General features: G+C 39.1%; 2 protein-coding genes across 2 annotated transcripts in view; both read left to right on the forward strand.

Annotated features, from left to right (window-relative positions):
* The first annotated feature begins 1,215 nt into the window (after nt 1-1,215).
* Nucleotides 1,216-60,077, forward strand: LOC138365321 (peptide transporter family 1-like). Its single transcript, XM_069325614.1, has 5 exons — nt 1,216-1,464; nt 8,704-8,924; nt 9,430-9,596; nt 51,950-52,752; nt 59,026-60,077. The coding sequence occupies exons 1-5, from the start codon at nt 1,216-1,218 to the stop codon at nt 59,665-59,667; spliced, it is 2,082 nt and encodes a 693-aa protein (XP_069181715.1). The 3' UTR covers nt 59,668-60,077.
* A 2,475-nt stretch (nt 60,078-62,552) lies between these two features.
* LOC123760231 (peptide transporter family 1-like) overlaps nt 62,553-72,089 on the forward strand; it is a 49,886-nt gene continuing 40,349 nt past the window's right edge. The window contains exon 1 of the mRNA XM_045745736.2: nt 62,553-62,608. The gene's annotated coding sequence lies outside the window, so the exon portion shown is untranslated. The remainder of the gene's footprint in view (nt 62,609-72,089) is intronic.

The raw sequence follows: 72,089 nt of genomic DNA on the forward strand, positions 1-72,089 counted from the left end.
TTCATCTTCTTCTTCTCCTTCTTCTTCTTCTTCTTCTTCTTCTTCTTCTTCTTCTTCTTATTCTTATTATTATTATTATTATTATTATTATTATTAATATTATTATTATTATTATTATTATTATTATTATTATTATTATAATTAATCTGAAGGGAGAAATGTGATGAGTAACTATATCATCAAATTTGCAGATGACATTAAGGTCCATGTTAAAGCAACAGCCAGTCTCCCCACCACAACTGTTGGGCAGCTGGCTGTTACTGATGCTACTGGGGTCAGTGTGGACCTGAACACGGTGGGTACCGCAGCTCCTCCCCACCACAGTTGTTCACTCTGGTAAGCTCACCATTACTGTTTGTATTTTATACAGTAACATGTCATCTCTGAATGTGCAGAGGTCGGTGTTATCATGTTGATATTTTTGCATACGAGCTTGAGGTTGTGTGGGTAGACAGTTCCAGGAATGGTTGTGGGGTTACGTTAGAAGGGGTGACGTTGCCTACAAACAACGTTACCATATTATTCATCAAGGTTTACTTCTTGTTCTGTGTACATCCTCTCGTCTGCCCAAGTAATTAAATGTCTGGAAAAGGTTGATAAAAAAATAAGGAATGCTGACAATATTATAATTCATAATGACTACTCATAACTAGAAAAAAACAGAATTTCACTAAATAAGCCATCTTTTATAATGGTGATAAAATGTGTATTTTGCCACCAAGATCAAGAGGTACCTGCAATTACATTATGTGTGTGCGTGAGTTTATAATTATATAAGTGTAGTTGCAGGATGTGAGCAACGCTCGAGGTGTCTGATGGTAATCAGACACCTGTGGTCCCTTATTCCAGAAGTCTCAGGTTTTAATGATTTCACTTTGGCAAATTTGTCGATTCCTGTTCAAGTTCATAGTTCTTGTGTGCTTTAGGTCTGGAAGCCATTTGGTGGCTTGTCTTTGTACCTTTTATATTTTGTGTATGTGCTTTTTTTTTAGATTTGGCCACCATACAACTACTGGGTACTCAGATGTCAGTTTCACGAATCTCGTGAATAATTTTTAGTATCCCCTTTCATCCATGTATTTAAAAGTTATTTTAAAATTTGCAAGTGTACCATAGGCTTCTCTCACAATGATTAAAATAAATAAAAAATCTTGGCATCCTTCATTATGTTTTTTTAATTATGTTTATACTGAAACAGGTGTAGTAAGAGACGTCATGGCGTGTGGAACAAGGTCTGGCGGGGCGGTCATGATGGCCTACCCTCGAGGGGCCATAGTCATCCTGGTGTCCTACCTGCTCGAATGCCTCGTCTACTTCGGGCTCTTCGGTGGTGCTGTGTTCTACATGCAGCGGATGTTGGGCTTCACCTCCTCCTCGGCCACGACGGTCATGGCCATCATGGAAAGCCTAGTCAACCTCGCGCCCATTGCCGGCGCCGTCCTGGCCGATGTCTATCTGGGCAAGGTGGGAGTATGCAGGTTAAGTCCACTAACAAAACCCTCCCATTCATTTTGTCTCAGTTCAGTCATTCTCTCCCTCGCCGCTGCAAGCGCGGCCTGAAACAGTTTTAACATTTGAGGAGTTCTAAGGCTCTTATATGCTTTACCTGTCTGTCTAGCAATTGATTTAAGCTCTTTCAGTTTAGCATCATCATAGTACTGGTTGTGTCTGACCTGTTTACCAGTACTTCTTTTTGTTTTGCGTGACTCACTATTTTTGATGGCCTCATAGGTATTATTTATGAGGTCATCATAAAACTGTTGTACATTCTCAGGCTCATAATTGTTATACCAATGTTCTATGCTGTCTATAAAGAATTTTTCTTGCTCTTTCCTTACTGTTAGCCTGCGTCTACTCAGCTTAGTGCCAGGTAGGTTAACATTAGCCACGTGTATGTTAGCTGTTATGGCTAAATGGTCAGACATTAAGTCATCCATAATATCAGTCTCATGAGTTGTGTATGACAGGTTAAAGCCAATGCACCTATCTTGGACTCCTCCATATATTTGCGTTGGTTGATTCTTACTGATAATTTGAACATCATCATATGCATCGAGAAGTGCCAACAATCTTCTCCCGTTGGTGTTTGTGAGCTGATCCCCTAATTGTTTGTGTCATATCAATAGACTATGTCTCTTCTTTCAAATACCTTGGTGTCTCTGTCCCTTGTATCTCAACTGCAGTCAATAAGTTACATCAACAATGTAGAGACAGACTCAAGGCTCTCAGAACTGTAGTGGGGTACAGCCCGAAATATGGTGTTAATATTAGAATAGCAAGAATGATGTATTTAGCGTATATAAGGTCTCTGATAGACTATCATGCACCAGCTTTGGTCCTGCAGAATGGCAAAAGTATTGACAGACTGGAAAAAATACAAAATGAAGCACTCAGAATTATACTTGGCTGTCCTATAACTACCAAAGTTCTCAACATGCGGAAAGAATTAAATATACTTAGCATTAGAGATAGAATATTTGAAATTAATCTTATGATGGGACTAAAGCTGCTGCGTGATAACAAAAACAACATTGTGTCAGTTGCACTGTTAGAACACATACGAAATGGAACTAGCGAGTCTAAATGGATTCAAAGAACTGCCACTCATATTAAAATGATGGGACTGCACGATGTATATACAGATGAAAGAGTACAGCACTTCCTTCCACCCTGGCAGATAGTACCTTTTGACATCCTGACCCCTGCATACCCCACCAAGAAACTAATCACAAGCAACCCTCATGCCCAGCTTGCTGCTAAATTAAGCACCATAGAACACATTCACAATATACAAGCTGAAAACAACATTGCAAAGACCATATACACTGACGGATCACTCAATACAGCTACAGGGAGGGCAGGAAGTGCTGTTATTGCTCATCAGCCCGATGGCAGCACAATTCAAAGAAATATCCGAATTAGTAACTGGGCGTCCACAATGCAAGCCGAGTTGGTAGTGATACTGGTAGCACTCGAAATTATTGACAACACTGAAGTAGGCAGCTTAATTATTTCTGACTCCCTATCCTCACTACGAGCAATAAACAGTTTGCAATCAAGTAATAACGTGCTTGTCTTGGAAGCTAGACGTAGATATATAAGAATACTTAGCAAGAGGGTAAATATAAAAATGTTGTGGATTCCTTCTCACATTGGCATGCAGGAACATGACAAAGTTGACGCCCTTGCTAAGGCTGCAGTAAATAAAGACAGTATTGAACGGAATCTTGAGTTATCAAATAGGTCCCTTAAAAGTGTCATTAGACGAGAACTCCTGGATGGATTTGAAGAAAGTAGAACAGTGCAAACTGGAACTAGCAGGTCTATTGTTCATCACAATGAAATGTGTGAAGTAAAACATGTGTATGGGGCAAGTAACAAAGTCAGTAGACTAACAGATGTTGTCACAGCTCGTATAAGACTTGGCTACAAGTATCTCTGGCAGTTCGGCTTGTATAGGGATCTAGATGAAGTAAAGTGTAAAGTGTGTGGACATAGGCAGGGACACACACTCGAACACTATATCTTGGGTTGTAGTAAAATTGAGCCTTTTAGAGATAAATCTAAGCTCACTCTGTATGATATGGCAACCTATCTTATTACCATGGATAAATTACCTGAAATCCTTGCACTGTACCCACATTTTGCTTCCAGTAGATGAACGACATATGAGATTCAGAAACAAGTAGTGTATTGTGAGGACTAATAGTAAACAGAAGCTCCCCTATGACTCTGTAATATCCCCATTGGCCAAACTATTATGTATTAACGACAAGACCTACCATTAATGTATGATGACTTACTGTAAATATGTAGCTCTTGTAATAGCACTTTCGATGTAACTAGCTGACATTGTATCTATAAGGTGTGAAGGATTGAAGAAATTGTTTATGTAATAATCTAAGATGAGGTCTGATAAAGACCTTTTGTGCCCTCTGTAATGCTTTTGCGCTACCGCTCACAGGATGAGTATGGGGTGCACAATAAACTAGCCGCCTTCGGCGGCAACAATAAAAAATCAATCAAAGGATCTGGGGTACCAGAATCTGGGTTATTGGAATCTGGGTTACCAGGATCTGAGTTACCAGGACCTTGGTTTCCAGGATCTGGGTTAACAGGATCTGAGGTACGAGGACCTGCATACCAGTCAACATTGCCTGCCATGGTTGCGAGAGCACCAATAAGATTACCATAAAGAACAGTCGGGGTAACTGTCAAAATACAACAGCCGGGATTATCAAGGTACACATAGATAGAGTAAGGAATGAAGGCATCAGGGAGCGCGCTCAGAATTATTTCTAGAAAGGCGAGCAAAAGAAACAAGTGTACGTGATTGGTCTTTAATCCAAGGCAGAATTTAGGTCACGAATTGCATCTTAAATATCAATACGAAGCTGTTTGCATGGTCGGCGTGTATACTGACGAAGTTGATAGTTCAACCAAATCTGGCATGGCCGCAGAGGACCTCCAGGAAGAGAGTGGTGGTTGCAAGAGGTTTTGCCGCAATGTTGGCTGCGGGAGGCTCTCAAAACACACGAAATTGGGAGCCAGGGAGGAACTTAAACTTGAAATCTGGGGAACCAAGTGAGCGTCGACAACAGTAAAGAAGTTGCTGAATCTACTTACCAAGGTGAAGGTCATGTCTTCTTTCTTTTCTACGACTCCCCGGCCAGTCGTAGCCAAGGTGAAAATCACGTGTAGTGAAGAGTGGGTGTATAGCCTCGTATGTTTACCCAGGCCTGCCTTACCTTAAACTCCGGAGCTTGAGCCCCTGGAGCAGTTCGTTATTGCCTTCAACATAGTTCTGGCGTTTCCTGCGACGTCGCTGGAATCAATCGTATTGGCGTTTGCCTTTCATTGGAGACTTTCGGTACCGTGGCGAGGGGGTACCTGCTGCATGAGTGACAGTTTCTCCCCTGTATCAACCTACCCTGGCTTTGCGCCCTGGAGAGGCCACTCCAGATCGACAACCAGAGCGCAACGCAATAGTCTCTTGAGATTGATGGATGCCTACTACTAATACTACCTTACCTTGCGATGATTACGGGGGAAGTATTGCTTCCTTCTGATGTACAGACCCTGTACACCAGAAAGAAGCAACCAGATCCTGTACACAAGAAAGAAGGAACCAGACCATGTACATCATCAGAAAGAAGAAACTAGACGCTATACTCAAGAAAGAAGCAACCAGACCCTGTACACCAGAAAGAAGGAACCAGACCCTGTACATAAGAAAGAAGGAACCAGACCCTGTACACCAGAAAGAAGGAACCAGACCCTGTACACCAGAAAGAAGGAACCAGACCCTGTACACCAGAAAGAAGCAACCAGACCCTGTACACCAGAAAAAAGCAACCAGACCCTGTACCCAAGAAAGAAGCAACCAGACCCTGTACATAAGAAAGAAGGAACCAGACCCTGTACATAAGAAAGAAGGAACCAGACCCTGTACATAAGAAAGAAGCAACCAGACCCTGTACACCAGAAAGAAGCAACCAGACCCTGTACACCAGAAAGAAGCAACCAGACCCTGTACACCAGAAAAAAGCAACCAGACCCTGTACCCAAGAAAGAAGCAACCAGACCCTGTACATAAGAAAGAAGGAACCAGACCCTGTACATAAGAAAGAAGGAACCAGACCCTGTACATAAGAAAGAAGGAACCAGACCCTGTACATAAGAAAGAAGCAACCAGACCCTGTACACCAGAAAGAAGCAACCAGACCCTGTACCCAAGAAAGAAGCAACCAGACCCTGTACATAAGAAAGAAGGAACCAGACCCTGTATACCAGAAAGAAGCGACCAGACCCTGTACCCAAGAAAGAAGCAACCAGACCCTGTACATAAGAAAGAAGGAACCAGACCCTGTACATAAGAAAGAAGGAACCAGACCCTGTACATAAGAAAGAAGCAACCAGACCCTGTACATCAGAGAAAAGCAACCAGACCCTGTACACCAGAAAGAAGCAACCAGACCCTGTACACCAGAAAGAGAAAGCAGCGAAGAAAGGGACGGTCGTCAGCAAGAACACAAAGATTAATGTGATGGTAATTGAGGGAAAATTAAATAGTTTTCTGGAGATATTAAAATAATTAAAAAATGAAGTACCTCAAGCTATCCTCACCTCGGTCAAGACACTTTGTTCATCTATATTATATGAACATTACAAAGAAAAATGAGGGCAAGTTCCTTGGCTTATATATAGACAAGAGAGACTGAACGCAGCACCCACACACACAACACATAGCCCCCCAAAAAGTTTTAAAAAACGGTCGGAATACTTTCTAAAAACAGATATTATGTTCCCTACTTTGTTCTTCTCTCATTTTACTAAGCACTAATCTATCCCTATATAACACGATATCTGTGCATGGAAATCAACCATTACAAATTACCTGAAGCCTATCGTCAGTCAGCAAAAATTCTGCTATCAGAACTATAACAAATTCTGTCTGTAGCCTATCCACCGCTGCCCACTGGAGGGGGGGCGGTGTGCAGGACAAACATATCAATTGTGACACTAGAATGAATTGTGGGGTTCAGTCCCTGAGCCCATTATGTTCCTCTGAAACCCTTTCCACTACCGCCCACAAGATGGGTATGGGGTGCATAATAAGTGAACTAAACTAACTAAGCTCTCCACATATGTCAGTTGCTTAATTTAAAACCTGTACTTGTGGTCGATCTCGAACCCATTGTTGATGTGACGACTTATAATGAATTTTGTAACTAGCTCATGAAGATTGTAACTTGCTTAGCTAAATGAATTGTGAGGTTCAGTCCCTGACCCCATTATGTGCCTCTGCAACTCTTTCCACTACCGCCCACAAGATGGGAATGGGGCGCAAACTAAACTAACTAACGCCAAGCGTTTCCGGTGACTGCGCGGCGACACTGAAATGTTTATACTCTTTTCGGTCTGCTGACCTTAATGTTCCATGTATGTATTGAATTTTGGTATCAATTTGTTCGCAAGAGAATGCTTTAGAGGAATATATATAAAATTTCACCAAACCCGACGTGAGACCCGCATCAAATAAAAAACTATGGCAATCGTTAGCCGTGAGCACCAAACAGCGATGAAATGTTTATGCTCTTTTCAGGTTTGTCAACCCCAGGATTGTTCTACATCGTTAATTTTGGTATCATTGTGATCGCAATAAAATTCCGTACACAGACATATAAATAAAAAGTACAAGACATAGGCGCGTCCCACCCGCAAGACCATGTGAATTTGCCCAAGGGTTACCAGCTACTGCATGCCCAACTGCACATCGGCTACACCCCTACTGAAAAGTTTATACTCTTTTCATGTTTTTGACTAATTTTCGATGTACATGTTTCATTTTGGTATCAATGTGTTCTCAATGAAATGTTCTAGAGGAACATACGTATAACATGTCACCAAAGCTAACGTGATGTCGGCATCAATTAAAAAACTAAGTCTTTGTTAGCCGTGCACGCTAAACAACGCGAACATGTTGCTACTCTTTTCAGGTTTATCAAGTCCAAACGTGTTCGACATCGTTCTTTTTTGTATCACTGTGATCGCAATAAAATTCCCTACACAGACACATGCATATAAATTAGACAACATGGGGGCGCATAACCCGCAACGACCCCCAAAGTCGCCGAAACCTTACCCGCTAGAGCACACTCATTGCTACACCCAATACACCCGACAAACACTTACAGTTTGCTAACAGAAGTTTTTGTGCAACATTGTTCATTGTGGTATCAAATTATTCGCAATAAAATGCTCTAAATAGGAAGACAAATATAAGCAATAACAACCTCAATATATATATAAGCAATACCAATAACAAAGTATAAAGACTAAAGTTGGCCAAGTTACCCGTGAGCGCGCAAAATCAGTAAAATGTATATACTCGTTTCAGTTTTCTCACCTTATTTCTCGTGCTACATCGTTCGTTTTGATATCATTGTGTTTGCCATAGAATTTTCTCTACGGGGTATATACATATAAAGTCTAACAGCCCGAAATGAGTCCCACAGCAAAGCCTAAGTTCGGCCAAGTTACCCGCGAACGAGCACCAATTGGCACACCTGCAGACTAATGTATATATTCGTTCAGTTTGATAACATAAATTTTCCTGTCATGTCCTTCATTTTGGTATCAAATTGTTTGCAATGAAAAGGCGCGTATTTTAAAACTAGTCCCATAATAATAGAACAATAAATAGAATTTTAACAAATATTTTAACCTTTGGACGCTTTTTTGACGCTCATCCCACAACAAAATTATTTATATCTTTCCAGTGTTCTGACATTAATTTTCATGTTACGTCTTTCATTGTATCAAATTCTGAGCAATCTAAAGACGCTCGTTTTAAAACCATCTAGAAGTTGGTCGGGTGAAAATTTAATTTTATAAAAATATTTTATTTTATGACTCAAGATAGTCATCGGATTACATTCAGGAGAAAAACTTATGACTATAATAGGAGGGCTCGGAGCACGATAGTGCTCCGAGCCCTCGATAAAAAGTGAGCTGAGTGATAAAACTTTAAGCCTTTAAGCTGTCTGACTTTACCAGATAACCAAGTTGTGGATCACTGTAGGTCCTGTTATCTGTATATATCTTCCAAGCTGAACTTCATTCTCGCTCGAGCTACCTCACGCTGTCACGCTCCCCGTGCCTCTTCAACACCTCTCAGCCACTGTCACCCTCCTGATACAGGCTCGCACAGTGTTCCTGATGTGCTGCGGGTGCATAGTAGGCGTCGCCATCTTCACCCTCTCTTCGGTCACCCCCATCATGGCCTCCTTCAACGCCGCCAAGTTGACAGCGCTCTTGGGCATGCTGGCGCTGGGTGTCTGCGCAGGGTTCATGAATGCTGTGTACTCCTCCCTTGGGGCCGACCAGTTCCAAGTCCCAGAACAAAGGGAGCAACAGAAGAGGTATGTTAAAGTACGGGAGGTTCATCAGGAGGTAAATTGGGAATATTGATGGGTGAGGGAAGGCTGGGAAGAGGGAGTTCATAGGTTGGTGGGTTTTGTAAAGGAGTTAGATGGGTTTGTAGTGTGGCTAATATTTGTCCTTGCTATACACGGTAGGAAGTGCAATTAAAAAGTTGCCGGCAAGTTCCCGAACAGACTTGGTGAGGAAAGCGTTCACAAGGACTTAATGCTTTATGATGGAAAACTATGGAAGAAGGATCATGGCTCCTACTCCATGGTCATATATATATAAAATTAGTAAAATCTGTGTATAAGACGTGTGCATTTTAGTTTGCTTCAATAATACTTTATAATTTTGTTGAAATGGTCAAGTAGTTATGAAAGAAAAAACAATCCTGCTCTCGATGACGTGTTAGATGGAGTTATTAATTCGTTTTTGCACATAAACCAGAAAACTGGTAAGTTGTCATCTTAGCATTCTCTTAACTTTATATTTCTGCTGCAGGTTCTTTTACGCCTTCTACTGGATGCGTAACGCTGGCGCCTTCGTCGGGCTATTCATAAAAGCTCAAATACGAGACTCTGTCCAGTGCTTCGGTGATGACTGCTACTTCCTCTCCTACATTATAATGGCCGGCCTCATGGTTGTCTCCACCGCCATCTTCGCTGCTGGTCAGTCCTCTAGGATAATAATCTTTAAACAATTTTTATTATTGGTTTATGTATTTTCAAGATGACACCATAGACTCTTTTAATACAAATTTGATGACTTAATAAAACGTTTTAGTGTAACAAGCTAAGTTAGTTTAGAAGCTTATAGACCTTGGATTATATGATTTACAGAGTAGCTGTGGATATAAATGATACATCTGGTATTGTATACTTGGATACTCTAGTTGGTGGCGTCAGAGGGAACTGTTACCAGGTTTCCCACAAAGGTTGTCACGAGAGATTAGCCGGATGGGAACAGTCACCATTGTCACATGTCTCCTGTGAGCATAATTCATCAATTTAGGAGAATTAAGTTATTAAAGTAACGGAAGTAATTATCAATCTTGTTCAAGTATGTATGTTAAATTAACACCATTTTTATAGTAAAGATTCAGTCTCTTATGTTGTCGAAGAAACAGAATTGATATTAACATGAGCGTGGCAGATTTTGAAAGATAAATTGACAATATGCCCATGCACTCAGCCCCTGGTCCAGACTCATGGAATTCAATATTTATAAAGAAATGCAAAGTGCCAGTAACACAGGCACTCAGTATAGTGTGGAGGAAGAGCTTGGACACGGGGGAGATACCAGATGCGCTTAAAGCAGCAGACATTGCCCCTTTACACAAGGGTGGTAGCAAAGCATTGGCAAAGAATTATAGACCAGTTGCACTAACGTCCCACATAATAAAAGTATTTGAGAGAGTGATCAGGAGTCAGGACACTAGATTCATGGAAACCAATGATCTCCACAATCCAGGCCAACATAGATTTATAGCAGGAAGATCATGCCTCTCACAGCTACTTGACCACTATGACAAAATCACTGAGGCATTAGAGGAAAAACATAATGCAGATGTCGTATACACAGATTTTGCAAAGACATTCGACAAATGTGACCATGGAGTGATTACACACAAAATGAGGTCAATGGGTATAACTGGTAAAGTAGGACGCTGGATACTCAATTTCCTGTCGAACAGAACACAACGAGTAGCAATCAATCAAGTAAAATCGAGTCCGAGCGAGTAGTGTAAAAGGAGACACATGGGGAATTGATTTTCAGAAACGATTGGGCACTTCCATGCCGACTCGACCCTGGCGGGCGGATTCGACCAACAGCTTATTTTAGGTGGTTAGGTTAGGGCATAGTCAGCGCGCACCTGGCTGGCTGGTGGGGGTGGGGTGGTCCGTTCCCCCATGGGGTCCCGGGGGCCCAGCACCCAGGGTGTACCTGAGGAACTGGTGCCCTATCCTAACCTGTTTTTTCTCGTGCTTTTAAGATGAGTCTAAGGCATCAAGAAGGGGGTCCCCTACTTATGAGTGGATCAGTGGGTGCATGTTCAATAGATTCAAACCAAAAAATACACTGGTGAAAGGCATATAAACGTTTTTGGAGTATTTTAATGGCATGAGCAAAAATTCACGATTTGGCCCGGGGGTGTTACGAGAGTACTACGGTATCAATTTGGGGGCCCTTACTTTTGAATGGATCAGAGGGTGATTGTTCAATAGATTCAAACCAAGAAACACAGTTGAAAGCGAATATAGAAGTTTTTGGAGTACTTTAATGAGGCTATGACTGAATAGTACAGGGAGCCCTTGGGCACAGCTCCATTTTCTGTAATGGTCAGAGGTGAGCGGTGAGAACGGGGCGCGATTTTTTGACCAATCAGGAGCTGAGTAGAAAAATTCTCTTTCTGTCTCGGGGTCATGGGCCAATCAGGTGAAATTTTCCTTATTTGTCGCGGGGGTGTCACGTGACATGACGTCGGCAATAGGGACCCCCTACCTATGATTACCCCCAGTGGGGTCAAGCATAGAAGGGGGGTCAAGATTCCTTACAAAGACCAAGTTGGATATATAGGTGTAGTAAGCCTTATCTTGAATTTGCATGATACTGTGGGGTACATTGACATGAAGGGCGAGTCATAGAACAGGATCTGCATGAGAGATGGGTCATATTAGGGTTTTAAAGAAGTTAAGATAGCTTTAAAGAGTCCTGTGTGTGCTTGAATGTGGGTAAATGTTCAGTCAATAATTCTCGTGTTATGAATCTGAATGAGGGGTCCTAGTTTGCATTCTAGTCGTAAAATGAGTTCCTTAGTATATTTGCTATGGAAAATGAGCTTTCAGTACTCTATATAATTTGAAATGAGGTCAAGAAAGACATGTTTATGTGCGAGAAGAGTCAGGTTGGAAACTGTTTATTCCAGTCATCCCCCTTGACTTTGCCCTGTTTTCTGTAGCTAAAGTAAAGATTCCATTTTCTGTGGCATTCAGTTGATTACTGGTGAAAAAGGCATACTTGCATTTGTATGGTTCTAACCTGTTTATAGATTTTTATAGATATATTTTTCGGACCTCAAATTAGATTTTAATATGAAAAATAGCATCAAATGTATGTCTATCTTTTGTAATGAACATTACAAGCATTAACAATACCTGTGATATTTCATAGAATACGAAAAGATGGTTAAATAGTGGAGCCTCAGCCATATTGTGTTGGGTTTGACACTCCAAACATTAATTTGACACTCGTAAATATACTATAAAGGAAAGTAGTCGAGTGGTTTAAGCAATGTAATATGTACTAGAAATCTGTTCATATTCCGTATTAAATTGAATTTTTTAACATAATAGTTTGCAGCTGTTGTGGTGGGGGGCCCAATAACTTCATGTAACGCATCGACTGGCACTATCTGTTGCTATGAAATGCTTTTTGAAATCATGTGTTAAAATTTAAAAGTCGACTCCATCAGTTGCCATTTATGTCAGTGCCGTGGTATATCAAGCGCAAAGGTTTTCAGAAAATGTTACACCTCCACCTTTCAAAAAGTGAAAAGATGAATTCATTTTGGCATTACTGTCATTACTTTGGAAGTTTTTAATGATAGCACATGCTTAAACAAACTCGCTCGCAAAACACAAACTCATTTTTTTTTGGTTCAACTTACACAAATAAACCCAGGGCTTTCACATTCGCGCAAAATACTTAGTCCCCCCCTAAACTTAAAACAGTTGCACAATCTTACTTAAACACATTGCTAAACTCTTATACACAAACAAAAAACTCAATTTTTAACTTACACAAATAAACACGGGCAATTTTTAACTTACACAATTCACACACATTTTGTGTGTGAATTGCACATTCACACACAAAAAAATGCTTAGTTCCCCCTAGACTTGAACACTCACAATCTTACGGTGCTTTAATTGTCAAAGCCTTCCAAACCTGCACTGGGTTGTTAGTCATACATAGAATCAGGGAGAAAAATATCTGCTTCAATATATAAAAAAAATAATACAACTCTTGAATAAATAGTCCAACCACTTGGGCTGGACGGTAGAGCGACGGCCTTACTTCATGCAGGTCGGCGTTCAATCCCCTGACCATCCAAGTGGTTGGGCCACCATTCCTTCCTCCCATCTTATTCCCAAATCCTTATCCTGACTCCTTCCCAGTGCTACATGGTCGTAATGGCTTGGCGCTTTCTCCTGATAGTTCCATTCCATTCCATTCTTGACTAAATAACTAGCATTAAGTTTTAAGTCAATCTAATATCCCTATCTCACGGCCCCCCAGAACTCTGCACATTCCCGCCCTCCAACAAATTCCAAAGCCTTACAAGAGTCCACTCCAGTCACTCACGCGGCAATAGACATGTTTTTCGCCCAACTAGGGGTGCAGCAGTGGCTTGTGAAGGGCTGGAGAGTAAATGGACATGCCCAGGGGTAAAAAGCATTAGGGTAACAGAACATAGCCCATAAAAATAGTAATGACTGTGAATGAATAATTATATGAATGCAATAATACTTCATATCTCAATAGGAATACTAAGCAGGATGCAAGACAAGGTACTGATGGTGATAGTGGTTGGTACAAGTCCTCACATCCCCACAGACACCAGTAACAACCCTCACCTCCCAACACAGTACCCTTGTAGCGAGTTAATCTTATACTCGCTCCATTATCTTATAGCATAACTAATTAACACTAATTACAGAAGCTACACAGGTGATACTTTGGTGTGAGTTGAGCGCACTGAGCGTCGGTATCGCTACACCCTTGTTCCTTAACAACCCTTTGGACCTTTATTACAGAAAAATAGAATCAATTAATATAATAAAATATAAAATATAAGTGTTTACTTACGATAATACTATCGGTGGAACACAAAATCTTCTTCTTCTTGATAGTAGGTGCAGTTTGCATGAAGGGTTAGTCCTCGCCGTGACTGAACTGACGACAAAATGGCCGCTGTGTTGATATGGCGTTAGATGACGCTGTGACGTCACAGGTGAGGGACGCTTTGCGCATTACTCCCTCGTACTTAAAAAGTACTACAGGTACTTTTTGGTTTTATTTTTGAATATGGCAGAAGTTGGACAGCTTTTCAAATCAATATAAGGGAGTGAGTTCCATAGACTAGGTCCCTTTATTTACATAGAGTGTTTACATAGATTAAGTTTGACTCTGGGGATATCAAAGAGATATTTATGTCTGGTGGGGACGTGGCCATGTCCCCACCATGTCTATTACATCTGTCCAGGAAGAGTTTCAGAACAGGGTTTGCAGTTAGAAAAAGGGCTTTATAAACGTAATTTACACAGGAGAATGTATGGAGTGAATTTGTTTAGCATGTTTAAGGATTTGAACAAGGGAGCTGTGTGTTGTCTGAAGGTAGAGTTAGTTATTGTCCTGATAGCAGATTTTTACTGGATGACGATGGGCTTGAGGTAGTTTGCAGAGGTTGAACCCCAAGCACAAACACCATAAGAATGATAGGGATAGATAAGTGCATAATAGAGTGAGAGGAGAGCAGAGTAGGGTACATAATATCTGATCTTAAACAGTATACCAACTGTTTTAGAAACCTTTTTAGTTATGTGTTGTATATGGGTGCGGAAGTTGAGTCTCTTGTCTAAGTATAGGCTAAGAAACTTTCCATCATTTTTATTGCTAATGTTTACATTATCTATCTGAAGCTGAATTGCATTTGTTGATTTGTTTCCAAATAAGATATAGTAGGTCTTTTCTATGTTTTGTGTGAGGTTTGTTGGTTGACATCCACAAGTAGACTTTTTTTAATTAATTGTTTACAACATTATTTAACAGGAGTGGGTTGGGGTCAGAGTAGATGAGTAGTATCATCAGCCAACAATATAGGTTTAAGCATGTTAGAGACATTAGGGAGATCATTGATGTATATAAGAAACAGGAGGGTCCTAGGATGCTGCTCTGTGGCACCTTTACGGTAAGTGGTAGAGTGGGAGAGGTTATATCATTGATGGCTTCATATTGGTGTCTGTTACTAAGATAGGATCGGATATAGTTTAGGGCAAGGCCACGGATTCCATAATGGTGGAATTTAAGTAAGAGGTAGTTATGGTTAACAGTATCAAAGGCCTTTCTCAGGCCGATGAAGAGTTCAATTGGAAACTCACTTTTGTCAAGGGCTGAGAAGATTAAGTCAAGCAGACTAATAGCATCATTGGTACTCTTTTGGGAGCGGAAGCCAAACTGACAGGGACTTAGTATATTGAATTTTACAAGATTGGAGTAGAGCTGTTTGTAAAAAAAAAAAATATTTTTGATAATATAGGTAGATTCGATATGGGTCTGTAATTATTTATGTCTGCCGTGTTACCTCCTTTATGAACTGGCGTTACTCTTGCTTTTTTAAGTATATCAGGGAAGGTATGACACTCTAGGGATTTGTTGAACAGCAATGCTATGGATGGTGCAAGGGCATGGGAGGCACGCCTGTGTACCATCGATGGTATTTCACTAATGTTCCCAGCTTTGGTTTTTAGCGAGTGAATGATGGACACAACATCTGTAGGGCTGACCGGAGAGAGGAGAAGAGAGTTTGGATAGTTGCGTGAAAGATATGTGGTAACATATGTCTGAGTCTCTGGGATTTTTCGGGCAAGGTGAGCAAAAGACGATGAAAAGAAGCTATTAAATTCAATTGCTGTTTCAAGATCTGTTGCAGGTGTATAACCATCCTTGGAGATTTTTATCTTATTATGTAAATGTTGTTTAGCTCCTAGGATGGTAGAGATGGCTCTCCATGTGCTTTTTTTGTTGCCTTTTGCTTCTTTGAATCTATTCTCGTAATAGGAACGCTTTGCTCTTATTATACTGGCAAGCACTGATGAGTACCTCTTAACTACTTCTTTTCCAACTAGGCCAATCCTAAGTTTTTTTTTCATATTCATGTTTCTTGTCGATTGCTTTAAGTATGCCATTAGTGAGCCAGGGATTATTTAACCTTTTTGCCGGTTACTTGCTTGGTGAGGAGAGGACAATAAGTATTGTAAAGGCTTTAAATTTTGGAAAGAGGCTAGTTAACGAATTATTATCCTGTGTATTGATAAATTTAGATTCCCAGTTTACATTGTGGAGGGCATTTGTGAGATTGCCTATTGCCGCTTCACATTGTAACCTAAAGGTAATTTTCTTGTTACCTGGTGGTGTTATGGCCATGTTCGCTACAAGGAAGGTAGGATAGTGGTCAGTTGTTCTGTCAGTGATTATACTTGATGTAAGAGGAGCTGTTATGTTGGTCCATCAGTGATCCAGGGTAGTCGCAGATGTTTGAGTGACTCGGGTGGGCCTGGTGATTGCGGGGATGAGCATACAGGAATTCATGCTGTTGAGGAAATAGTCTACTTGAGGGTTATTTTGTAGCCCTAGGTCAATATTGAAATCACCTCTGAGAACTATGTGATTTTTGTTGAGATTATTGTTTATGATAAGGTTCCTCAAGTTGTTATTGTATTTGTGTCTAGCTTCAGACACAAGCATGTTACAGTTATGTCTTAAAGAGTTGACAGCAATTAAGGATGATAAAGAGTCACTTACAATTAATGTATCAAGTTTGGATACTTGTACACATTTCAGTGCAAGGAGCAAGGCAAATAGTTCAGTCTGAAGGGTAGAGGCCCAGTTGTTTATACGGACTCCCCACTCAAAATATAAGTCATATCCTATTGCCAGGACAACTGCACTTCCAGCTGCACCCGTTGGGCACTCTAGGAAACCTTCAGTGTATATGATTTGAGAGAGAGAATGCTCTGTGGACAGAGCATCAATAGGGCTTAAGACGTTGAGCTTTGCCTCAAAACAAAGCTGGGACTGATTTCTAATTTGCTCCTTAGATGGAAAGAGAGGGATTAAAATTGAAAAGGGTGTAATTTCCTACAGTGCAGGAAAGTGCTATTGTTGTCTCTCTTGGTACAAATTATTAATCTGATACTTTCTGAGTTCAGTTCCAATTTTATTTATCTATTTGAAACAATGTTTACATTCAAAAAGGAATTCTAGAGGGCTTCTGTGCAACGGTTAGGATGAGCTAGCCTAAGCATTTTTATACCAATTTGACAGTTATTTTCAGTAACACGATAAACAACGCTCGGAATATTAAGTTCCTTTCTCATATTAAGTATCTTTGTGGTACGAGGGCACCCAAGGATTATCCTCAAGGCTTCGTTCTGCAATTTTTCAAGCCCTCCAAGCTTTCTTTCAGGATGCCTTAAAGTTAGTTTAGTTCATTTATTATGCACCCCATACCCATCTTGTGGGCGGTAGTGGAAAGAGTTGCAGAGGCACATAATGGGCTCAGGGACTGAACCCCACAATTCATTTAGCTAAGCAAGTTACAATTACCTCCAATTACCTCCTGCAAGTACCTCTTAACTACTTCTTTTCCAACTAGGCCAATCCTAAGTTTTTTTTTCATATTCATGTTTCTTGTCGATTGCTTTAAGTATGCCATTAGTGAGCCAGGGATTATTTAACCTTTTTGCCAGTTACTTGCTTGGTGAGGAGAGGACAATAAGTATTGTAAAGGCTTTAAATTTTGGAAAGAGGCTAGTTAACGAATTATTATCCTGTGTATTGATAAATTTAGATTCCCAGTTTACATTGTGGAGGGCATTTGTGAGATTGCCTATTGCCGCTTCACATTGTAACCTAAAGGTAATTTTCTTGTTACCTGGTGGTGTTATGGCCATGTTCGCTACAAGGAAGGTAGGATAGTGGTCAGTTGTTCTGTCAGTGATTATACTTGATGTAAGAGGAGCTGTTATGTTGGTCCATCAGTGATCCAGGGTAGTCGCAGATGTTTGAGTGACTCGGGTGGGCCTGGTGATTGCGGGGATGAGCATACAGGAATTCATGCTGTTGAGGAAATAGTCTACTTGAGGGTTATTTTGTAGCCCTAGGTCAATATTGAAATCACCTCTGAGAACTATGTGATTTTTGTTGAGATTATTGTTTATGATAAGGTTCCTCAAGTTGTTATTGTATTTGTGTCTAGCTTCAGACACAAGCATGTTACAGTTATGTCTTAAAGAGTTGACAGCAATTAAGGATGATAAAGAGTCACTTACAATTAATGTATCAAGTTTGGATACTTGTACACATTTCAGTGCAAGGAGCAAGGCAAATAGTTCAGTCTGAAGGGTAGAGGCCCAGTTGTTTATACGGACTCCCCACTCAAAATATAAGTCATATCCTATTGCCAGGACAACTGCACTTCCAGCTGCACCCGTTGGGCACTCTAGGAAACCTTCAGTGTATATGATTTGAGAGAGAGAATGCTCTGTGGACAGAGCATCAATAGGGCTTAAGACGTTGAGCTTTGCCTCAAAACAAAGCTGGGACTGATTTCTAATTTGCTCCTTTGATGGAAAGAGAGGGATTAAAATTGAAAAGGGTGTAATTTCCTACAGTGCAGGAAAGTGCTATTGTTATCTCTCTTGGTACAAATTATTAATCTGATACTTTCTGAGTTCAGTTCCAATTTTATTTATCTATTTGAAACAATGTTTACATTCAATAAAGAAATTCTAGAGGGCTTCTGTGCAACGGTTCGGATGAGCTAGCCTAAGCATTTTTATACCAATTTGACAGTTATTTTCAGTAACACGATAAACAACGCTCGGAATATTAAGTTCCTTTCTCATATTAAGTATCTTTGTGGTACGAGGGCACCCAAGGATTATCCTCAAGGCTTCGTTCTGCAATTTTTCAAGCCCTCCAAGCTTTCTTTCAGGATGCCTTAAAGTTAGTTTAGTTCATTTATTATGCACCCATACCCATCTTGTGGGCGGTAGTGGAAAGAGTTGCAGAGGCACATAATGGGCTCAGGGACTGAACCCCACAATTCATTTAGCTAAGCAAGTTACAATTACCTCCAATTACCTCCTGCAAGTACCTCTTAACTACTTCTTTTCCAACTAGGCCAATCCTAAGTTTTTTTTTCATATTCATGTTTCTTGTCGATTGCTTTAAGTATGCCATTAGTGAGCCAGGGATTATTTAACCTTTTTGCCAGTTACTTGCTTGGTGAGGAGAGGACAATAAGTATTGTAAAGGCTTTAAATTTTGGAAAGAGGCTAGTTAACGAATTATTATCCTGTGTATTGATAAATTTAGATTCCCAGTTTACATTGTGGAGGGCATTTGTGAGATTGCCTATTGCCGCTTCACATTGTAACCTAAAGGTAATTTTCTTGTTACCTGGTGGTGTTATGGCCATGTTCGCTACAAGGAAGGTAGGATAGTGGTCAGTTGTTCTGTCAGTGATTATACTTGATGTAAGAGGAGCTGTTATGTTGGTCCATCAGTGATCCAGGGTAGTCGCAGATGTTTGAGTGACTCGGGTGGGCCTGGTGATTGCGGGGATGAGCATACAGGAATTCATGCTGTTGAGGAAATAGTCTACTTGAGGGTTATTTTGTAGCCCTAGGTCAATATTGAAATCACCTCTGAGAACTATGTGATTTTTGTTGAGATTATTGTTTATGATAAGGTTCCTCAAGTTGTTATTGTATTTGTGTCTAGCTTCAGACACAAGCATGTTACAGTTATGTCTTAAAGAGTTGACAGCAATTAAGGATGATAAAGAGTCACTTACAATTAATGTATCAAGTTTGGATACTTGTACACATTTCAGTGCAAGGAGCAAGGCAAATAGTTCAGTCTGAAGGGTAGAGGCCCAGTTGTTTATACGGACTCCCCACTCAAAATATAAGTCATATCCTATTGCCAGGACAACTGCACTTCCAGCTGCACCCGTTGGGCACTCTAGGAAACCTTCAGTGTATATGATTTGAGAGAGAGAATGCTCTGTGGACAGAGCATCAATAGGGCTTAAGACGTTGAGCTTTGCCTCAAAACAAAGCTGGGACTGATTTCTAATTTGCTCCTTTGATGGAAAGAGAGGGATTAAAATTGAAAAGGGTGTAATTTCCTACAGTGCAGGAAAGTGCTATTGTTATCTCTCTTGGTACAAATTATTAATCTGATACTTTCTGAGTTCAGTTCCAATTTTATTTATCTATTTGAAACAATGTTTACATTCAATAAAGAAATTCTAGAGGGCTTCTGTGCAACGGTTCGGATGAGCTAGCCTAAGCATTTTTATACCAATTTGACAGTTATTTTCAGTAACACGATAAACAACGCTCGGAATATTAAGTTCCTTTCTCATATTAAGCATCTTTGTGGTACGAGGGCACCCAAGGATTATCCTCAAGGCTTCGTTCTGCAATTTTTCAAGCCCTCCAAGCTTTCTTTCAGGATGCGTTAAAGTTAGTTTAGTTCATTTATTATGCACCCCATACCCATCTTGTGGGCGGTAGTGGAAAGAGTTGCAGAGGCACATAATGGGCTCAAGGACTGAACCCCACAATTCATTTAGCTAAGCAAGTTATAATTACCTCCAATTACCTCCTGCAAGTATCTCTTAACTACTTCTTTTCCAACTAGGCCAATCCTAAGTTTTTTTTTCATATTCATGTTTCTTGTCGATTGCTTTAAGTATGCCATTAGTGAGCCAGGGATTATTTAACCTTTTTGCCAGTTACTTGCTTGGTGAGGAGAGGACAATAAGTATTGTAAAGGCTTTAAATTTTGGAAAGAGGCTAGTTAACGAATTATTATCCTGTGTATTGATAAATTTAGATTCCCAGTTTACATTGTGGAGGGCATTTGTGAGATTGCCTATTGCCGCTTCACATTGTAACCTAAAGGTAATTTTCTTGTTACCTGGTGGTGTTATGGCCATGTTCGCTACAAGGAAGGTAGGATAGTGGTCAGTTGTTCTGCCAGTGATTATACTTGATGTAAGAGGAGCTGTTATGTTGGTCCATCAGTGATCCAGGGTAGTCGCAGATGTTTGAGTGACTCGGGTGGGCCTGGTGATTGCGGGGATGAGCATACAGGAATTCATGCTGTTGAGGAAATAGTCTACTTGAGGGTTATTTTGTAGCCCTAGGTCAATATTGAAATCACCTCTGAGAACTATGTGATTTTTGTTGAGATTATTGTTTATGATAAGGTTCCTCAAGTTGTTATTGTATTTGTGTCTAGCTTCAGACACAAGCATGTTACAGTTATGTCTTAAAGAGTTGACAGCAATTAAGGATGATAAAGAGTCACTTACAATTAATGTATCAAGTTTGGATACTTGTACACATTTCAGTGCAAGGAGCAAGGCAAATAGTTCAGTCTGAAGGGTAGAGGCCCAGTTGTTTATACGGACTCCCCACTCAAAATATAAGTCATATCCTATTGCCAGGACAACTGCACTTCCAGCTGCACCCGTTGGGCACTCTAGGAAACCTTCAGTGTATATGATTTGAGAGAGAGAATGCTCTGTGGACAGAGCATCAATAGGGCTTAAGACGTTGAGCTTTGCCTCAAAACAAAGCTGGGACTGATTTCTAATTTGCTCCTTTGATGGAAAGAGAGGGATTAAAATTGAAAAGGGTGTAATTTCCTACAGTGCAGGAAAGTGCTATTGTTGTCTCTCTTGGTACAAATTATTAATCTGATACTTTCTGAGTTCAGTTCCAATTTTATTTATCTATTTGAAACAATGTTTACATTCAAAAAGGAATTCTAGAGGGCTTCTGTGCAACGGTTAGGATGAGCTAGCCTAAGCATTTTTATACCAATTTGACAGTTATTTTCAGTAACACGATAAACAACGCTCGGAATATTAAGTTCCTTTCTCATATTAAGTATCTTTGTGGTACGAGGGCACCCAAGGATTATCCTCAAGGCTTCGTTCTGCAATTTTTCAAGCCCTCCAAGCTTTCTTTCAGGATGCCTTAAAGTTAGTTTAGTTCATTTATTATGCACCCCATACCCATCTTGTGGGCGGTAGTGGAAAGAGTTGCAGAGGCATATAATGGGCTCAGGGACTGAACCCCACAATTCATTTAGCTAAGCAAGTTACAATTACCTCCAATTACCTCCTGCAAGTACCTCTTAACTACTTCTTTTCCAACTAGGCCAATCCTAAGTTTTTTTTTCATATTCATGTTTCTTGTCGATTGCTTTAAGTATGCCATTAGTGAGCCAGGGATTATTTAACCTTTTTGCCAGTTACTTGCTTGGTGAGGAGAGGACAATAAGTATTGTAAAGGCTTTAAATTTTGGAAAGAGGCTAGTTAACGAATTATTATCCTGTGTATTGATAAATTTAGATTCCCAGTTTACATTGTGGAGGGCATTTGTGAGATTGCCTATTGCCGCTTCACATTGTAACCTAAAGGTAATTTTCTTGTTACCTGGTGGTGTTATGGCCATGTTCGCTACAAGGAAGGTAGGATAGTGGTCAGTTGTTCTGTCAGTGATTATACTTGATGTAAGAGGAGCTGTTATGTTGGTCCATCAGTGATCCAGGGTAGTCGCAGATGTTTGAGTGACTCGGGTGGGCCTGGTGATTGCGGGGATGAGCATACAGGAATTCATGCTGTTGAGGAAATAGTCTACTTGAGGGTTATTTTGTAGCCCTAGGTCAATATTGAAATCACCTCTGAGAACTATGTGATTTTTGTTGAGATTATTGTTTATGATAAGGTTCCTCAAGTTGTTATTGTATTTGTGTCTAGCTTCAGACACAAGCATGTTACAGTTATGTCTTAAAGAGTTGACAGCAATTAAGGATGATAAAGAGTCACTTACAATTAATGTATCAAGTTTGGATACTTGTACACATTTCAGTGCAAGGAGCAAGGCAAATAGTTCAGTCTGAAGGGTAGAGGCCCAGTTGTTTATACGGACTCCCCACTCAAAATATAAGTCATATCCTATTGCCAGGACAACTGCACTTCCAGCTGCACCCGTTGGGCACTCTAGGAAACCTTCAGTGTATATGATTTGAGAGAGAGAATGCTCTGTGGACAGAGCATCAATAGGGCTTAAGACGTTGAGCTTTGCCTCAAAACAAAGCTGGGACTGATTTCTAATTTGCTCCTTTGATGGAAAGAGAGGGATTAAAATTGAAAAGGGTGTAATTTCCTACAGTGCAGGAAAGTGCTATTGTTGTCTCTCTTGGTACAAATTATTAATCTGATACTTTCTGAGTTCAGTTCTTGATGAGCTAGTTACAAAAAATCTTGATGAGCTAGTTACAAAATTCAGTATAAGTCGTCACATCAACAATGGGTTCGAGATCGATCACAAGTACAGTTTCTAAATTAAGCAACTGACATATGTGGAGAGCTAGTGTCACAATTGATATGTTTGTCCTGCACACCGCTCCCCATCCAGTGGGCAGCGGTGGATAGGTTACAATCACTTAGTTACTACTTACAGTTAGCAAACTGGGGATATTTGGCTAAAATTTTTGGTACCAGATCATTTTGAATGAAATATTGACACATCGTTGGTACATTGGTTATAGAATTGTCTCTGAATTCACTATCACATAGTGACGGAGGGGTGTGCAAATAATTTTGTTGACAGTTAACATTTGGTCAGGTCTACATCGGCAGATAATGAGAATTCCCAGAAATACTTGTAACCGAGTCTAAGCCGAGCAGTAGTAACATCTAGAAGTCTGCTGATTTTATTGGATGAACCATAGATGTGTCGCTCCTTTTGCATAATAGTATTGAACGAAAGTTAATCTCCCCAAACACTTTCGCTTTTTGGGCAAGTTACCCCTCCACTGTCTCCATTTTTTTTGGACATTCCCTGGTAGTGCGCGGAAATACTGAAAAGTGTATACTCTTTTCAACTTTGTCACCTTAATTCTCGTCCTATGTCTTTCATTTTGGTATCAATGCGTTCGCAATAGAATTCCCAACAGAACTATGTGCATATAATGTCAAAGAGATCAGCGCGCTCCACCCGCCGACAAGATGAATGTAGGCCAAGGGTACCAGAAAAAGAAAGCTGAGCCACCCTCAGGCAACTCTCATTACATTAGAGAGCGTGATAATACTGAAAAGTGTATACCCTTTTCAACTTTGTTACCTCAATTCTCATCCTAGGTTTTTCAATTTGGCATCAATGTGTTCGCAATAGAATTCTCTACAGGACTAAAGGCATATAAACTCCAAAAGCCCAGCTTACCATCCGCAACAAACAGAGTAAGCGAGAGTGTGTTACCAGGGAGCGCAAAAGAGCGATAAAATGTATACACTCTTTTCATTTTGGTCACCCCAATTGTCATCCTAGGTCTTTCATTTTGGTATCAATGTGTTAGCAATAGAATTATCTACAGGTTTAAATGCATATAAACTCCAAAAGCAAGGTGTACCATCCGCACAAAACAGAGAAAGTGAGAGAAAGTAACCGGGGAGCACTCTAGTGCAATGTAATGTGAACACTCTTTTCACTTTGGTTACCTCAATTCTCGTCATATGTCTTTCATTTTGGTATCAATGTGTTCGCAACTGTATCTGCTGGCATTTACCCTTTGCTTGGATCTGAAGGGTTTTAGGCTCACCACGATGCAATCTGATAGTACCACACGTGTATATACCTATCTTCAAGCAGCAATTCACTCATTCAATCCGACTTATAATAGTTATCCATATATAAATGGTAATCTTTGTTCTACCTGTTAACCTGTCATATGAAGAAAGATTGTCAAAGCTTATATTACATTCTCTAGAAAAGCAAAGAATTAGGAGTGACATATGGTAGAGGTGCACAATGGGATGAATGGACATAACAAAGGGGACATTAATGGGGTATTAAAAGTAGCAACACAAGACAGAACTCGAAACAAAGTGTAAAAATTGGAAAAATTTAGATTTAGGAAAGAACTGCATGAGTAAATACACTGGGTTTGTACTTTAAGGTTCATGTATGCAATATTACAGAGTTCCAGTTAACTCCCATGCATGCTGTTAATTTATGTTATGTTCATGTTTTTTATGTTAAAATGTTTTTGTTGATTTGTTTGTATATTTTCATAAGTAAAGCATGCTTACCGTCTTATTCCAAGTTTTATGATAACTTTACAAGGTTTAAAACATAAAGTTCAATATATATTCTGGTTTTCATACAGGAATTATACGTTAATATAACATCATAATAACGTAATGATGTCGTGTAAATAACGTTATACTGACGTCATATAAATGTTATATTTATGTTATAAGAACGTAAATTGGATAGCTTTACAGAAAGTAAACAAAAAAAACTAAATGTTGACTGAAAATTATTTATTCTTAAATATAAAGCATGAAAACATTATAATACCATAGCATTTACTATTATTTTTAAATTTTTACATAAATCTTAAAAAACTGTGTCTCAAGAAAAAATGTTTTTAGTTATATCCTTTGGTTTTAAGAACGTCAGATATACATATTTATGTCAAAAGTTACAGTATTACCTTTGTGGCACCATTTAAAAACGTCCACAAACGTTCTGTGTTTGCTGGGACTGTATTTATTTAAAATAAAAATACGTCAGATAGAAAGAGTTTCGCATTGCTATTATATTTACCTTATAAAGCCTCTCTATAAAAATGATATGCCACTGCGTATTATGATTGTTTTATAATAAATATTGCATAAATACTTTAAAAAAGCATTTCATAGCAACAGATAGTGCCAGTCGATGCGTTACATGAAGTTATTGGGCCCCCCACCACAATAGCTGCAAACTATTATGTTAAAAAATTCAATTTAATACGGAATATGAACAGATTTCTAGTACATATTACATTGCTTAAACCACTCGACTACTTTCCTTTATAGTATATTTACGAGTGTCAAATTAATGTTTGGAGTGTCAAACCCAACACAATATGGCTGAGGCTCCACTATTTAACCGTCTTTTCGTATTCTATGAAATATCACAGGTATTGTTAATGCTTGTAATGTTCATTACAAAAGATAGACATACATTTGATGCTATTTTTCATATTAAAATCTAATTTGAGGTCCGAAAAATATATCTATAAAAATCTATAACAGGTTAGAGCCATACAAATGCAAGTATGCCTTTTTCACCAGTAATCAACTGAATGCCACAGAAAATGGAATCTTTACTTTAGCTACAGAAAACGGAGCAAAGCCAAGGGGGGATGACTGGAATAAACAGTTTCCAACCTGACTCTTCTCGCACATAAACATGTCTTTCTTGACCTCATTTCAAATTATATAGAGTACTGAAAGCTCATTTTCCATAGCAAATATACTAAGGAACTCATTTTACGACTAGAACGCAAACTAGGACCCCTCATTCAGATTCAAAACACGAGAATTATTGACTGAACATTTCCACACATTCAAGCACACAGGACTCTTTAAAGCTATCTTAACTTCTTTAAAACCCTAATATGACCCATCTCACATGCAGATCCTGTTCTATGACTCGCCCTTCATGTCAATGTACCCCACAGTATCATGCAAATTCAAGATAAGGCTTACTACATCTATATATCCAACTTTGTCTTTGTAAGGAATCTTGACCCCCCTTCTATGCTTGACCTCACTGGGGTAATCATAGGTAGGGGGTCCCTATTGCCGACGTCATGTCACGTGACACCCCCGCGACAAATAAGGAAAATTTCACCTGATTGGCCCATGACCCCGAGACAGAAAGAGAATTTTTCTACTCGGCTCCTGATTGGTCAAAAAATCGCGCCCCGTTCTCAACGCTCACCTCTGACCATTACAGAAAATGGAGCTGTGCCCAAGGGCTCCCTATACTATTCAGTCATAGCCTCATTAAAGTACTCCAAAAACTTCTATATTCGCTTTCAACTGTGTTTCTTGGTTTGAATCTATTGAACATTCACCCTCTGATCCATTCAAAAGTAAGGGCCCCCAAATTGATACCGTAGTACTCTCGTAACACCCCCGGGCCAAATCGTGAATTTTGCTCATGCCATTAAAATACTCCAAAAACGTTTATATGCCTTTCACCAGTGTATTTTTTGGTTTGAATCTATTGAACATGCACCCACTGATCCACTCATAAGTAGGGGACCCCCTTCTTGATGCCTTAGACTCATCTTAAAAGCACGAGAAAAAACAGGTTAGGATAGGGCACCAGTTCCTCAGGTACACCCTGGGTGCTGGGCCCCCGAGACCCCATGGGGGAACGGACCACCCCACCCCCACCTGCCAGCCAGGTGCGCGCTGACTGTGCCCTAACCTAACCACCTAAAATAAGCTGTTGGTCGAATCCGCCCGCCAGGGTCGAGTCGGCATGGAAGTGCCCAACCGTTTCTGAAAATCAATTCCCCATGTGTCTCCTTTTACACTACTCGAGCGCAGTTAAAAGCTCTTATTATAAGTTATTACTCTGTAGGGGAAAGACATACTGTGCGCGCTCCGTTAAAATCGTGACATTAACCGGGATTTCTTAGGACTACAGCCATGGATTACTGATTACAGACATCACAAAGTGCATAGTGACCCACTGGAAAATTGAAAACAGTCAATAACAATGGAATTTTGTGTTAAATAGAGAATAAACGGGAGACCACGTGGGAACCAGAACAACGAGGCTTTGTGTACATGTGTGTAGGCGATATGAGGAAAAAAATAGTGAACAGTCATTCGTGGAACAGTGAAGTGGAACGGATATAACAACACACATATAAGTTGGAAGTGTAGGAAAATCGTGCATAGAATATTATAAATATAGAATACTAGAAATATAGAATAGTGGCAAGAGGTGGCATCAGCTAGGCTGTGTTTACACAAGCCACGAGGCCTACCCCAGGGCACGTCCCACAGTGATAAAATACGGAAAATATATAGTGTAATATGGAAATGTGGATCTAGGAATTAGTAATAAAGTGAGTGAGTACCATTGCAAGCCGGAAATTAGGCAGAAAATTCCTTGTAAGAATACAAGCAAAGAATAAATCAGTGTTATAAATCGAGTAACTGGAAACTGGTGACATCAACCTGGGACAACAAGAGGTCACCTGTACCGACCGGGGCCCAGCTTCGCTACCCTACGCTAAGTACCTGCCATAAAGTTTGAACAAAATAACATACATAATATTACAAATACACGGTATACATATGATATTATATATATTAAATATATAAATACATACATATAATTTTATAAAGAGTTAAAAGGACTGACATCAATAAGTGATCCATACAGTGAAGCACAAATACACTACAATACATCAGACAATGGAGAGGTGTAGCGAGTGTTTGGGAGTATTGGAAAAACGTAATGCAGGCGTCAAGTGTTGCATCTGTAACATAAGATTTCACCTGGGCTGTGCAGAATTATCTCCAGGATGCACAAAAAGGCAAGGAATTTACTGGGTTTGCAAAGATGACATTAATGTTGGAGAACATAACTAAATTGATGAAAAACATTCCCGAGTCAGCGATTTTCATTCACAGAAAAGCTACCAGTGATATATGAGGTACAGAGTAATGGTCTGTACCTCAGGGTACAGTCCTTGCACCACTGCTGTTCCTTATTCTCATATCAGATATAGACAAAAACACAAGTCACAGCTTCGTGTCATCCTTTGCAGATGATACAAAAATCAGCATGAAAATTACCTCTGCTGAAGACATTGATAAACTACAAACAGATATTAACAAAGTTTTCGATTGGGCAGCAGAAAATAACATGAGGTTTAACAATGATAAATTCCAGGTACTCAGATACGGCAAAAATGAGGATCTTAAACATAATACAGGGTACAAAACACAATCGAATCTGCCCATAGTAGGAAAACAGCATGTCAAGGATTTGGGAATAATGATGTCCGACGACCTAACGTTTAGGGAGCATAACCAAGCAAGTATTGCGTCAGCCAGAAAAATGATAGGATGGATTACGAGAACCTTCAAGTCCAGAGATCCCATCACAATGGTTGTACTCTTCAAATCACTTGTGTTGTCCCGTCTTGAGTACTGCTCAGTACTCACTTCCCCTTTCAGAGCAGGAGAGATTGCTGAAATTGAGGGAATACAGAGAACATATACGGCACGCATAGACGAGATAAAGCACCTAAATTATTGGGATCGTCTCAAAGCTCTCCAAATGTACTCACTAGGAAGGAGACGAAATAGATACCAAATAATATACACATGGAAAATACTGGAGGGACAGGTCCCAAATCTGCACAGTAAAATAACAACGTACTGGAGTGAACGACATGGAAGAAAAAGCAGAATAGAACCAGTGAAGAGCAGAGGTGCCATAGGCACAATCAGAGAACACTGTATGAACATGAGAGGTCCACGGTTGTTCAACGTCCTACCAGCGAGCATCATAAATATTACAGGAACAACCGTGGACATCTTCAAGAGGAAACTAGATTGTTTCCTTCAAGGAGTGCCGGACCAACCGGGCTGTGGTGGGTATGTGGGCCTGCGGGCCGCTCCAAGCAACAGCCTGGTGGACCAAACTTTCACAAGTCAAGTCTGGCCTCGGGCCGGGCTTGGGGAGTAGAAGAACTCGCAGAACCCCATCAACCAGGTAAGATGATTGAGCAGAACAGCAGTGGAGACCTCTGGCCATGAGTCCCACAGCCAGGCCGGGTGGGGGATTCTGCCAATCCTAACCACCCCCCCCACTTCCTCAATATCAAAATTAGGCTCAGTCTTGGGTGAGTGCACTTGTGAGGTGACGTATTTGTGTTTTCCAGCTTAGTTGTTGTTGTGTGACTTTCAGGGGCAGACAGCCGTAGTACTCTCAATTTCCTGTGTGGTGATTCACATTGTTGTATTCATGTTGATATTTAACATCTAATGATATAGTTGAATTGTGTTACCCATTTGTGTGAAGACCTAATAGTAAATATATAATTAATTAACTTGTTGATGAGAATTGACATTAATTTAATTTAAATTAAATTACATCATTACGGAGTCAGAGGTCACTCCCTGCAATATCTTCAGTCTTACCTTACTGACAGGCTCCAGTATGTTTCTGTGAATAATTCCATTTCTCCTACACTACCCATCAACATTGGTGTTCCACAGGGCAGCATACTTGGCCCTCTCCTCTTTCTCTTCTACATTAATGACCTTCCAAATGCCTCCCAACACCTCAAACCAATCTTATTTGCTGATGACACAACTTTCATTTTCTCCAGTCCTGACCCTCTTGCTCTAAATGTCACTGTGAATTCTGAACTAAATGTAGTCCATCTTTGGCTAACTGCTAACAAACTCACCCTTAACATTGACAAAACTTTCTATCTTTTGTTTGGTAATAAATCTTCATATACAATTAATTTAAGAATAAACAATATACAAATCAGCAGTAAAATTGATGGTAAATTCCTTGGTGTCCTCATCGATAACAAACTGAATTTCCAGGGACACATTCTAAATATAACAAAAAAAGTTTCTAAAACTGTTGGCATTCTTTCTAAGATCAGATATTATGTACCTCGCCCTGTCCTGGTGATGCTCTATTACTCTCTCATCTATCCTTATCTCAACTATGGTATTTGTGCTTGGGGTTCTACTACCCAAAATCATTTACGTCCTCTAATTACCCAACACAAAGCTTCTATTAGAATAATATCTAACTCTGGCCCCAGACAGCACTCGGTACCCTTACTCAAATCTCTGAATATGTTAGATATTAAGTCACTGCACATCCTCTCATGTGTACTCTATGTATTTAAAACTCTGAATTGTAATGTCAATCATGACTTTAAAAGCTTCTTTAGAAGGTTGTAACAGAACCCATGGGCACCACACCAGAAACAAATACCTATTTGATATTCCAAGAGTACGACTTAATCAAACTACAAATGCTCTACAAATCAAGGGACCCAGAATGTGGAATGACCTTCCCAATCATGTCAAAGGCTGTACCTCTCTCAACCAGTTTAAGATGAAAACTAAGTACTACCTAATTAACTCCATGTAACCTACCTTACCCCTAAATGTCAACCCATGTCTTACTATTTTTAAACAATGCTGTTTGCTGACCAACTTGTATATTGGCTATGTTCTACCATGTTCCCCCCCCCCCCTTTTTTCTTTTATTTGATTTTTAATTATATTTTTTCAACGCAATTTATATTTTAAGCTCAATTACTATTAAGTTTTGATCTAAGTGTTTTCCCCCACCTCACCTTGCCCAAAACGCTATGCGTACTAGTTGCTTTAGGTATTGTATGTACTAGCTCTATCTATAAATCAATCAGAACGTTTGTAACTGCATCTATGTATGTACTTTTCCTATATAAAATAATAATATTATTATTATTATATTATTGTTATTACTATTATTATTAATTTCGATCCTTGGGTTCCCTATGATAGTTTGAAGGTTGGAGGGAGAGAGAGTTCTTTGATGCTTATGGACGTAGAGGCTTGATATTTTGCGAGTTCATACTTGCAGTTGATACATGAACATCTTTGATATTGTGTAGTACAGGAAAGTTCCTTTCTTTGTCTTACATAGGATTACTAGAATGGATGGTGGCAGCAGAAAGTATTAGAGTTCTCTAGAGTTACTGGTAGCTGATAGTAGTGGAAAGTACGCCATAACGTGTCCGTTTTGCTTTTTTCGAGGGACACGTTCTGGCGTACCTGTTTTTCGTTGCAGTTTTAAGGGGACACGTTCTGGCGTACCTGTTTTTCGTTGCAGTTTTAAGGGGACACGTTCTGGCGTACCTGTTTTTCGTTGCAGTTTTAAGGGGACACGTTCTGGCGTACCTGTTTTTCGTTACAGTTTTAAGGGGACACGTTCTGGCGTACCTGTTTTTCGTTACAGTTTTAATAGGACACGTTCTAGCGTACCTGTTTTTCGTTACAGTTTTGATGGGACACGTTCTGGCGTACCTGTTTTTCGTTGCAGTTTTAAGGGGACGCGTTCTGGCGTACCTGTTTTTCATCTCAGTTTTGATGGGACACGTTCTGGCGTACCTGTTTTTCGATGCAGTTTTGATGGGACACGTTCTGGCGTACCTGTTTTTCGTTGCAGTTTTGATGGGACACGTTCTGGCGTACCTGTTTTTCGTTGCAGTTTTGATGGGACACGTTCTGGCGTACCTGTTTTTCGTTGCAGTTTTGATGGGACACGTTCTGGCGTACCTGTTTTTCGTTGCAGTTTTGATGGGACACGTTCTGGCGTACCTGTTTTTCGATGCAGTTTTGATGGGACACGTTCTGGCGTACCTGTTTTTCGTTGCAGTTTTGATGGGACACGTTCTGGCGTACCTGTTTTTCGTTACCCCAGTGGGCCATGCACAGACATTGCTAATGGTCAATGACGTCACCCCCGTCTTCATCTTCCCTGTATAAGTCCGTTTTCTGTTATAGTGTAATTATTCCCATTTTCAATATTTATAGCAAAGGGGGATTCAAATGCTGCCTTCTGTCAAGTCTAATGTGCAATGGCGTTAACCATTATAAGCTCGTTTTTTCACAATTAGGTATTACCATACGGTTTCCCATTGTCTAAGATCATTTTATAGCTAAGATTACATAATAATAACATAAGAAATGAGTTCAAACCCTGTTTACAGAACCGGTATTTACCCAGGTCTTTTTCCTAAATATAAAACTTATCCAGTTCATTTCCTATTCTGTTTCATGTTGATACGTATAATAGGTTAATAATATTCCCCTTTACTATGACCATTCAGTCACACCTCTATCATGTGACCCCTATTTCTTCTTCGTCGTCGTCGTTCTAGAGAAAGTAATTTGAGCTTTGACAATCTTTCTTAAAGGATCGTTTATTATACAAAGGGCAAAAAATAAAACTGCTATCAGTCGTTTATATTAAAAAATAGAGGCCTGGGCATTTGTGATTTCAATGCGAGTTCGGTAGTGACCCTATCCTTATGCGCGTCTCACATTCGCTCAAAACATTCCTCCCACACCATACTGTAGCATTTAACAAATAAAAAACTCATTCAGTAAAAGCAAGCCTCTCATATTTTGAAATAAAGCCTTCTGCAGATACCGCCCTTTGTGACGTCATCATCCCTAATGTGGCGCGAGGCGCGCTAAATGCGGATCCCAGGAGGTTCACACATAAGTGTGAACTCTTAATCTAGCTTAATACCTCAACTGTACTCTGTGCTTCATCAAAGTTGATATTCAGCTACAATAGCTCGTATTTTCGCTCATTACTTATATTTTCTGTTATTCAAACCTTCCTAACCTAACCTAACCTATCATATTATATATAACAAACAAATACATTCTACAGAAAAGTTATTGTTGTTGTTTAGTGACATCGTGAAAAGCGACCTCAGGTATAGGGATAAGGTATTGCTGGCCATTAGCACATAGGTATGAAGGTATTACTGCACCTTACTGGTCAACTATGTATGACGTCACCAGACAACCAATGCGACCTTTGGCGTTCTACTGGCATATGTATTTAATGTTATTATTCAAAAATAACTAGACTAACCATCCCCACCTAACCTAATCAGAGGACTAAGAATATACATTTTAGTCATCCACAACTGTAATCATTATTCAGTGATAAGTTCAAAAGTATAACAGAGGCCCAAATGTCGTACTGCAATTTAAGCCGAATCGTACATCTGGCAGCATAGCAGGTGAGCTGAACATAAGAATAAAGGTAACTGTACAGGTCCTATTGGCCCATACGAGGCAGCTCCTATATATTTCCACCCAATCTCATTCATGTCCACCCTATGCCTAAAACAACCAAGGGATCCCACTTAAAGTATTAGTTTACTATAATAGTTTTAATAAATAGCTATCATTCTAGTTTTATACACAACAGCAATTATGAAACCCTATAGCTAGATATTCTACTATAATCCACAAGTAGTTACCACACATCTGGCAGTACAGCAGATTAGTGGCTGTGTTCATAGGCTAGTCAACTGTCCTCACATCCATCAAATAGATATCCAAATGTCGCACCTCAATTCATCCATCTAGCAACTCAGCTGGATGTTAGCCACTATATTCATAGGCTAATCATTTCTACACCTCAAAAAATCCTAGTCTTGCTACGCAAATCAGGTAACTTGTTTCTAAACCAACAGTCGCAAATACAATCATGCGTACCTACACATACTTCAAAACCTATGCATTCATAGAGAATAGCCTAGTTTTTTTGCCACCATTTCCCCATTAATCAGATGTAATTTATGCCATACACACAGAAAATACAGCATTTACACGCCAAATAAGCCATTTATGCACAAAATATATTATTTACACTCAAAATATGCCATCACATAAAAAAATATGAAATTTTCATACAAAATATGTCAGTTGCATACAAAAATATACCATTTACACAATATTGCATGTACACTCAGAGTATGACATTTACACAAAGTACAGTATTTTGCACAAATATATCAAAAGTCTGATGCATTTAGACAATCAAAAATGCGCTTTCACTAAAATTACACAATTTCACAAACATAATTTTCACAAAATACCCACACATTGACTCATAAACCAAAATACACTTACACCACTGAGATCTATTTTATCAGATTACAGAGCTTACACAAAATACACAATTTTCACACACAAATACAGTTGCACCAGTTCCACTTCCACAAAAATTATTATAAAACATGGACAATTATTACACAGTTTGTGTAATTATTTTACATCTTTGCACAATTAATACAAGAAAACTTGCTATATAATTACTCGACTTGCACAATGACAATCAATACGCAAAGGTATAAATAAACAATTCGTCCATATGCAATTACACAACATGCGCAATTAATACACATCTTATACAAATATTACACATCTTTCATAATTATTACACAACTTGTACAAATACATATCTAGCACAAATACATACAATACATAACTACCCCAAATATGAAAATACACAACTAGCATAAATACACGATTTACACAAATACAATTGCGGCATTTACACAACTTGCTCAAAAATATAATCAATACACAACTTACCAAAATATGAACAATACATAACTAGCACATATTCCTTAAATACACAACTATGCAATTTCCGCAAATACACATACAAAAACATATACAATTAATACATACAACTTGCACAAAACAATACACAATTTATAGAAATATAATCAATACATATTTGCAATAATCATACAACTTATGCAAAATACATAATCTGCACAATTAATACACAAGTATATTAATTGTGCTATATATGTACAAACACAACCAACTAGGACAAACAATACACAATTTGCATGATATTTTTCTGGGTATATATAGGACATTAATTATAATATGCTGAGTTTAACCAACTCCCCAAAAGTCAGAATTTCACATATAAAAATTGTTCATATGACTTCCGATGAGCTCAATATATAACACATTCTTTTTCCATTAGGATATCAACATTATTAGCGCTAAACTATTCATCTAACATATGTCCACTGTTTTTATGTCTTATTAATACCTTCCTTGTTACATTCTCTCCAATCAGGCCACCATATTTATGTATTTATTCAAACCATCTAACAGACTTATTTGTTCTAGCCTTAGTTATGTTAGGGCAGGTGGGGTTAGGTGAAGTCAGTATTGTCTATGATAATTTTAGACAAATTTGGTATATCTTATCAAAATGCTTCCTGTTAAAACTTAAATTCATCTAAATCTATCAAAAAAATACTTATACTACGCAAATTTGACTAAATTCAACCTAGCTAAACTTACTAAATATGAGCATCCCATATCCTCACATACAAGCCTATCTCGCCTCTGTCCATACATTATATGAATCTGCCATATAGCACGAACCCCAAATAGGAAAATTTACACTATTTCATAAACATACTAGTTCATTAGCCTAAGATATTATATATGTCCTTCCCTACACGACCTCACCTAACCTGACCTAGCATATCCAACCCTGGATTTGGTTAAAGTTGGCGAAATTTATGCTATGCCACCTAAATTTCACCAAATTTAAGGCAATTTCCACCAAATATACCCAAATGTTGCGTAGCATAGCACTGCCAAAGCCCATTTTCTCCTATTCCATACTACCCTACACAACCTCACCTAACGTGACCTAGCATATCGAAACCCGGATTTGGTTAAAGTTGGCGAAATTTATGCTATGCCACCTAAATTACACCTAATTGAAGGCAATTTCCACCATATATACCCAAATGTTGTGTATCATAGCATCGCCAAAGCCCATTTTCTCCTATTCCATACTACCCTACACAACCTCACCTAACCTGACCTAGCATATCCAAACCTGACCTAGCATATCCAAACCTGGATTTGGTTAAAGTCGGCGAAATTTATGCTATGCCACCTAAATTCGACCAAATATACCCAAATGTTGTGTATCATAGCATCGCCAAAGTCCATTTTTACCTACATTTTCTCGTATTCCATCCTACCCTACACAACCTCACCTAACCTATCCTAGCATATCCAAACCTAGATTTGGTTAAAGTCTGCGAAATTTAAGCTATCCCACCTAAATTCTATCTAATTTAAGGCAATTCCCACCAAATATATCCAAATGTTCTGTATCACAGCACTGCCAAAGCCCATTTTTACCTACATTTTCTCCTATTCCATCCTACCCTACGCAACCTTACCTAACCTATCCTAGCATATCCAAACCTAGATTTGGTTAAAGTCGGCTAAATTTAAGTTATCCCATATAAATTTGACCTAATTTAAGACAATTCCCACCAAATATACCCAAAAATGTTTTTGGAACATAGCACGGCCAAAGCTCATTTTAGCTGAGTTTTCATCTATTCCAACCTGCCCTAGACAACCCTACCCAGCCTCTCCTGGCAGATCCAAAGTCAGATTTGCATATAGTTGGCAAAAAATTTATGCCTTTCCCACCTAAATTTATCCTAATTTAAGCCAATTTCCACCGAATATACCCAAATGTTTTGTATCTTAGCATGGCCAAAGTTCATTTCACCCAAGTTTTCACCTATTTCATCTTACCTTACACAGCCATACCTAACCTGACCTAGCATATCCCAAGCTAGATTTGATTAGAGTTCGTGAAATTTATGCTTACTCGCCTAAATTCAACCTAATTTAAGACAATTTCTACCCAATATACCCAAAATGTTTTGTTACATAGCTCAGCCAAAGACCATTTTAGCTGAGTTTTCACATATTCCATCCTACCCTACATAGCCTTACCTATCCCTGACCTAGCAGATTTGATTAAAGTTTGGGAAATTTAAGCTATAGCCATCAAATTGGAGACAATTTCCACCAAATATGCCTAAATGTTGTGTATCATAGCACAGCCAAAACCCATTTTACCAGCATTTTCGCCCATTCCATCTAAACCTGGACCTAGCCTCTGATACTACATATACTCAGAGAAGTGATGTTTTTTTTGGATATGAGCCTAAATGCCCGTGCCTAACCTGCAAGAGTCTTGGAGCTTTGTTGAATATTTTATCTATTTTTCTTCGAAAACTCAAGTTTTGGATATGAACCTATCCGCACTGTGCCTAACCTGCTAGGATCTTTGTTGAACATTGTAACCATATTCATAGAAAAGTGATGTTTTGGATATGGACCTAACATCCCCTCTCCTTTAAAACTTGGAACTGTGTTCAATATTGTAGATATAGTGTTGAGTATGTGTTTTGTTTTTACACATCAACCCAACCGTCCTTGACCTAACCTCCCTTTATCTAACTTCAAATTTATCGCAAATATGGAAGGAACGTGTTGTTTGTGCAACAACCCAACCGTCCTTGACCTAACCTCCCTTTATCTAACTTCAAATTTATCGCAAATATGGAAGGAACGTGTTGTTTGTGCATCAACCCAACCGTCCTGGACCTAACCTCCCTTCATCTAACTTCAAATTTATCGTAAATATAGAAGGAATGTGTTGTTTGTGCATCAACCCAACCGTCCTTGACCTAACCTCCCTTCATCTAACTTCAAATTTATCGTAAATATGGAAGGAATGTGTTGTTTGTGCATCAACCCAACCGTCCTGGACCTAACCTCCCTTCATCTAACTTCAAATTTATCGTAAATATGGAAGGACGTGTTGTTTGTGCATCAACCCAACCGTCCTGGACCTAACCTCCCTTCATCTAACTTTAAATTTATCGTAAATATGGAAGGACGTGTTGTTTGTGCAACAACCCAACTGCCCTGGACCTAACCTCTGATACACGAATCTTGGTTCAACATTGCATCATACTCGTAGCATATTTTTTTTTCACATAATTCAACCATCCTCAACCTAACCTCTATTACCTGGGGGGAGGGAGGTTAATGGAAAATATGATAATAATGGGAATTTTCTCTACATCAGTTCAACTTAACCATCCTTAACCTAACCTTAGTTAGAAAGGGATATAACTCACCAAAACTATTTAATTACCATTTACCTTATTTTCCTTATCCTAACCCATAACCAGAGGGTTTAGACCCCCCTTTACCTCGAAATTATACAATATATTTAAGGTAGGAATATATTTTCACATATAAACCTAACATTCCCTAATTTAACCCTATACTCTAATTTCGAGGTAAAGGGGGGTCTAAACCCTCTGGTTATGGGTTAGGATAAGGAAAATAAGGTAAATGGTAATTAAATAGTTTTGGTGAGTTATATCCCTTTCTAACTAAGGTTAGGTTAAGGATGGTTAAGTTGAACTGATGTAGAGAAAATTCCCATTATTATCATATTTTCCATTAACCTCCCTCCCCCCAGGTAATAGAGGTTAGGTTGAGGATGGTTGAATTATGTGAAAAAAAAATATGCTACGAGTATGATGCAATGTTGAACCAAGATTCGTGTATCAGAGGTTAGGTCCAGGGCAGTTGGGTTGTTGCACAAACAACACGTCCTTCCATATTTACGATAAATTTAAAGTTAGATGAAGGGAGGTTAGGTCCAGGACGGTTGGGTTGATGCACAAACAACACGTCCTTCCATATTTACGATAAATTTGAAGTTAGATGAAGGGAGGTTAGGTCCAGGACGGTTGGGTTGATGCACAAACAACACATTCCTTCCATATTTACGATAAATTTGAAGTTAGATGAAGGGAGGTTAGGTCAAGGACGGTTGGGTTGATGCACAAACAACACATTCCTTCTATATTTACGATAAATTTGAAGTTAGATGAAGGGAGGTTAGGTCCAGGACGGTTGGGTTGATGCACAAACAACACGTTCCTTCCATATTTGCGATAAATTTGAAGTTAGATAAAGGGAGGTTAGGTCAAGGACGGTTGGGTTGTTGCACAAACAACACGTTCCTTCCATATTTGCGATAAATTTGAAGTTAGATAAAGGGAGGTTAGGTCAAGGACGGTTGGGTTGATGTGTAAAAACAAAACACATACTCAACACTATATCTACAATATTGAACACAGTTCCAAGTTTTAAAGGAGAGGGGATGTTAGGTCCATATCCAAAACATCACTTTTCTATGAATATGGTTACAATGTTCAACAAAGATCCTAGCAGGTTAGGCACAGTGCGGATAGGTTCATATCCAAAACTTGAGTTTTCGAAGAAAAATAGATAAAATATTCAACAAAGCTCCAAGACTCTTGCAGGTTAGGCACGGGCATTTAGGCTCATATCCAAAAAAAACATCACTTCTCTGAGTATATGTAGTATCAGAGGCTAGGTCCAGGTTTAGATGGAATGGGCGAAAATGCTGGTAAAATGGGTTTTGGCTGTGCTATGATACACAACATTTAGGCATATTTGGTGGAAATTGTCTCCAATTTGATGGCTATAGCTTAAATTTCCCAAACTTTAATCAAATCTGCTAGGTCAGGGATAGGTAAGGCTATGTAGGGTAGGATGGAATATGTGAAAACTCAGCTAAAATGGTCTTTGGCTGAGCTATGTAACAAAACATTTTGGGTATATTGGGTAGAAATTGTCTTAAATTAGGTTGAATTTAGGCGAGTAAGCATAAATTTCACGAACTCTAATCAAATCTAGCTTGGGATATGCTAGGTCAGGTTAGGTATGGCTGTGTAAGGTAAGATGAAATAGGTGAAAACTTGGGTGAAATGAACTTTGGCCATGCTAAGATACAAAACATTTGGGTATATTCGGTGGAAATTGGCTTAAATTAGGATAAATTTAGGTGGGAAAGGCATAAATTTTTTGCCAACTATATGCAAATCTGACTTTGGATCTGCCAGGAGAGGCTGGGTAGGGTTGTCTAGGGCAGGTTGGAATAGATGAAAACTCAGCTAAAATGAGCTTTGGCCGTGCTATGTTCCAAAAACATTTTTGGGTATATTTGGTGGGAATTGTCTTAAATTAGGTCAAATTTATATGGGATAACTTAAATTTAGCCGACTTTAACCAAATCTAGGTTTGGATATGCTAGGATAGGTTAGGTAAGGTTGCGTAGGGTAGGATGGAATAGGAGAAAATGTAGGTAAAAATGGGCTTTGGCAGTGCTGTGATACAGAACATTTGGATATATTTGGTGGGAATTGCCTTAAATTAGATAGAATTTAGGTGGGATAGCTTAAATTTCGCAGACTTTAACCAAATCTAGGTTTGGATATGCTAGGATAGGTTAGGTGAGGTTGTGTAGGGTAGGATGGAATACGAGAAAATGTAGGTAAAAATGGACTTTGGCGATGCTATGATACACAACATTTGGGTATATTTGGTCGAATTTAGGTGGCATAGCATAAATTTCGCCGACTTTAACCAAATCCAGGTTTGGATATGCTAGGTCAGGTTTGGATATGCTAGGTCAGGTTAGGTGAGGTTGTGTAGGGTAGTATGGAATAGGAGAAAATGGGCTTTGGCGATGCTATGATACACAACATTTGGGTATATATGGTGGAAATTGCCTTCAATTAGGTGTAATTTAGGTGGCATAGCATAAATTTCGCCAACTTTAACCAAATCCGGGTTTCGATATGCTAGGTCACGTTAGGTGAGGTTGTGTAGGGTAGTATGGAATAGGAGAAAATGGGCTTTGGCAGTGCTATGCTACGCAACATTTGGGTATATTTGGTGGAAATTGCCTTAAATTTGGTGAAATTTAGGTGGCATAGCATAAATTTCGCCAACTTTAACCAAATCCAGGGTTGGATATGCTAGGTCAGGTTAGGTGAGGTCGTGTAGGGAAGGACATATATAATATCTTAGGCTAATGAACTAGTATGTTTATGAAATAGTGTAAATTTTCCTATTTGGGGTTCGTGCTATATGGCAGATTCATATAATGTATGGACAGAGGCGAGATAGGCTTGTATGTGAGGATATGGGATGCTCATATTTAGTAAGTTTAGCTAGGTTGAATTTAGTCAAATTTGCGTAGTATAAGTATTTTTTTGATAGATTTAGATGAATTTAAGTTTTAACAGGAAGCATTTTGATAAGATATACCAAATTTGTCTAAAATTATCATAGACAATACTGACTTCACCTAACCCCACCTGCCCTAACATAACTAAGGCTAGAACAAATAAGTCTGTTAGATGGTTTGAATAAATACATAAATATGGTGGCCTGATTGGAGAGAATGTAACAAGGAAGGTATTAATAAGACATAAAAACAGTGGACATATGTTAGATGAATAGTTTAGCGCTAATAATGTTGATATCCTAATGGAAAAAGAATGTGTTATATATTGAGCTCATCGGAAGTCATATGAACAATTTTTATATGTGAAATTCTGACTTTTGGGGAGTTGGTTAAACTCAGCATATTATAATTAATGTCCTATATATACCCAGAAAAATATCATGCAAATTGTGTATTGTTTGTCCTAGTTGGTTGTGTTTGTACATATATAGCACAATTAATATACTTGTGTATTAATTGTGCAGATTATGTATTTTGCATAAGTTGTATGATTATTGCAAATATGTATTGATTATATTTCTATAAATTGTGTATTGTTTTGTGCAAGTTGTATGTATTAATTGTATATGTTTTTGTATGTGTATTTGCGGAAATTGCATAGTTGTGTATTTAAGGAATATGTGCTAGTTATGTATTGTTCATATTTTGGTAAGTTGTGTATTGATTATATTTTTGAGCAAGTTGTGTAAATGCCGCAATTGTATTTGTGTAAATCGTGTATTTATGCTAGTTGTGTATTTTCATATTTGGGGTAGTTATGTATTGTATGTATTTGTGCTAGATATGTATTTGTACAAGTTGTGTAATAATTATGAAAGATGTGTAATATTTGTATAAGATGTGTATTAATTGCGCATGTTGTGTAATTGCATATGGACGAATTGTTTATTTATACCTTTGCGTATTGATTGTCATTGTGCAAGTCGAGTAATTATATAGCAAGTTTTCTTGTATTAATTGTGCAAAGATGTAAAATAATTACACAAACTGTAATAATTGTCCATGTTTTATAATAATTTTTGTGGAAGTGGAACTGGTGCAACTGTATTTGTGTGTGAAAATTGTGTATTTTGTGTAAGCTCTGTAATCTGATAAAATAGATCTCAGTGGTGTAAGTGTATTTTGGTTTATGAGTCAATGTGTGGGTATTTTGTGAAAATTATGTTTGTGAAATTGTGTAATTTTAGTGAAAGCGCATTTTTGATTGTCTAAATGCATCAGACTTTTGATATATTTGTGCAAAATACTGTACTTTGTGTAAATGTCATACTCTGAGTGTACATGCAATATTGTGTAAATGGTATATTTTTGTATGCAACTGACATATTTTGTATGAAAATTTCATATTTTTTTATGTGATGGCATATTTTGAGTGTAAATAATATATTTTGTGCATAAATGGCTTATTTGGCGTGTAAATGCTGTATTTTCTGTGTGTATGGCATAAATTACATCTGATTAATGGGGAAATGGTGGCAAAAAAACTAGGCTATTCTCTATGAATGCATAGGTTTTGAAGTATGTGTAGGTACGCATGATTGTATTTGCGACTGTTGGTTTAGAAACAAGTTACCTGATTTGCGTAGCAAGACTAGGATTTTTTGAGGTGTAGAAATGATTAGCCTATGAATATAGTGGCTAACATCCAGCTGAGTTGCTAGATGGATGAATTGAGGTGCGACATTTGGATATCTATTTGATGGATGTGAGGACAGTTGACTAGCCTATGAACACAGCCACTAATCTGCTGTACTGCCAGATGTGTGGTAACTACTTGTGGATTATAGTAGAATATCTAGCTATAGGGTTTCATAATTGCTGTTGTGTATAAAACTAGAATGATAGCTATTTATTAAAACTATTATAGTAAACTAATACTTTAAGTGGGATCCCTTGGTTGTTTTAGGCATAGGGTGGACATGAATGAGATTGGGTGGAAATATATAGGAGCTGCCTCGTATGGGCCAATAGGACCTGTACAGTTACCTTTATTCTTATGTTCAGCTCACCTGCTATGCTGCCAGATGTACGATTCGGCTTAAATTGCAGTACGACATTTGGGCCTCTGTTATACTTTTGAACTTATCACTGAATAATGATTACAGTTGTGGATGACTAAAATGTATATTCTTAGTCCTCTGATTAGGTTAGGTGGGGATGGTTAGTCTAGTTATTTTTGAATAATAACATTAAATACATATGCCAGTAGAACGCCAAAGGTCGCATTGGTTGTCTGGTGACGTCATACATAGTTGACCAGTAAGGTGCAGTAATACCTTCATACCTATGTGCTAATGGCCAGCAATACCTTATCCCTATACCTGAGGTCGCTTTTCACGATGTCACTAAACAACAACAATAACTTTTCTGTAGAATGTATTTGTTTGTTATATATAATATGATAGGTTAGGTTAGGTTAGGAAGGTTTGAATAACAGAAAATATAAGTAATGAGCGAAAATACGAGCTATTGTAGCTGAATATCAACTTTGATGAAGCACAGAGTACAGTTGAGGTATTAAGCTAGATTAAGAGTTCACACTTATGTGTGAACCTCCTGGGATCCGCATTTAGCGCGCCTCGCGCCACATTAGGGATGATGACGTCACAAAGGGCGGTATCTGCAGAAGGCTTTATTTCAAAATATGAGAGGCTTGCTTTTACTGAATGAGTTTTTTATTTGTTAAATGCTACAGTATGGTGTGGGAGGAATGTTTTGAGCGAATGTGAGACGCGCATAAGGATAGGGTCACTACCGAACTCGCATTGAAATCACAAATGCCCAGGCCTCTATTTTTTAATATAAACGACTGATAGCAGTTTTATTTTTTGCCCTTTGTATAATAAACGATCCTTTAAGAAAGATTGTCAAAGCTCAAATTACTTTCTCTAGAACGACGACGACGAAGAAGAAATAGGGGTCACATGATAGAGGTGTGACTGAATGGTCATAGTAAAGGGGAATATTATTAACCTATTATACGTATCAACATGAAACAGAATAGGAAATGAACTGGATAAGTTTTATATTTAGGAAAAAGACCTGGGTAAATACCGGTTCTGTAAACAGGGTTTGAACTCATTTCTTATGTTATTATTATGTAATCTTAGCTATAAAATGATCTTAGACAATGGGAAACCGTATGGTAATACCTAATTGTGAAAAAACGAGCTTATAATGGTTAACGCCATTGCACATTAGACTTGACAGAAGGCAGCATTTGAATCCCCCTTTGCTATAAATATTGAAAATGGGAATAATTACACTATAACAGAAAACGGACTTATACAGGGAAGATGAAGACGGGGGTGACGTCATTGACCATTAGCAATGTCTGTGCATGGCCCACTGGGGTAACGAAAAACAGGTACGCCAGAACGTGTCCCATCAAAACTGCAACGAAAAACAGGTACGCCAGAACGTGTCCCATCAAAACTGCATCGAAAAACAGGTACGCCAGAACGTGTCCCATCAAAACTGCAACGAAAAACAGGTACGCCAGAACGTGTCCCATCAAAACTGCAACGAAAAACAGGTACGCCAGAACGTGTCCCATCAAAACTGCAACGAAAAACAGGTACGCCAGAACGTGTCCCATCAAAACTGCAACGAAAAACAGGTACGCCAGAACGTGTCCCATCAAAACTGCATCGAAAAACAGGTACGCCAGAACGTGTCCCATCAAAACTGAGATGAAAAACAGGTACGCCAGAACGCGTCCCCTTAAAACTGCAACGAAAAACAGGTACGCCAGAACGTGTCCCATCAAAACTGTAACGAAAAACAGGTACGCTAGAACGTGTCCTATTAAAACTGTAACGAAAAACAGGTACGCCAGAACGTGTCCCCTTAAAACTGTAACGAAAAACAGGTACGCCAGAACGTGTCCCCTTAAAACTGCAACGAAAAACAGGTACGCCAGAACGTGTCCCCTTAAAACTGCAACGAAAAACAGGTACGCCAGAACGTGTCCCCTTAAAACTGCAACGAAAAACAGGTACGCCAGAACGTGTCCCTCGAAAAAAGCAAAACGGACACGTTATGGCGTACTTTCCACTACTGCTGATCAGGTACAATGCCTTGTTTTTGTAGCACCTAGGTGATCAAACACCGAGGTTACAAGGTTTTGAATTGGAGAAGTTGCAGTAGGAACTCTGCGGAAACTCTAGAATAGTTAACTAAAGGCCGGGCTAATGAACAAAAAGAGAGCCATTACCCCCGGGTCCCGTTACATTAGTAAAGCCACAAACATATGTGTGTAATGCTGCAAATTAGTCCCAGATGATATTGTAGAATATTAGTCCCAGATGACACAGTAGCATATTAGACCCAGATGACACTGTAGCATATTAGACCCAGATGACACCGCAGCATATTAGTCGCTGATCACACCGTAGCATATTAGATTCAGATGACACCGTAGCATATTAGTCGCTGATCACACTATAGCATATTAGTGCCAGATGACACCGTAGCATATTAGTCGCTGATCACACCGTAGCATATTAGTCACCAGCTCACACCATAGTACAAACAGGAGCTGCCTGTATAGGCCAATAGGCCTTACTTCAGTTACCTCCATTCATATGTTCTTATATGTGCATGGTTCTGAAATCTTTGTGTATGGACTTAGGTGTGTCATGTTGGGTCTCTCTGATGAGTCTACAATACCAGAAGGCCATTGCTATCACAAGGATCGACGTGCATCAAAACTGTAAATTGCTTAGCTAAATGAATTGTGGGGTTTAGTCCCTCAGCTTATCATGTGCCTATAAATAAAACCATTAATAGGGTTTTGAATGGTCAAGAGTGGCAGATGCAGTTTAATGCTGTCAAATATAAGGTTTATAGGCTAGGTAATGATGATAGAGTTACAAGATAGGAGCTAGATGGTGTTAAGATTACGAAAGGGATCTGGGAGATATGATTAGTAAGAATTTACAACCAAAAAATCCATGTATAAATGTTCGTAATAAGTCAAATAGGACACTGGGATTTATTTATCGAAGCGTTAGTAATAAGACACCTGGTTTTGTACTTCAGCTATATCTTGCTCCGGTGAGGCCCCATTTAGATTCAGATTCAGATTCAGATGTTTATTCAGGTAAGGTATATACATACAAGTGATGTTACATTAATGGATTGATATATAGATAGAGCTAGTACATACAATGCCTAAAGCCACTATTACGCAATGCGTTTCGGGCAAGAAAACATTAATATCTAGAACTTAATACTAATTGAGCATAAAGAATAAAAGATGTTGAGAACAAATACAAATAAAGATAAAAAAAAAAAGGGGGAACATGACTGAAAAAGCAGCACAAATACAATAGGTTGACAAACAGTGTTGATTAAAAAAAAAAAGAAGAAAAAAACAGACATGGGTTGACAATAGAGGAGTGAGGTAGATTACAGGGAATTTATTAGGTAGTGTTTAGTTTTTATCTTAAACTGGTTGAGAGAGGTACAGTCTTTAACATGGTTGGGAAGGTCATTCCACATTCTGGGCCCCTTGATTTGCAGAGCATTTCTAGTTTGATTAAGACGTACTCTAGGAATATCAAAACTGTATTTATTTCTGGTGTGGTGCTCATGGGTTCTGTTACAACCTTCTATGAAGCTTTTAAGATCAGGATTGGCATTATAGTTTAGCGTTTTATATATGTATAATACACATGAGAGAATGTGCAGTGACTTAATATCTAACATATTAAGAGATTTGAGTAGGGGTACCGAGTGATGTCTGGGGCCAGAGTTGGATATTGTTCTAATAGCGGCTTTGTGTTGGGTAATTAGAGGACGTAAGTGATTTTGGGTAGTAGAACCCCAAGCACAAATACCATAGTTGAGATAAGGATAGATAAGGGAGTAATAGAGAGTCACCAGGGCAGGGCGTGGTACATAATATCTGATCTTAGAAAGAATGCCCACAGTTTTTGAAACTTTTTTTGATATATTTAGAATGTGTCCCTGGAAATTCAGCTTGTGGTCAATGAGAATGCCAAGGAATTTGCCATCTAATTTGTTACAAATTTGGGTTTTTGTTACAAATTTAGATTATGCAGTTCAGTTTTGGCCGCCATATCATAGAATGGATATATATTCACATAATCATTTATATAGGGGGGGGGGTACCACCTCTGGTGCAATTGTAGGGACCCACAGCCTCAAAGAAGGGAACACAGAGCATTCAGAAAAAACTTGCCATTTAACTCTGAATACGTATGAATGTTCATGTCTCCTACCACCCCTTTTTTATGTTGTACACTTTATTATACAAGGTTACACAGTTACATATCTGATTGTTTATAAACAGAAAACATTAAGAGGAAATACGGGAAAGTTTGTTTCCTAGAGGCTGTAAATTTCTTCGAACTCCTCCGACTCCAGGCAGGAACCGAGGATTCAGCAGGCATTCCCCCTCTGGATCGCTACACTGAGGTGCTGGAAGAGAAACATTGACGCTCTAGGGGCTCTGGTAGTGTCAATGAACCTGGAACCAAGATCTTTAAGAAACCTTCTTGCGCTCTTTCCCCCATGGACCTATGGTCTCAGGTCCTAATGGAACGAAGTTGTAACGGTGATCTATTTCCCTGTACTTGGTTGACTTGTCTCCTTCTCTGTGGCTCCTGCTGCGGCTCCTGCTTGGCCGACAGAGACGTCAATGTATGTGATTGCCAGGGTGGATACGCAAGTGTAGTCCCACGCCAACTGTCTGCCACCCTTCCAAGGGCATAGTCTGATTCCATCTGGTCGGCCGACAAAGATAGCAGAGTTACAGTTCAATAGACTGGGGCTCTCTCTCTCTGCTGGACACTGGGCAGAGGCAAGGCTCCTTTTAATGTTGTCATTAACTTCGTCGTGTCTAGAATATCAACCGCCAGATTTTCCACAGTGTAGGCCATGCAGTCTATATTCGTCTGCCTCTGCCTTGCCACAAATATGCCTATGAACAGTGTGGGTAGAGGCAGCAAGTCGGAGAGCGACTGCATTACCGAGCTGCTGCGGATCAAGCCGTGTGCCTGTCGCAGACATAGGGACTGCCGAAAGGAAGTCCCCTGCATGGGGAGCCTTCACAGTTATGAGGCGTGCACGATCACTGGGGGTTGTTGCTGTCTGCAGCAAAGCTGTGGCTTCTTCATCTGCAAAGGGGCTGACCCAGCTGGATTGTTGCTTCGCTTTCAACATGGTTGGTCTGAGTGCTGGGTCTGCCATGGTAGCCTATTTGATGTCGCATTCCGTGTAGTGGAAGTCCTGTATCCCTGCTAAGTCACACAGGTTATCAGGTATGATAACCTTAACCAGGTCATCTGATGATGAGGAGGAAGACAGGAAGGCTGGGACAGCAATTTGGGTGGCAATGCGGACACTCAAGTCACCGAGCCTGACAGGAAGAGTAGCTTGTTTCCCCTGGCATTCATTGAGGGAGAGGATGACAACTTTTTCTAGTATGGTCTTTAGTAATATGTCATACTCTTCAAGCTTTGGGCTGTCGTAGGATGAGACGCACCTCAGAAAGTATGCTAGCCTCGGAAGGGATGGGCATTTAGTGAGGAGATAAAAAGTATCGTGGACATCAATATCACCTATCCTGTCTTCCATCCTCTTGAGGTCTGTCATTTTCTTATCAAAGATTTCCTCGATGGCGTAAGACCCGAGGGGGAAGGGGGCTCCAAGGAGAGTGCTCTTCACAGCCCTAATGACATGGGATCTGGGCAAGGCAGACCTTATTCTAGCTATGATGTCTGGGTTGCTCCTTTAATTTTCAGAAGTCTTCCAAGAGGTGGTCTAGGGGGGCAGCTATAGTGCCATCACCCAAAAACTAGATGTTGAACTTGCTGCACAAGCTTTCAGTAATTTCTTTTAAGACTGAGCAGAAAAAAAGAGGAGCTAGAGGATCACCTTGCTGAACATCGTCACATGATCTGATTTCGTGTTCGCCAAAGAGCAATTTTAATTCATCACTTTGGAAAGATGGTATGAACGGGTAGAGGGCCCGGAAATGGCGATGTATGGCACAGAGCACTGCATCTCTTCTGGCCATGTTAAAGGCATTCCTAAAGTCCAGTTTGAGTAGGACCTTTTCGTCAGAAATGTTGGTGATGTATGCTCGTGCTGCATGAGCAACTGCCTCACAGCCTTGGGGGATCCCAAATCCTAGCTGAATTGGTTTCAGCAATTCAATTGCTTGCTGGCTGACAATCCTCGTGGCAGCGTTGGCAACCAGACGTCGGAGAGTGTTCCCTGATGACCTCAGGTATATCACCAGCCAGGTACTCATTGACGAGCCTTGTGAGTTTCACAAGAAGATCTTGTGCAGCATCACCAACCGCAGGATTCAACATTTGCTTGATGTGTTAAGGTTTTAATCCTGGAAAACCACCTTCTGACCTAGGTGGAAAAAAGGGCTGCTTTGTAGACCTCAGATTCATCAACAGTTAATGGGTGTGAACTGGCCTCGGCTGGTGGCGGTACGATTTGTCGACTCCTGAGGCTCTGGGTGGGTGCTTGCTTTGCAGGACTCCTGCTGTGTCAGAGTTTCTAGGACCAATTTTCTCGTCACTGGTGAGGACTCGAATAACACTTGCAGTATTTCCCTCTTCAATTTTCTTGGAGATATGTGCTCTGACTTTGTGCGTTTCCGATGTGTTGTAGTTACCATTTCTGCGATGAGTGTGTTTTGCTTGAAGAGGCATACTCGCCTGAGTGCGATAGATGAATACCCATATGCCTTGGGTATTTATCTATCGCCCTCAGGACCGAGGATGCAAGTGATTTGTCCCTCCTTCGAGGGACGGTGAGGGATACATTACCAAACAAAAGGATATTATGCCATGCTTGAATGTTTTCCAGCGCGTCATTGACCCTTTTCAGAAGAGTAGAGGGTTTGGCTGCTGCACTAGGGTGGGCTGCTTTTGGGATGTGTGGAAATGTTCTAGCAGACGTCGCTATGATCGCTGGAGTGAGGTCTTCAGATGAGATTAAGGTAATGGGAGTGTCTTCCCTAATCGTTAATTGTAGTTTTCCATTGCTTCCCTTTGGAGGCTGGTGGGACCCCTGCATTTTGCCTCATTGAAGGTCTGTAAGCGGATAACACCACCGTTAGTGTTTATGGTGGTGTTTTTGTTGCATACTCGGCAACAATCTCTTTTAGGAGTATTTGTTGGAACCTCAAGGCTTGTGGACTCCTGCCCGACTGCTGGGATTCCTTCCATTTCAACTCTTATTCTATAGAAAGGGGGGGCAAACATACTGGGTCATGGCCGAGTTGGCTTGTGCAGCGGTTATGTATCATTTATATATATTATGAACTACAGAGGACCCAGGACTGAGTCTTGAGGCACTCCACTTACGACTTTTTCCCACTCTGACTTAACCCTATTTATACTAACTCTTTGTTTCCTTTGGTATTGCCATGCCCTAACCAACTTAATATAGCACCCCCAATACCATGAGCCTCTATATTTTTAATCAGTCTTTCATGTGGCACTGTATGTGTACCTTGACTTTAGCAAAGCTTTGCTAAAGTCAAGGTACACAACATCACAAACCTTACCACTATCAACTGCCTCAACTATGCTGGAATAAAATCATCTGAACTCATCTGAACAAATCCACAAGGGCCGTGACGAGGATTCGAACCTACGTCTGAGAGCATCTCAGATGCTGCCTTAATCGACTGAGCTACGACATGGTAAAAAGAATTGCAACCAGAAGTTCTACTGAACTTACTTGGATCCTGCAAGGATCTTGGATTCATTTGATGCATCACGCTATTGTGATTTCTGTGTGTAATGAAGTAAGGGTGGAGAGGTAGAACGGCCTATTGACATAGCTCGAGTGCATGGGAGAATTGTGTAAAACCCTGGTTTGTGTCTCGGAGAGGCTGCAGAATCCTTATAAGTTCAGTAGAACTTTTGGATGCAATTCTTTTACCATGTCGTAGCTCAGTCGATTAAGCTAACCAATTGTACGAATTCTTATTCTAAACTAACTTCCCCATTCTTACTCTTTTTGTACCAAGCTCTCTTTCTACCTATAACGTTCTTCAGCTTTTTATGTCAATCATTTCGGGTCATTATTATTCGATCTATTCAATTTGTATGGTATACAACGTTCCTGTGCTGTATGGTTCTGCATCCATATTGTATACAACCGTAGTGTGTGTACTCTTGCATTTACAAGCTGATTTCCCAACTGTAGTGCGCACCGTGTACACCATTGAGTCAGCTGTGGAATTAATTCTTTCAGAAAATGAATAAATCCACTAGGGTAATGAGGAGGACACGAACTTACGACCTTAGCATTACCAAGCCACATACTTTACCACTAGACCACTGTGACTCGTAAAAACGTCATGCAACCCGATTTTCACTGAAATCACAGGAAGTGCTTGTGGGTCGTACGTAGCACCACAAAAACACGCAAGTGCATAAGATGTGGGACCACTCGTCCCTACTACCTGAGTGCTTGTGGGTTATGCGTAAAACTTGGACTGGCTTCAGCAGGGGCCTCCATACTTCCTGTGATTTCAGTAGAAATTCGGATGTATGGCTTTTACAAGTCAGCGATGGTCTAGTAGTTGAGTATGAGGCTTGGCAACGCCAAGGTCGTAGGTTCGCGTCCACCTCATTTCCCTAGTGAATTTTCTCGTTGATATACATCACGTTAATGTGATATCTGCGTGTTTTAATTCTCTAACATTGTCTCTATTAGTTGTTATGTTTTTGTAATATTACAGGACGGTCGCACTATAAGGAGGGGCCCCTAGACAAAATGATGATAAGAGCAGTTCGCTGCATTGCATACGCGGTCACCAAGACCTGGGATAAGGACCGAAAGCCTGTGCAGCACTGGCTTGACCGTGCTCAGGACAAATTTGATGCTCAGTTGCTGCTGGAGGTGAAGGTGACCTTGCGTGTCCTTCTGCTGTTCTGCACTTTCCCGCTCTTCAATACTCTTTACTACCACACCTCCACTGGTATGATATTCCAGGCTAAACGTCTCGACGGTATGGTGGGCAGCTATAGGATCCCGCCAGAAATGTCTTCCACTGCCAACTCACTGCTCGTTTTAGCTGAAATTCCGCTCTTTGATTTTGTGGTCTACCCTTTGTTGGCCCGCGTTGGCGTCCTCACCAAGACCACATCCCGGATGATCGCGGGGATGTGCTTCACCATCATCGCCTTCCTGGTCTACGCACTGGTGAACATGAGCGTGGAACAGACTTTCATTCCTCCAGAGCAGGCGAGAATCCACGTTTACAACGCACTGCCTTGCCAGATGGTGGTGGAGGTGCCCTTCGTTAAGACCGGTCAGCTGAGTGTGGAGAGCGGAGGCCAGGTGGTTCTGCCTGGCTTGACTGTCACACATGGTGATGAGGTGGAGGCCAAGGTGACAGCCTCCTGCCTCTCCCCGGACATGATGCAGGTGAGAGTGAGGGTGCTGGGTGCCCATGAGACAACACTCCTTGTCACCTCCACTGGCGTGCTGGCTCTCCCTCCCACACTCGAGTACATCAAGGACGAAGATGCCGACACCAAAGTGAGTCTCCCCACCCAATCATTTCCTCTCAGTTTCTTAGCTTTAAAAAGTTAAATGCTAACAATGAGAGCAGACTTTACTAAAGATTCAGCGCTAATCATTTCAAGTAACTAGCAACTGGAAAGTGTCTCATAAAGTGTCACCATAACGTCAAGTCAACTGTAAAATACATTAATAAAACACAACAACGGGCGAGTATAATGCTTCACAACACAGTTCAGAGTACGACAATATCCTAGCACTTATTTTTATTTTTACAAATACTGAAACATTTTCATAAATGAGATTTTTACTACTTTCTCCATCCTCATAAATTTATTAAGCAAGTTTTAGAATATTTTTGACTGATAGAGAAGAATCTTATATTACAGATCTATTAAGTAGCGTTATTAGTGGTTTGTTACTATTATTATTGATAGTCACATGACAATCACAATAGCGTGATTTAACAGTGATAAAATCACTGGAGGCGAGCGGGGATTGAACCAGCATCTTAAGATGCTGGTTCACCTTAAGATATGTCACTTCATCATAAGATGCTGGTTCATCTTACGATGTCACTTCATCATAAGATGTCACTTCATCATAAGATGCTGGTTTATCTTAACATGCTGGTTCATCTTAACATGCTGGTTCATCTTAAGATGCTATTTCATCTTAAGATGCTGCTTCATCTTAAGAAGCTATTTCATCTTAAGATGCTGCTTCATCTTAAGATGCTGCTTCATCTTAAGTTGCTGCTTCATCTTAAGATGTCTGTAGCGTCTAGACTCGTTGAGTGTTGCTGGTGAATGTCGATAGTGTTGAACCAACATCTTAAGATGCTGGTTCAATCCCCGCTCGGCTCCAGGGATTTTCTTATTGATAAATCATGTTGTTGTGATTTCCTTGTGTATTTGAAGGGAGAAAATTCGTGGAGAACTCCACACTCACTCCAGAGTGCATGCGGCTCTTCATAAAAACTGTTTGAGGCAACAATTTCCTTAGCAGCAGACTCCTTAGAGGACACAGTAGCGTCTGGAGGAATATATTTTTGTGCATGTTATGGCTCAGGGGTATGGCGCACGTCTGTCAGTTAGGTTAGTTCATTTATTATGACCCCCCCATACCAATGTTGTGGGCGGTAGTGGAAAGGGTTACAAAGGCACATAATGGGCTCAGGGACTGAACCCCATAATTCATTTAGATAAACACGTTACAATCTTGATGAGCTAGTTACAAAATTCATTGCACATCGTCACATTATCAATGGGCTCGAGACCGACCACAAGTACAGTTTCTAAATTAAGCAACTGACATATGTAAGAAGCTAGTGTCACAATTGATGTTTGTCCTGCACACCGCCCCCCATCCAGTGGACAGCGGTGCATAGGATATAATCACTTAGTTACTACCTACAGTTAGCAAACTGGGGAGATTTGACCAAGACTTCTGGCAGCAGATAATTTGGAATGAAATATTTATACATCTCTGGAACATTTTTCATAGAATTGTCTCTGAATTCAAGTATCTTTTTGCACTCCATCACATAGTGACGGAGGGTGTGTTAATAATTGTGTTGACACAGTTTACATTTGGTCAGGTCTACATCAGCAGATAATGAGAATTCCCAGAGATACTTGTACTTAGATACCGAGTCTAAGCCGAGAAGTAGTAACATCTAGAAGCCTGCTGATTTTATTGGATAATCCATAGATGTGTGGCTCCTCTTGCATGATAGATGGAATTACTGGTGTCGATTTCACTATGCCACAAATCTAGAAGATTTTGTTGAAGTTCTTCGTGTGCTATTGCTCTCAGGCTGCTTATTGACTATCCAAGGTTATACTCAATTTCTTCTTTTAATGCAGATTCTTTGGATAACTCATCAGCTCTATCATGCATTAGGAGGCAAACATGAGATGGAGACCACATGAAATGGACTGTGTTACCATTATTAATAATTTTGTTGTATTTGTGTCTAGCTTCAGAAACGAGCACGTTACAGTTCTGTCTTATATACAGTGTACCTGAGAGTACCTGTAAGCAATCTACCTCATTTTTCATTTTTGCTCAATTTTTTTGTATTGCTTAGTCTTGTTTATATTTTTGTTTTGTATATCTATATCTTGTGTTTTGTATAGTCCATGTTTATATGTTTTTTTCTTTAATCTCATTCATTACCTAGGTTTCCTAGCCTAGCCATACTCCCTTACTCCATTGTACCCCTGTAAGCCCCTTTTGTGTTTGTTTGGTACAGTATTGTGTACATTTATTTCTTTTTGTTTTTCTTGTTTTTCCTGCAATCAGCTTTTTTTATGCAGTCAAGTATAGACCCAGAACTTAACCTCTTATCCACTATCTATGACAATAATCACTTTAATGATCTAAATTGCAGATATTTTGCAGCACATGATGTAAACAATGTATTAACTCATAGTCACAACATCTCTGTAATCAATTTGAACGTTAGATCCCTAGGTAAACACTTCGATGATGTTAGTGCCTTGATTGAAGCTATTGACAACAAATTCTCTTTTATTATACTTACTGAAACATGGTTGAAAGATGATACTACTCAACTCTTTAAGATGCCTAACTACTCAGCAATCCACAACTGTCGTCAACTTCAGAAAGGTGGTGGCACTGCTCTTTACTACCACCAAGAACTAACATGCTTAAAAGAAATTAGAACTAGAGACTGCTATGGGGAGTATATCTTCGCCAGCTTCAGAGTCAAGGGTGCCGATTCTATCCTGTCTGTGGGTGCAGTTTATAGAATTCCTAACACTGATGTGTCCGAATTCAACTCAAACCTTAGAAATCTAATACTTGATAACAGACTGAACAAAAACCACCTAATTATCGCAGGGGACTTTAATATTGACCTCTGCGAGCCAGAACACCCTACTGCTGTTAGCTTCCTCAACTGTATGAATTCCTGCTTCCTCATACCCTTAATCACTAGACCTACTAGAATCACTGATAGCACTGCCACGACTCTAGATCACATCTGGACAAATATAACCTCTCCGCTTACTTCAGGTATAATCACCGATAGCACTACAGACCATTATCCCACATTTCTCTTAACTAACATTAGCAAACCACCTCTTGAGTCAAGAGAGATACGTTTTAGACTGCACAATGAAACTGCTATAGACAATTTTATAACTGCTACTGATAATGTCAACTGGGAGTCCGAGTTAGGTAACATAGAGGACATCAACCTAGCAGTTCAATCTTTTCTTCAAAAAACTCTTAGCCTTTATAATACCCACTGTCCTATGCTTACAAAACAAGTCACAACCGAAAGGCTTAACAATCCCTGGCTTACAAAGGGAATACTTAAATCTATTAATAAAAAACATGACCTTGAGAAAAAGTATAGGTTAGGAATTGTCTCCAAAGAATTCTCAAAGAATTACTCATTATTGCTATCTAAGATAATTAGACGAGCCAAAACTAAATACTACGAAGATAAATTTACCCAAATAAAGAGCAACATTAAACAAACATGGAGAACAATTTCACAAATATTGGGATCCAAGAAGTCTTTAAATAACAAACCGACTCTCCTGTCTAATAACGATGGTCAGCTTTCAGCCTCTGGTTCTGCTATTGAGTTCAATAGGTTCTTCTCTTCCATTGGTTCATCCCTTGCTAATGATATTCCATCTTCCAGTACTGACATTAAGGACTATCTTACAGGGAACTATCCCCAGTCTCTGTACCAAAAGCCTATTAATTCCATTGACGTCAATGAGATAATCCTTTCCCTTAAAACCAAGTCTGGTGCCCTTGAGGAGATACCAACTTTAATCTACAAAAAAGCCTCCAGATCTTTAGCCCCTGCTATTGCTTTGCTCTTCAACAAGTCACTTGAACTCCAAACCTTTCCAGATATTCTAAAAAAAGCGAGAGTAACGCCTGTCCACAAATGTGGTGATCTCACAGATGTTAACAACTACAGACCTATATCAATCCTGCCAAACTTGTCAAAAAATTTTGAAAAACTTATCTATAAGCAGCTTTACTCATATCTAGCCAAACTCAATATACTTAGCCCTTGCCAATATGGCTTCAGGCCCAAAAAAAGCACTAACGATGCACTTATTAGTATGCTTAACTCGATTCATACAGCTCTTGATAAAAATGAGTTCCCTGTTGGGTTATTTGTGGACCTGCGTAAAGCTTTCGATACTGTCAACCACCAAAACCTTCTTCTTAAATTACATCATTATGGTGTCAGAGGACACTCCCTACAATACCTCAAATCCTACCTTACTGACAGGCTCCAATGTGTTTCTGTGAATAATACAATTTCTCCCACCCTACCCATCAACATTGGTGTTCCCCAGGGCAGCATACTTGGTCCTCTCCTCTTTCTCATCTACATTAATGACCTTCCAAATGCCTCCCAACACCTCAAACCAATCCTATTTGCTGACGACACAACCTTCATTTACTCCAGTCCTGATCCCCTTGCTCTAAATGCCACAGTAAATACTGAGCTAAATAAAGTCCATCTGTGGCTAACTGCCAACAAACTCACCCTTAACATTGACAAAACTTTCTATATTCTGTTTGGCAATAAATCCTCTAATCAAATAAATCTCAAAATGAACAATACCCAAATTTGTAACAAATTAGATGGCAAATTCCTTGGCATTCTCATTGACCACAAGCTGAATTTCCAGGGACACATTCTAAACATATCAAAAAAGTTTCAAAAACTGTGGGCATTCTTTCTAAGATCAGATATTATGTACCACGCCCTGCCCTGGTGACTCTCTATTACTCCCTTATCTATCCATATCTCAACTATGGTATTTGTGCTTGGGGCTCTACTACCCAAAATCACTTACGTCCTCTAATTACTCAACACAAAGCTGCTATTAGGACAATATCCAATTCTGGCCCCAGACATCACTCGGTACCCCTACTCAAATCCCTGAATATGTTAGACATTAAGTCACTGCACATTCTCTCATGTGTACTATACATATATAAAACGCTAAACTGTAATGCCAATCCTGATCTCAAAAGCTTCATAGAAGGTTGTAACAGAACCCATGAGCACCACACCAGAAATAAATACAGTTTTGATATTCCTAGAGTACGACTTAATCAAACCAGAAATGCTCTACAAATCAAGGGGCCCAGAATGTGGAATGACCTTCCCAACCATGTTAAAGACAGTACCTCTCTCAACCAGTTTAAGTTAAAAACGAAGCTATACCTAATAAATTCCCTGTAACCTACCTTACCCCTCTATTGTCAACCCATGTATGTTTTTTGTTTTTTTTTGTTTTTCAAATCAACGCTGTTTTAATGTAATTTTCTGTAATAATTTGTAATTGTATTTGTGCTGTTTTTTCAACAATGTTCCCCCCTCTTTTACCTCTATTTTTATTTGTACTCAACGCATTTTTTTCTTTTTACCCATTAGTTTTAAGCTTTAGTCAGTAGTGTTTTTTCCTGCCCGAAACGCTTTGCGTAATAGTGGCTTTAGGCATTGTATGTACTAGCTCTTATCTATAAAGCCAACAAACTTTGTAAAATCTCTTTATGTATGTACCTTTGCCTAAATAAAAATTATTATTATTATTATTATTATTATTATTATTATTATTATTATTATTATAAAGTTTAATGCAATTAAGGGTGATAAATAGTCACTTACAATTAATGAATCAAATTTGGAGACTTGTACGCATTTCACTGCAAGAAGCAAGGCAAATAGTTCGGCCTGAAGGGTAGAGGCCCAGTGGTTTATACGGACTCCCCACTCAAAATATAAGCCATCGTCCATTGTCAGGACAAATGCACTTCCAGCTGCACCCGTCGGGCGGTGTAGGGAACCATCAGTTCATATGATTTGAGAGAGAGAATGCTCTATGGACAGAGCATCAATATGGCTTAAGGCGTTGAGCTTTGCCTCAAGACGAAGCTTGGGCTGATCTCTAAGTTTCTTCTTGGGTGGAAAGGGAGGGATTAAAATGGGAAAGGGTGTAATCTCCCGCGGTGCAGGAAAGTGCCGTTGTTGTCTATCTTGGTACAAAATATAAATCTGATTCTGACCACAACATTCTGATCTCAGTTCCAGTTTTAAATACTCTGGCATTCACCAAGATGTTGTGTTGATCCCCGCTCTGTAAGAGGGATTTTCTCATTACTGATATTAATACTGTATTGTTAATATTATTTGATGGTTCCTAAAAAATAAATATTCTGTAAAATTTAGGGCCTGATTTCCTGGTGTTGTTCAGTTGTGTTGGTTCGCCCTGACAGGTGCGGGTGTTGGCGCCTGCGCACAACGAGCTCAACATGACGCTCACGTACGACACCATCCTCCACAACTTCCAGCTACTGGAGGGAAAGACGGAGTTCCAGCGTATCAGTCCCCAGAAGTACAAGGTGATGGTGGAAGGGGTGGAAGTTGGAGAGGCTGCAGTGTACCAGGACGGTGTGTACGACATCGTCATCACCACCACCGACGTCTTCCTCTTCCCCTTGACGGCCCCTGCAAACGTCCACATGGTGTGGCTCCTTCCTCAGTTCGTCCTCATCACCATCGGCGAGGTCCTCTTCTTAGTCTCTGGCATGGACTTTGCTTACTCGCAGGCCCCGATGGCCATGAAGTCTTCACTGCAGGCAGCCAATCTCTTCACAATTACTGCCGGCTTGTGGCTCTTTGCAGGACTAACAAGCCTGAGCTCTGCCACGGGGGCCTTCAAGCACCGAGCCTCGCACGAAGCCTTCTTCTATGCTTGTCTCATGTCCGTCAACACAATAATTTTCTTCATGTTGATTAAGAGATACAACAAAAACTCGTCAGTAGACCTCGGAAAGGAGTCAAAGATGACAAGTGAAGCCTTTGAGCGACACCAACAACAATTAGCTTCTTACGACAATCCCGCTTTTGTCATGTAACGGTCTGTGTAGCCATATTTCCTGTGACGACGGTCACGGCCGGATTGTCCAAGTGTCACGTATGAACAATAAATTCATAACGCAGTCCCCGTGGTAAAGTGGTAAGACACTCGCTTGGCGTTTCGCGAGCGCTCTTCGTGGATTTGTATCCCGACTGGGAAAGATTTACTGGGCATTAATCCTTAACTGTTTACTATGTTCTGCCTCTGTTTACCCAACAGTAAAATGTGTACCTGGATGTTAAATGATTTGGCGGGTCGTATTTCAGGGAACATAGGATTAAGGACTTGGCTATGCGTGCAAGTGGCTGTACAAGAATGTAAGAACTCTTGTATATATAAATAAAACAATGAATTCTCTGTGAGTGTCCTGGTGCCACGTGTCCTGAGGTCAGTGAGTGTCCTGGTGCCACATGTCCTGAGGTCAGTGTGTATCCTGGTGCCACGTGTCCTGAGGTCAGTGTGTATCCTGGTGCCACGTGTCCTGAGGTCACTGTGTATCCTGGTGCCACGTGTCCTGAGGTCAGTGAGTGTCCTGGTGCCACGTGTCCTGAGGTCAGTGAGTGTCCTGGTGCCACGTGTCCTGAGGTCAGTGAGTGTCCTGGTGCCACGTGTCCTGAGGTCAGTGAGTGTCCTGGTGCCACGTGTCCTGAGGTCACTGTGTATCCTGGTGCCACGTGTCCTGAGGTCAGTGAGTGTCCTGGTGCCACGTGTCCTGAGGTCAGTGAGTGTCCTGGTGCCACGTGTCCGGAGGTCAGTGGGTGTCCTGGTGCCACGTGTCCTGAGGTCAGTGAGTGTCCTGGTGCCACGTGTCCTGAGGTCAGTGAGTGTCCTGGTGCCACGTGTCCTAAATCCAGTGAGTGTTCAATTATGACTTTTTTAAATTAATATATGCAGTGTGATGCACATTGCATGCTTTCTGGGAGATGAATTTTATTTATTTACCTATTAATTTATTTATATACAAGAATGTACATTGTGTTTGTGAGAGTACATAACATTGTTCTTCTTACAATGCCATTAACACACATAGCGTTTAGGGACAGGAATGAAGTCATTATAGTTGTTTACCTGAATATATCTGAGGGCTAGTGGCTTGGAAGGGGACAGGAAGCTGGCATCTTGTCACAGGTCCCACCATTGCTCCTGAGGACTTTTCTCTATTTGGCTTTTAAGCTGATATAATATCTTGGCATTTACGTCTCTGCAGGTAGGCAGTTCCGTGGGTATATATACAAATAGGTCCCTTAAAAGTGTCATTAGACGAAAACTCTTTGATGAATTTGAAGAAAGTAGAACAGTGCAAACTGGAACTAGCAGGTCCATTGTTTATCACAATGAAATGTGTGAAGTAAAACATGTGTGTGGGGCAAGTAACAAAGTCAGTAGACTAACAGATGTTGTCACAGCTCGTATAAGACTTGGCTACAAGTATCTCTCGCAGTGTCATTAGACGAAAACTCTTGGATGAATTTGAAGAAAGTAGAACAGTGAAAACTGGAACTAGCAGGTCCATTGTTTATCACAATGAAATGTGTGAAGTAAAACATGTGTGTGGGGCAAGTAACAAAGTCAGTAGACTAACAGATGTTGTCACAGCTCGTATAAGACTTGGCTACAAGTATCTCTCGCAGTTCGGCTTGTATAGGGATCTAGATGAAGTAAAGTGTAAAGTTTTTGGACAAAGACAAGGACACACACGCGAACACTATATCCTGGATTGTAGTAAAATTTAGCTATTTACAGATAAATCTAAACTCACGTTGTATCATATGGCAATCTATCTTATTACTAAGGATCAAATATCTAAAATCTTTGCACTGTATCCATATTTCGTTCCCAATAGATAAACGACATATGAGATTAAGAAACAAGTAGTGTATTGTGAAGACTAATAATAACTAACAGCACCTCACCTATGACTCTTTAATATCTATTGCTCAAGCAATTATGTATTAGCGATAAGGCCTAACATTAATGTATAATGACCTACTGTAAATAAATAGTTCATGAAACAGAACATTCTCTGTAACTAGCTGACATAAATATAAGGAGTGAAGGATAGAGGAAATTATTTATGTAATAATCTCAGTTGTGGTCTGATAAAGACCTTTTGTGCCTATATGTAACGCTTTTTGCGCTACCGCTCACAGGATGAGTATGGGGTGCACAATAAACTAGCCGCTTCCGGCGGCAATATTAAAAAATCAAGTGGAACGATGTGGACCATCATACATATAGTGACGTAATGGACAATTAGAAAGTAGAATTTGGTACTATTGAATTTGAACAAACCGGAAAAGGTTTATAATTTATGTTACTAATAAAACCTAACCATCTTAGGCCCGATAGACGCTATTTAAGGCCTAACAGTGTTGTATTAAGTCTAAGAATATTTAAGTTTGGAAATACCAAGTTATGGAAATACCAAGTTATGGAAATACCAAGTTATGGAAATACCAAGTTATGGAAATACCATATTCCCTCTAATTGTCCTTTACGTCAACATATGTACGACAGTCCATATAATTACGAGAGGTACTATCTAACATGAGGATGGGCGGGTTTACACTGTGATCGAAACTGTGTATTAGTAGCTTTTATAATGTACATTGTTTACCTACGAGTTCTCAACTGTATCTTGTATCAAATTTATGTATTTTTATAAATATAAATTATTATTATTATTATTATTATTATTAATCTGACGGGAGAAATGTGCTGAGTGTAATACAGCTTTCTGTCACATACGTCAATGACAGAGAATAGGATATTACAAACTACATCATCAAATCTGCGGATATTAAGATCCATGTTAAAGTAACAGCCAGCCTCCCCACCACAACTGTTGGGCGGCTGGCTGTTACTGATGCTACTGGGGTCAGTGTGGACCTGAACACGGTGGGTACCGCAGCTCCTCCCCACCACAGTTGTTCACTCTGGTAAGCTCACCATTACTGTTCGTATTTTATACAGTAAAATGTCATCTCTGAATGTGCAGAGGTCGGTGTTATCATGTTGATATTTTTGCATATGAGCTTGAGGTTGTGTGGGTAGACAGTTCCAGGAATGGTTGTGGGGTTACGTTAGAAGGGGTGACGTTGCCTACAAACAACGTTACCATATTATTCATCAAGGTTTACTTCATGTTCTGTGTACATCCTCTCGTCTGCCCAAGTAATGAAAGTCTAGAAAAAGTTGATCGAAATAAATAAGGAATGTTGACAGGATTACAGTTCATAATGACTACTCATAATTGAAAAAATAGAGAATTTTGCTAAATAAACCATCTTTCATGGTGGTAATAAAAGGTGTACTATGCCACCAAGATCAAGAGATAATTGCAAATATATTATGTGTGTGTGAGTTTATAATTATCTAAGTGTAGTTGCAGGATGTGAGCTACGCTCGTGGTGTCCCGTCTTCCCCTTCATCTTTGTCATATGACTGAACCCGCTGATAATTTTGGCATCTACCGACATTCTTTAAATTGTTTCAACCTTCTACATCTCTGCTCGCAAAGGAGAAATTTTGCATACCTTTTCGACACTATTGCTTTCTAAGTTTTAGTCTGTGGCCTCTTATTCCAGAAATCTTAGGTTTTAATAATTCCACTTTGGCAAATTTATCGATTCCTGTTCGAGATTTTTGTGGTGATTATATCTACTTACCTTCTCTTTCCTGGCTTGTGCCTGTTTTATGCCTCAAGCTCATACCTTTTTGTGTGCTATAGGTCTGGAAGCCATTTGGTGGCTTGTCTGGGCACCTTTTATATTTTGTGTATGTGTGGGAAAAAACCCACTTAGACTGAAAGGGGGGGGGGAGGACATGGCAGAAAACAGCAATTATTCAAGTTGGTCAACAAACAGTTTTGTATATTTTAGCAAGACATGGATTGACATTTATATGGAGTTTATTAGGTAGTACTTTGTTTTTGTCTTAAACTGGTCGAGAGAGGTACAGCCTTTGACATGATTGGGAAGGTCATTCCATATTCTGGGTCCCTTGATTTGTAGTGCATTTCTAGTTTGATTAAGTCGTACTCTTGGAATATCACATAGGTATTTGTTTCTGGTGTGGTGCTCATGGGTTCTGTTACAACCTTCTGGGAAGCGTTAAAGGTCAGGATTGGCATTATAGTTCAGCGTTTTAAATATAAATATAAATGAATATATTTATATACATTTATAAATATAAATGTAAATATAAATAAAAATAAAATATATATTTATTATTATAAATATTTATATTTAAATATATATTTATAATATATTATAAAATATATATTTGTATTATAAATATACATATAAATAAATATATGCATTTATAAATATAAATACATTTATATAATAAATATTATAAATATAAATGTATCTAGAGTTCCTCTAGATACAAGGAAGATAAGCTTTAGGCTGGACAATGAAACTTCTATAAGCAACTTTATTACTGCTGCTGCTAATAACAACTGGGAGGCTGAATTAGGTAACATAGTGAATATCAACCTAGCAGTGCAAACATTTCTTCAGAAAACTCTGAACCTTTATAACTCCCACTGTCCAATGTTAACGAAACAAGTTACAAACAAAAGGTTAAACACTCCATGGCTTACAAAGCGTATACTTAAATCTATTAATAAACAACATGACCTTGAGAAGAAGTATAGGTTAGGAGTCGTCTCCAAAGAATTTTCAAAGATTTACTCTTCCATGCTGTCTAAAATATTTAGAAGAGCCAAAATAAAATACTGCGAAAATAAATTTACCCAAATTAAGGGCAACATTAAGAAAACATGGAGCATTATCTCCCAAATATTAGGATAAAAAAAGATTTTGAATAAAAAACAATTCTCCTATCCAATGACGATGGTGTGCTTTCGGCCTCTGACACTGCTATTGAATTCAATAGGTTCTTTTCATCCATTGGGACATCCCTTGCTCATGCTGTTCCATCCTCACTTACTAATATTAAAGACTACCTTACAGGTAACTATCCAGAGTCTCCTGTACCTAGCTCTCGCTAATTCCTCTGATGCTAATGAGGTAATCCTTTCCCTAAAAATTTAGTCAAGTGCCCTTGATGAGATACCATCTCTAATTTACAAAAAAGCCTCCAGATTTCTAGCTCCTGCCATTGCATTGCTCTTCAACAAGTCACTTGAACTCCAAACATTTCCAGATATTCTAAAAAAAAAAGCGAGAGTAACGCCTGTCCACAAATGTGGTGATCTCACTGATGTTAACAATTACAGACCTATATCAATTCTGCCAACCTTGTCAAAAATATTTGAAAAGCTAATCTACAAGCAGCTTTACTCATATCTAGCCAATAAGATATGTGCTTTTTGGGGGTCTGAAGCCATATTGATATGAGCTAAGTATATTGTGTTTGTCTAGATAAGAGTAAAGCTGCCTGTAGATTAGTTTTTCAAATATTTTTGACAAGTTTGGCAGAATTGATATAGGTCTGAAGTTGTTGACATCAGTGAGATCACCACATTTGTGGACAGGGGTTACTCTCGCTTTTTTTTTAGAATATCTGGAAATGTTTGGAGTTCAAGTGACTTGTTGAAGAGCGATGCAATGGCAGGAGCTTAAGATCTGGAGGCTTTTTTGTAAATTTTTTGTAAATTTGAGTTGTTATCTCCTCAAGGGCACTAGACTTGGTTTTAAGGGAAAGGATTATCTCATTAACATCAGTGTAATTAGCAGACGTTAGGTACAGAGACTGTGGATAGTTACCTGTAAGATAGTCCTGAACATTAGTAATGGAAGATGGAATATCATTTGCAAGGGATGACCCAATGGAAGAGAAGAACCTATTGAACTCAAAAGTAGTATCAGAGGCTGAAAGCAGACTATTGTTATTGGACAGGCGTATTGGTTTGTTATTTAAAATCTTCTTTGATCCCAATATTTGTGAAATTGTGCTCCATGTTTTCTTAATGTTACCCTTTGTTTGGGTAAATTTATCTTCGTAATATTTAATTTGGCTCTTCTAATTATTTTAGATAGCAATGATGAGTAATTCTTTGAAAGTTCTTTGGAGACGATTCCTAACCTATACTTCTTCTCAAGGTCATGTTTTTTATTAATGGATTTAAGTATCCCCTTTGTAAGCCAAGGATTGTTTAGCCTTTTAGTTGTGACTTGTTTCGTTAGTATAGGACAGTGGGTGTTATAAAGGCCGAGAGTATTTTGAAGAAAAGATTGCACTGCTAGGTTGATGTCCCTTATGTTACCTAATTCGGACCCCCAGTTAATATTAGCAGCAGCAGCTGTAAAATTGCCTATAGCAGCTTTATTGTGCAGCCTAAAGCTTATCTCCCTTATCTCTAGAGGTGGTTTGTTAATGTTAGTTAGGAGAAATGTGGGGTAATGGTCTGTAGTGCTATCGATGATTAACCCTGAAGTAAGCGGAGAGGTTATGTTGGTCCAGATGTGATCAAGAACGTGGCAGTACTATCAGCGATTCTAGTAGGTCTAGTGATTGAGGTTATAAGGAAGCAGGAATTCATACAGTTGAGGAAACTAGCAGCAGGAGCGTTATCAGGCTCGCAGAGGTTAACGTTAAAGCCCCAGAAATAATTAAGTGGTTCTTGTTCAGTCTGTTCTCTAGTATTAGATTTCTAAGGCTAGATTTAAATTCAGTCACATCAGTGTTAGGAATCCTGTAGACTGCTCCCACAGTCAGGACAGCATCGCTACCCTTGACTCTGAAACAGGCAAATATATACTCTCCATAAGTGTCTCTAGATTTAATTACTTCTAAGCAAGTCGGTTCTTGGTGGTAGTAAAGAGAAGTACTACCATCTCTTTGTATAGGACGACAGTTGTGAATAGCTGAGTAGTTAGGTATGTTATAGAGTTGAGTAGTGTCCTCTTTTAACCACGTTTCAGTAAACACAACAAAAGAGAATTTGTTATCAACTGTTTGAATCAGGGCATTAACATCATCAATGTGTTTGCTTAGAGATCTTACAGTCAAGTTAATTACAGAAACATTGTGATTACACGTTAAAATATTGTTTACATCATGTGCTGTATAATACCTGTAATTTTGGTCATTAAATTGATCATTGTCATAGATACTAATTAAGAGTTTAAGGTCTGGGTCAAAAATAGTTTGCATAAGAGGGCTGTTTTACAGAAAAGGCTAAAAAAGACAATTATAATAGAACTAGATATGAAAGAAAAAATATGTAAAACAATACACAAAATGAGGTAGGTTGCTTAAAGGTACTTTCAGGTACACTGCAGGTAATAATTTGCACTAGGAGACACAGGCAGAGCCAAGAGCACAATGGAGCAAGGGTGGAGAGGCTAGGCAACTTGGGTTACAAAGAAAAAGTAGAATAAAAATTCTAAAGTAATATAAATTTAATGGTAATTTAAGTAAAATAAACTTAATGGGAACTTAAGAAAAGTAAAAATTAACTAGAATAATTAATAACAATAGATGACCAATAAAAATCAAATAACAATTAATAATTCTAAAAACAAATAGCTTACTTACTATAATATTATAAGTGCACTATAGTTAATTACCAAAGTTACACTAAAACAAAATGAGGTAGAATAAATAGAGATACACTGAGGTACACTGAAAGATAAAGTTTATACTAGGAGACACAGGCAAAGCCAGTGTACAATGGAAAAAAAGAGAATTACAAAGATGACAATTTTGTTTAAATAATAAAGTTAAAACCTTTTGAGAGGATAGGCAGAGCTATAGTACACATTGGTAGTTAAATGAGATTATAAATTGAATTCTGGTTATTCAGCAGCTATCCCACAGTCATTCAGGAAAGAATTTAGGTGAGCTTCAATGGATATTACATAAGATTTTCCCGTGTCAGTCCTCCTAGCTATAATTTTGCCATCTGGCACAAAACAATGTTTAATTACAGGGGAATTTTTGCAGAACATTAACTTGATACATACAGCTCTTGATAAAAATGAGTTCCCTGCTGGGTTATTTGTGGACCTGCATAAGGCTTTTGACACTGTCAACCACCAAAACCTTCTTCTTAAATTACATCATTATATGGAGTCAGAGGTCACTCCCTGCAATACCTTCAGTCATACCTAACTGACCGGCTCCAGTATGTTTCGGTGAATAATTCCATTTCTCCTACACTACCCATCAACATTGGTGTTCCACAGGGCAGCATACTTGGCCTTTTCCTCTTTCTCATCTACATTAATGACCTTCCAAATGCCTCTTAACACATCAAACCAATCATATTTGCTGATGACACAACTTTCATTTTCTCCAGTCCTGACCCTCTTGCTCTAAATGCCACAGTAAATACTGAACTAAATAAAGTCCATCTTTGGCTAACTGCTAACAAACTCACCCTTAACATTGACAAAACTTTCTATATTTTGTTTGGCAATAAATCCTCAACTGAAATTAATTTAAGAATAAACAATATACAAATCAGTAGTAAAGTTGATGGTAAATTCCTTGGTGTCCTCATCGATAACAAGCTGAATTTCCAGGGACACATTCTTAATATAGCAAAAAAAGTTTCTAAAACTGTAGGCATTCTTTCTAAGATCAGATATTATGTACCTCGCCTTCCCTGGTGACGCTCTATTACTCTCTCATCTATCCTTATCTCAACTATGGTATTTGTGCTTGGGGTTCCACTATGCAAAATCATTTACGTCCTCTTATTACCCAACACAAATCTTCTATTAGAACAATATCTAACTCTGGCCCCAGACAGCACTCGGTACCTTTACTCAAATCTCTGAATATGTTAGATATTAAGTCACTGCACATCCTCTCATTTGTACTCTATATGTTTAAAACTCTGAATTGTAATGTCAATCCTGACCTTAAAAGCTTCTTAGAGGGTTGTAACAGAACCCATGGGCACTACACCAGAAACAAATACCTATTTGATATTCCAAGAGTACGACTTAATCAAACTAGAAATGCTCTACAAATCAAGGGTCCCAGAATGTGGAATGACCTTCCCTTTCATGTCAAAGGCTGTACCTCTCTCAACCAGTTTAAGATGAAAACTAACTACCATTCCTAATTAACTCCATGTAACCTACCTTACCCCCTAAATGTCAACCCATATCTTACTATTTTAAAACAATGCTGTTTATTGACCAACTTGTGTATTGGTTATTTCCTACCATGTTCCCCCTTTTTTATCTTTTATTTTTTTCTTTCAATGCAATTTATACTTTAAGCTCAGTTACTATTAAGTTTTAGTCTAAGTGTTTCCCCACCTCGCCTTGTCCGAAACGCTATGTGTACTTGTGGTTTTAGGTATTGTATGTACTAGCTCTATCTATAAATCCAACATTATGTTTGTAAGTAATCCTCTATGTATGTACTTTTACCTGAATAAACATTTGATTTGATTTGATAAAAAATACACTTGAGAAGATATGCAGTGACTTAATATCTAACATATTCCAAGTTTTAAGTAAGGGTACCATGTGCTGTCTGAGGCCAGAGTTTGATATTATTCTAATAGCAGTTTTGTGTTAAGTGTGTAGAGGACGTCAATGATTTTGGGTAGTAGAACCCCAAGCACAAATACCATAATTGAGATAAGGTTAGATGAGAGTAATAGAGCGTCATCAGGGCAGGGCGGGGTACATAATATATGATCTTAGAAAAAATGCCAATTGTTTTAGAAACTTTTTTTGCTATATTTAAAATGTGTCCCTGGAAATTCAGCTTGTTATCAATGAGGACACCGAGGAATTTACCATCTACTTTGTTACAAATTTAGATATTGTTTATTCCTAGATTAATTTAATCTGGTGATTTATTACCAAACAAATTATAGAAGATTTGTCAATGTTCAGGATGAGTTGGCAGGAAACGCTGGTGGGTGGCACTGGCACTGCAGCAGAAAATTCGTGTTAATTTCGTCTCCACCCAACACTGCATGGCCTAACTGCTGCCCAGCAAGAGTTAAGTGCATGGAGACTTAATATGCCATAACTCACAGCAAACCTCAACAGTAATCACCCACCATTAACCAATTATCATTGTGCCTGCCTATCGACGACCCTGCTGGCCAACGTTCACTATACGCCTAACTCCACCACCATTCACCAAGTATCTACCTCTGGAAACACTACCAAGAATCTATTGCCGAAAACGTGCCCAAACATATCAACAAGCAAGGTAGGGGTGCCTCTTGCTCTTTATCCATAACACCAAGTGACCTGAATGAAACACTGGCAATGCTGCAATCCTCGCCGATGTTGGTAAACACAGCATCCGCTTCCCCTCCTACTGCCAGACCCCACCTTCAACTCAACTTTAAACTCAAGCTTTAGAATTCATTCAATCTATGGCTTCCTGTTTAAAATTCAAACAATTGAGGAGTAACCCATGGCTGCAGGAACTCCACAATCTTGTGCTCCTGCAATCTAAAGCAATTTCGGCCCTTCAAGCCACGGTCTTCCAACAACAACAAACTATAGACCGCCTCCTTGAATCGTCGACGAATAACAACCAAGAAATTCTCAACTTACAAGCTGTTTCAGATGACGCAATGGATCAAATACACAAGATCAAGGCCGAGGAAACCCAATCAGCTCAAAGTGACTTTCTTCAAAAGCTGGAAAAAACAAATAAATCTCAAATCCACAAGGGCCGTGAAGAGGATTCGAACCTATGTCCGAGAGCATCCCAGACGCTGCTTTAATCGTTCGAATCCTCGTCACGGCCCTTGTGGATTTGTTCATTTGATACATCACGCTATTGTGATTTGTGTGTAACAAATAAATGTCCTCCAGATTCACCAGGCGGCTTCCGAAGACGACCAAGAGCAGCAATAATTTCATGACTCCCTGATAATTAGCTCTGCTGATCTACCTGATGAACAACAAGGTGAGAACTGCTGTTACATAGCCCACACCCTAATTAATTCAAAGATCAAAGTCAACGTTGATATCAAATCAGCTGTCAGGATAGATAAAAACAGTTCCCGTAGCAGTAGGAGAATGCTTATTAAACTTGCAAATCCCGCTGTTAAGTTTGACCTCATACAATCAGCTGCTAAGCAAAACACCAACCTCTATATAAGTGAGTGCCTTACAAAGCAGCGTGGATCCCTCCTTTTCAGGCTGCGAAAAATTCGCAAACTAAACCATGGTGTTATCAAGCAGTGCTACACTAGGAATGGAACGATCATTGTAAAGAAGCAAAGTGCTGGAAAAAGATATAAAATAAAGTGTGACCAGCAACTACTGGCCTTCTTTAATGATTGCGGTATATCTGAAAACCAGAATCCGCCCAACGCCAATACTGAAAATACCTCATGGGTGTCAGAGCCTAACCTAACTTAATCTAACCTTGTCCAATGCGCTGTCTTTGTCTTACCGTTTAACTATTGTTCTCTCGTCCATAAAAGTTCCTAAGTAACCAGTTAATTCTCCATGCACTTATTTAAGCATCTACTTCAGTATCATTATAAAATTTTACTCATAAATATATTCTTACCCTATTCTTTTTAAATTTTAAATTGAATTGTAATTTGATTTATATGTCATTTATTGAAAATAATTATTGAGTTAATTTTGTTTTCTTAATGTTCACACTAATTATAGGTTCATAACTAAGCTATATAAAATTAATTATCTACAAGATTATTTTACTTTACGATTATTATTTGTCTCATTATTTTTGTTATATATTTTCTTGTCAGTCTCTATTGATTTTTTGTTTTCTCTACTTATCTAACTTCTGTATCCTTCTGAGCTATCTACGGTGATCTTTATTCTACTTCAAATTGTTTCTATTTTTTGTGTACTTGCATTTATTGTTGTGTTCTGCTTTAATTATTTTCTATTGACAGCAGATTTAGTATTTATGTAAGCCTCTACCTCAGTGTCATAGAAAATTTTTATTCATAAATATAATCTTACCCTGTTATTTTTTAAATTTAAAATTTAATTGCAATATGATTTATGTCATTTATTGAAATTAATTACTGAGCTCATTTTTTCTTAAGTTCATACTAACTATAGGTTCATAACTAAGCTATATAAAACTAATTATCTTTTAAGATTACTTTACTTTCCGATTATTATTTGTCTTATTAATAAGACAAATAATATAATATATATATTAATCTTGTCAGTCTACTGATTTTATGTTTTCTCTCTTTACCTAACTTCTGTATCCTTCCTGGCTATTTACGGTGATCTTTACTTCTAGTTGTTTCTATTCTTTGTGTACTTGCATTCATTGTTTTGTTTTGCTATAATTACTTTCTATCTACAGCAGATTTAGTATTTAACGGTTCCTGTAATTTGCTTGTCTTATTGTATCGTGACCCCATTGCATCTACATGCACGCTGATATTCAAATTCAAATTCAAATTCAAATGTTTATTCAGGCAAATTACATACATACAGGGTGTGATAGAAATATTGATGA

The sequence above is a fragment of the Procambarus clarkii genome, chromosome 16 (genome assembly GCF_040958095.1).
Source record: "Procambarus clarkii isolate CNS0578487 chromosome 16, FALCON_Pclarkii_2.0, whole genome shotgun sequence".
NCBI classification, from domain to species: domain Eukaryota; kingdom Metazoa; phylum Arthropoda; class Malacostraca; order Decapoda; family Cambaridae; genus Procambarus; species Procambarus clarkii.

Bases quoted from the DNA above. Each gene is read 5' to 3' on its own strand.
- LOC138365321 (XM_069325614.1), top strand. From the start codon at position 1,216: ATGGCGTGTGGAACAAGGTCTGGCGGGGCGGTCATGATGGCCTACCCT. The intron at 1,465-8,703 runs GTGGGAGTATGC...CTCCTGATACAG, and splicing joins CCGATGTCTATCTGGGCAAG to GCTCGCACAGTGTTCCTGAT. The intron at 9,597-51,949 runs GTCAGTCCTCTA...GTAATATTACAG, and splicing joins CACCGCCATCTTCGCTGCTG to GACGGTCGCACTATAAGGAG.